This window comes from Artemia sp. Qi Xiang Cuo, chromosome 2, assembly GCF_049724085.1.
Source record: "Artemia sp. Qi Xiang Cuo chromosome 2, ASM4972408v1, whole genome shotgun sequence".
Classification (NCBI taxonomy): Eukaryota; Metazoa; Arthropoda; class Branchiopoda; order Anostraca; family Artemiidae; genus Artemia; species Artemia sp. Qi Xiang Cuo.
Window position 1 is genome coordinate 92,367,300 of NC_142795.1, and position 72,089 is coordinate 92,439,388.

The following is a 72,089-nucleotide window of genomic DNA, read 5'->3' on the forward strand; positions in this document are numbered from 1 at the left end:
TTCATCCTTGAGGCATATAGTACAGGCAAACTAGAGTTTGACCCCCAACAAATTGCAACAGAAATTATTTTTACACCATGTTCAAGAGAAAAAAAATCTGAACCAAATATCCAAAGTTGCACATTCTAGGTCGACGTAAAACTAGTTTTTTTTTTGCTTTTCGAGTCAATTTTTCATTTTTTTTAAAAAAAATGAACTGTCGGTAAATGCTCGTTTTTCTATATATGAAGTATCATCCCACTTTAAAATGAAGAGTTGAGCCCGAAAATGAAAGCAAATTTGATGTACAGTGTACCAGAAAAAAGTTTCATAATCATCAATATGTGAATTTACCCTTCTCATCGTTGTCACCTCTTTTTCACCATACTATATCAGAAGGCAACTATTCTGACATAAAATGATGAGGTGAACCCAAAAATTAAACTAAACTGATGTAATCTCTACTAGAAACCCGTTTCATATTTATCAATATGCACTTTTTTATTTTCATTTGACATGTTTCTCTTAGCACTTATTGTCCACCAATTCTTTCTCAAATATTGAGCTCTCAAATATTGTTCCAAAACATGGAGGATTTCACACCATGATGAGCTTTTTTAATTTTCATTTGACATGTTTCTCTTAGCACTTATTGTCCACCAATTCGTTCTCAAATTACTTTGCAAATGATACGGTTACCTAAGTAAATGAGAAGACGTTATGCCCACTTGATTTTGATAGTATTTGTAATTTCTTGGAGTTAGCATAAGGGGTCAGGTTTGAACCTTTGAGAGAGTTTTTGAGAGCCTTTAACACAAGCTGAAGGACTGCGCAAAATCTTCCTCCTCATCTTTGCAAATCATGCAAGTATACCTGTCTTATTTGCAACATTTTTCTTTTATAAACTTTCAATGGCATCATACCCAATGTAACATCGTCTTGTTTAAGAAGATGTAGTTTTCTTGTAAGAATAATTAAAAAAAACTTTTTCCACAAAATAAGTTTTTCAAAGCAAAGTAAAGAACTCCATTAAACCAAAAATGAGCAAAATGAAAATCAAATATCTACCAAGCGTGAAACTACCACAAATCAGCATCGACAAATAAATGAAACCCAAAACGAACAGAAATTACAGTAAATAACCGAGTCAAACCCAAAACGACCTGAAATTAACATGAGTTGGACTCAAAACCCCTAAGACTTTCCAAGGCCAGAACATAGTTTGCACTTTACTGAAAAAGTATAAATGTTTCTACTTTTATAACTTTAATAAATCAAATAATATTAACACTGTGATTACTAAATATCAGTGTATGCATATTAAACTGACGATACACATTCATTTGTATTTTTTCAGCAAAGTGCAAATTATGTTCTGGCCTTGGGAAGGCTTAAGGGTATTGAGCCCAACTCATGTTAACTTCTGCTTCATGTTAAGTATTAACTCATAAGTTTCTACACCATCGCTTCCTATAAAAACCTTATATGCCCCCAGGGCATAACTTACAACCCTTGCCCTGAGAGCTGTGGGTAGGGGGAGGGGTTGTCATCTTTAAATACTTAAAATCCAAAACTTTCAACTACGTTGAATAAAATGGCTATCTAAAAATTTTGATTGAATGTGTTTGGGGAAGAGATGGGCGTGAGCGGGGGGTTAGTTGCCCTCAAATCACTTTCGACTATTAAAAAAGGGCACTAGCCCTTTGAATTTCCAATCGAATGAGCCCCTTTTCAAGTTCGTACGACAAAGATTTCAATAAAAATCTTATATGCCTCCAGGGTATAACGTATAACCCTTGCCGTGATTACTTTGGGGGGAGTGTCCTGCTCAAAGATATAATTTCCAGAACTTTCAACTGCCTGGAACAAAATGGCTATCTCAAAATTTTGATTGGATGTGTTTGGGGAAATGGTGGGCATGGAAGGTGTATTAGTTGCCTTCCAATGACTTTCGACTATTAAAAAGGGCACAGGCCATTTAAATTTCAAATCGAATGAGCCTTTTTTGAAGTTTCTACGACATCGCTTTCCATAGAAACCTTATACGCCCCCAGGGCATAACTTACAACCCTTGCCCTGAGGGCTGTGGGGGAGTGTCCTCCTCAAAAACACATTTCTATTTGGAAATCAACTACGTTGAAGAAAATGGCTATCTCAAAATTTTGATTGGATGTGTTTGGGGAAAATGTGGGAGTGAGAGGGGAGTTAGTTGCCCTCCAATCACTTTTGACCATTAAAAAGGGTACTAGCCCTTTGAATTTCCAATCGAATGAGCCATTTTTGAAGTTTCTACACCAACGCTTACTATAAAAACCATATATGCCCCCAGGGCATAATACAACCGTTGCCCTGAAGGCTCGGGGGGAGTGTTCTCCTCAAAAATATAATTTCTATGTGGAAATCAAATACGCTGAACAAAATGGCTATCTCAAAATTTTTATTGGATGTGTTTCGGGAAATGGTGGGAGTGGTATACGCCATGCATGTATGCAATTAATTTTGAATTTAGTTCAACTTTTCCGTCAGTATTCCCTGAAATTTTCACTTTCAAACCTTTAGCCTTATTAGCAATAGGTTTCATAATAGGTGTAACAAGAGCTGTAATAGCAGCAGTAGCAGAAGTAGTTGTATTAGTACTATTAGTAATTGCAGTAGTAGTAGGCAAATATTAACCTTTGGTAAGCAGAGTATTCCATTCACCATGCCCTGAAAGTTTCAACTGAATACGCTAAGCCGTTCTTCAGATACTGCTGATGTGACTTTTTCTTAACCGGTATGCACATAGTATGTTTTGACTACATCAACTTCCACCTTAATTTTTCCTGGAAATTTAAACCTTAATAAGCTGTACCATAGTAGTAGTCGCAATAGAAACAGTAGGTGTAGTATTATATCAAGGTCTTTCAATCCTTGAAAATAAATTTTTAATATTATATTTCATACAAAAATATACCTTTAAGCAGATGCATGTATTGATTGATGATCAAAGACAAATATTGGTGTCAAATCACATATTTCAATTGAATTAATAAATTCTTGCGTGATTTCAATTCCTCCTTCCTGTTAATGCATCATAGAACCATCTATTTTATAGGATTTGGTTTCTCTTGGGACTCGTTTGAGAGAGAGAGAGAGAGAGAGAAGGATTTATTTACATTGTTGAGATTTTAACTGTTGCTTTTCTTCTAAAAACAGATTTTGTTTACGATTGGATGTGATCATCCTTGTTGTTTATCTTCTAACCACAGATTTATTTTTCCATTATATTTGTTATGGAATTTGTTGTGATGCTTTGGAATTTGTAGTGGCAAATCTAGTTGCGCTTCATTTTCGTACATCATTACCTGAGACATATTTCCTTGCATTTTCCTTTAGCTGTTCAGATTCATTTAAAATCATGTGTATATTTCGCATGACGTCATACATACAAAATCAACTTCTTTCCCAGCTTTTCTCCAGTTATCATATTTTTGCTAATTGTGTAGTTATGTAACTCAATAGCAACCATGTATGTCTCAATGCCCAGCCTTCTGAAATATTAAAATTATGCATGGTCTTAATCATCGCTTTTTTTTTTAGTTTCAAGTCATGGCGTGGCAAATCAACCATTAAGCAGAGATGCGAAGTGTTTGCTCCACCTTAAAAGGTTGGCCACTATGCTTTCAAGGAGCACCCTCCATTAAAAATATTGGAGGAGACAAAAAATTTAATTGTTCCTCAATCGTATGGGATAATTTTTCACACATTTTTATCTTGTAGATATCACAAACTGAATGGTATATTTATATTATGAGTTACCACAGCAAAGTCGAATATGGGGTCTCTTTCGGTTCCAAAGGATTTGAGTTCAAGACATTCTGTGGTAACGATCGCTCTTCTGCTTCATGATAGAAAACTCCCTCATGGTTAGGGGCAGTATATAATTGCTTCATAACAAAAACTATCAATTGGCCTATATTCTTCAAAAAGACATTTTTCTGTTCAGTAGCCTATGAACATTTATCACAATGTTCTTGCTTGAAATTTTTATTCATCTTTTCCGAAACCAAAAAAAAAACACATATGAACGTTTCGGAAAATTCTAAAATTTGCAGTGGTTTTTTCCTATAATGGAATCTTTTGCTATTTTTAAGGTGTAATACAAACTTTGTCAACTATTAAACCTACTTGGGACAAAATTTTGAAAATTTCTTTTCTAAAATCTTTGTGGTTCAAAATGTGTTTTAATTTGTTTTACAGGAACCATTACATAAACGAAGAAAAACACAAATCACGAAAATCTGCTTCATAAAACTCATGTTTGGCACCAGGGGCGTAGCTACAGTATTTTTTATGGTGGAAAGGCAAGAGGGGCTGCAATTGAAGTAGATGCTATTCAAGGGGTAGTGAAGTAAACTAAACATTACATAATAATAGTTATCAGTGCTGGTGCTTGGTTGTTACTAAAATTAAATAAAAAAACAAGTTTTTTTAACGGAAAGTAAGGAGCATCATTAAAACTTAAAACGAACAGAAATAATTCCGTACATGAAAGGGGTTGTCCCCTCCTCAACGCCTTGCTCAATACGCTAAAATTTGACTCTCTCACAACTTTATTTTCTAAAACAATAAAAAACTTTAGCGTAAAGAGTGAGGCGTTGAGGAGGGGAGAGCCCCTTTCATATACGGAATAATTTCTGCTCGTTTTAAGTTTTAATGTTGATCCTTACTTTCAGTTAAAAAGGCTTGTTTTTTTTATTTAATTTTTGAACGTTTTTGAATTAATGCAGGTTTTGATTTTCGCTCAACGTACATGAATAATTAAAACAACATTTGAATACTAATTTTACTTTTATTTAGTAAATGGCTTTCTCGAAAGTTGTTTAATTTTATTTACAAACATTTTTACTAGTAATAAATATACGTAGCTTACAAATTCACTTACATAACAAACTTCTATATTCATATATTTTAATACGTATTTTAGAGGGTTCGCCCCCTGGTCAATGCCTCGCTCTTTACGCTAAAGTTCGAATTTTGTTCCAATTCTTTAAAAATAACCCCTTAGTCACAAAGGTCGTTAATTAGAATAAATAGCTCTTATGAAAATATTAAAAAATCTTTGGCTTAAAGAGCGAGGCATCGACAATGGGGTGACCCAATCATATATGGTAATAATTTCTGTTCGTTTTAAGTTTTGATGTTGCTCCTTACTTTCAGTTGAAAAGCTTTTTTTTTAATTTTTTATCGTTTTATTTTTAATAATGATGGAAAATCCGGCGCCCCCTTCAAAGCAATGATCCTCCCACATAACCCCCGACCCCCCCTGCTACCAGAAAAAATCCCCCCTGAAAACGTCTGTATACTTCCCAATAACAATACTATATGTAAACATTGGGTAAAGTTCATAACTTTCAGCACTCCCCCCGGGGACTGTGGGGGATTAAGTCATCCTAAAAGACATATTTATTACATTTTTGACCATCCTGAACAAAATGGCTATCTCAAAATTTCGATCGGGTGACTTTGGGAAAAAATGAGCGCGGGAGGGGGCCTAGTTGCCCTCCATTTTTTTGTCCATTAAAAAAGCACTAGAACTTTTAATTTCCGTTTGAATGAGCCCTCCCAAGATATTCTAGGACTACTGGATCGATACGATCACCCCTGAGGAAAAAAAATAAATAAACACGCATCCGTGATCTTTCTTCTGGCAAAAAAAATACAAAATTCCACATTTTTGCAGATAGGAGCTTGAAACCTCTACAGTAGGGTTTTCTGTTACGCTGAATCTGATGATGTGATTTTCATTAAGGCTCTGTAACTTTTCAGGGGTGTTTCCCCCTTTTTCAGAAATCAGGCAAACTTTCTAAGGCGCGTAACTTTTGATGGGTAAGACTAAACTTGATGAAACTTATATATTTTGAATCAGCATTAGAATCTGATTCTTTTGATGTATCTATTGATATCAAGATTCCGTTTTTTAGAGTTTTGGTTACTATTGAGCCGGGTCGCTCCTTGCTTACAGTTTGTTACCACGAACTGTTTGATTGTCAGCAATGAGCTGCTGCAAACGATAGTAGTGTAGCGTAAACAAGCTTTCAGGTGGGCGAAGGTGAATGTCGTATACACTCGAATTTTTTCAGCCAGATTCACCACTAATGCTGCAGTACATGTCCCCCCGCGACTTCCCCCAATACCCACCTCCAGCACAGGATGCATCCCGCATTACATAAGAACCTAGGTGCATTGGCAGTTTTGCCAGTTCGCCGCTCTCCATGCAAGATGCTGCCAAGAGACGAAGCTGATTTGGCGTTAGCTTTATGGTAATATTCTTTTTATGTTCAGCAGTTCTGGCGTGCTGCAGTAAAGCATAGGAGCCCTTATGGTAGGCAAGCGATGTACTGCAGATAGAATAGTAGAAAGAGAACAGATCTCCCAGAAGGGCTCTACACCACGATTTCATTTGGTGTACTCTCGTATCTTTCTCTGCCAACGAAATCTCCTTGAATATTCAAGGAAATATTCTGGAAAAGTACATATGTACTTTTCCATTCTTATTCAAACTGAAACTTCAACCCCTAAACCTTAAAAAAAGAAAAGAGTTTAGTAGAAAAATATATAGGCTATTACCAGAAATGCATTCAAATAAAAAAGGGCGCTAGGAAGTAGTCTAATATTTCGAGAAATGTGTGTAAGCTGAAAATCATGCAAGAAACCTGGTTTCAACACACCTCCTTCGTATTTTGTACTTGTAGCCATTCTCTAATTTATTTCTCTTTCCTCTGTGTATAAAAAAATGACACTCCGAAAAGAGTTTTCTATGTAATTAACAAAGCCAACTGAACCCTACCGCCTCCTAACCTATTGACACCAGAGCCCAAGGGAGTCACTTCTTTTCGTTACTAGTATGTCTGCTCTGTCCTGACAGTAACGCTGTAGCAGCAAGTTTTGTCTTAGACAAGCAAAAAGAGGTTCAAAGAATCTCAGTAGAAACGAAAATACTGAAAACCGTATACTCACAGGTTAGCCTTCAGGATACGGAGCTTTAAACCAAAGCAAGAAAATGGACTTTAGGGATTTTTATCAGTTTAAGGGATCATTAGGGATCTTCACTCGATTTTAGCGACTTTAGGGACTTTGTGGCAGCCCTGCGTAAAAACATAGGGCCAAAAGGAAAACCAGGAAGTGGCGTGTCATCAAGAAACGTCTGTAGAACTATAAAACAATTAATTCAATTTGTTTCCCAATACCTTACTCCTTGGTTTCATTCAAGAGGAGTCGCAGTGTAACCCTAGCTTTTGCTCTAAGATTCTGTAGTTATTTGAAAGATGGTTGAGATACTTATATAATATTTTTATACTTTAAATTATCTTTTAAATATGGTCTAACCTTCTCAAATATACCTAGAAATACTAAAGTTTGAACGCATCTCCGTCAACCAAAAGCTATCTTCAACATAGCAGTATATGCATGGTATGTCATTAAAAAAATGGAAAATCAATCAAATAAAAAAAAAAAACTTTTGGAAATATACGGAATGAAGAAATCCAGCACAAAAAAAAATAAAAAATGAAATTCCATAAAAATATCAGCCGGGCTAGTGTCATTGACTCTTTAATTAGGACAAATAAATTCTTAAAATGGAAGAATTGTTACACGATTTCATTGCTCTATGTATTTGAACTCTCGAATAAGAGTAGATTGATGAGTGCAGAGAGGCTGTATTTCTTTTTTAACATATTGACGAATTGGATTGGGACTCGCTGAAAAGCAAGATATTTCCGACTAGCTCAATCTTATATCATGTCACTTAACATAACCCCTAACTTCAGGAACCAAAACTATTAAATCTATAATAGTTGCAAGGATACAAAAAAACAACATTTTATTTATATAATTATTTAAATTCCTATAGCATGTGAAAAAAGAGATGCAAATCTTGGTTTGTTTTTGTCTCGTTGAGTTGACTCATAAGGCGGTTCCTTGGCAGAAGAGCAGAGGGAGTACAAGTGAGGAGCTTAAATGAGCAGCAAATTTGTCAAATGAGGGATATGCAAAAAAAGGATTGATTCAAAAAATTTTTAAGGGTTTCATTTCTTTTAAAGGGAGAGAGAGAAGAGATTATGTAAGAATTTTATGGATAAGCTAATGAACTTAAGGTTAAGAACCCTTGATTTTTATTTTAACTTTACAATTACAGGAAACCAGGTCTGTTGCAATGACTTTCTATGTAAAAATCACCGCCATTACACAAAAAGACGGCAACAGTATCCAGGCATCCACAGAATTAGTTTTCGAGATTTACTCCTCAGAAAAGATTTGCTGCCTAGAAAAGGAAATGGACTTCAGTCAATTGGAGAAAAAATACATGTAAAAAAAAAATAAAAGAAATAAACAAAGAACAGCGCTAAGACTTAAAACCAACCCTTGATATCGAAGACCAAACCTATATTTGGAGCTCTTTGAAATTTGGGCATTAAATGCCCACATGGATGCTTTTTCCCGTCAAACGTGAAATATTATTACGAAAAAAGAAAAAAAACAAGCTTGAAGGGACACAAAAGGATATTTAACCAATAGTTTTTGCAAGACGTCAAACAGTACATTTAGAGTAAATAATAGCGATAAATAAAAGTTCAAATAGGGATAAAATCCTTTTAACAGGCAGTGTTTCACGAACAGTGATAGAAATTCACCAAAAAATACCGGATATTTTAATCATACATGCAGTGACCGTCATCAGTAGTAAAACTAAACTGATGACGGTCACTGCATATGTGACTGACATATCTGGTATTTTTTTTGTGAATTTCTTTCACTGTTTGTGAAACACTGTCTATTAAAAGGATTTATTCCTATTTGAACTTTAATTTATCGTCATAGAAAGGCAGTGTCATGTAAGATTACCAATCAAGTTATGAGCCTGAGAAAATTCACTTTATTTTTGAAAAAGGGGGAAACAACCCCAAAACAGTGGTTTGTCTGGAGCACTTCGATGTAAAAGTTTGTATAAATCAAGAATGTATATTTAAGGGTTTAGTAGAACTACTTTAGAAACTGGAATCTATCTGGATTGCTTTAGAACAAATTTGTAACACTGTATTTGTTTATGGCCGACATATTGAGCCCTGCTCCCCGTCGACCAGTTTCGAAATTTAATTGTCATGTGTTTTTGTCAATAAAAGATCTTGTCTTGTCTTGTCTAGTAACAATGTTTATATATAGGTTTATTCAATGACAATTGTTTATCTAGTGTGGAAAATCTTACTTTTTTCCTTACGTTGACAATAGGAATCTTAAACTTGTGTATTGCGCGTAGGCAATATTGTTGTTAATGCTTTTTGAATTTGACTCAAGGTGGCTGAATTGTTTGTGATGCTAGGCTGTGTTTTTGGGTTTTATTCTCTATTTTTAATTTGTTCACTATATATACATTTTGTAGTTTCTCTTTGGTTGCTCAATTTCGCACTGAGAGGAATTTTTCTATGGAGGGGGGAGGGAATTGGTCAGACAAATGAATTCTCAAATGTTCTGTTTGCTAGAAATTTATTTAGCTCTTCTCGGCTATGATAACTTAAAGCACAATGTAACAAGACGTGTATTTCACAGGAGAACATAATTTTTTTTTTCTGAATGAAAAATTACATCTTTTTTCTGGTGAAAGGGCTTACCCTTTCACCTAGAAAAGAAAAAGCACACTAAAAATTTTGTAGTTAACATGAAATATATAAGTTATTCAAAAACAAAGAGCAGCGCTAAAACATAAGACTGAACCTAGATAATTTCATTAGTCTTTCCTGTTTGAAACGAAAATTTTTCTAAATAAAAAGATTTGTCATGGAAAGCTGTTTTTTTTTATTCATTTAGATTAGATTTGCTTATTCATTTATATTAATATCTTTTATCTTTATGTTTGGTTATGTTTATTTGTTTCAACTTCTCTTCGTTTTGGGAATCAAATATTCTTTCATAGTAATTTCTGTTCATTTGGAGGTTGGAAATTTATAGGTCTTTATTTCTGCTTTTCCCAGGTTAAATATGACTATGATTCTGTTTGAAAAGTTTTTATTTTGGATTTTTTTTTTCAACTAATCACAAACAACTTCATATATAAAACTATGTAAATATAAGAGCTAGCATCATATGAGCAACAACTCTACAATATTTTAGTGTTAGGCATTTCTTAGGCATTCTTAGTGGTGCCTAGTATCCCACTAGCACCACTAAGAAAGGATCTTTTGACAAAGGGCTCAAAACCTCCAATAAAGAACTTTAGACTGCCATGATTCTAATATTATCATTGTGTTAATATTTTGTTCCACCAACCTTTTTGAGGGTTTTCAAACTGTCTTTTGAAATTCCCAAAAATGTGTTTTCGGCATTCCTTTTTGATTTTTAGGGGTAACTATCGAAAATACTGAGGGCTAGAGAGGCTTGATGATTCAGAATTGTCCTAAGAGGAGTAGGGCTGACGCCCCCCGTGGCTTCTGAGGACCAGGATATAATTTGCACAAACAATCGTTACTTCAAGTAATATGATTTATTTTTCATAATATGGAAAAAAAGCACCATTATAACCAAGATTATAGAAAAAAAAAGAATGTAGGTTAATAGTTTAATATATAATACTGATATTCATTCTGTGAGTCTATAATTTTGAATTTACTATTTGGAGCTTTTATTGAGTACATAATGTATTTTAGTTTAGTTTAACGGTTCACCTTTTCCTGAAAAACGAAACTAATGCCATACTTTGTTCTTAAGGCATTGTTTCTAGACTATTTCGCAATTTGAATGTACTTACACCTTTTTAAAGGTCAATAGTAAGAGTAGAAGGAACCTATCTCAGTTCAAGTATATCACAGAAGGATATCTTGACAGTTGCAGTAGTAGTATGGATATAAATAATTTCTGAGACCACACTGGCTAATCATGACAAACAAAAAATCACGAAGAAAGGAAACTGGCTGTTAATTGTCCTCGTTTCCTTTCTTCGCGATTTTTTGTTTGTCAGTATGGATATAGTACCTTTCGGTTGTTTCGGCCCTTTCCTGAAGTCTATTGCTGACTATAGATGGGAGCACAGGGCTAGCTAAGCCTGAAAATTTCGACGACGGTGGTGGTGCTCCAGGCAATGTAGCTTGACCCTCCGTCCCTAGAAAGCACAAACAATCCGTCAGCGCACCTCAAAGTGGTGAAAAGGTGTTAACATCACTAAGCTTCATGCTAAGCAAGGAGATGGCTAACGCGCTCCGGGTGACTGTAAGACTGGGGACCTTGGGGTGAATTTTATTCCCAAGATACGTCCAACAAAGATGATGAATGTGATACAGAGTAAAAGTTTGGCTACGGCATCCCCGGTTTTATGTGAAGCAACAAGACTTGCGCCCTCGTCGAAAAGAGGGCTTGCTAATAATGTGATGATGAATGCGAAGAAGAGTAAAAGTTTGGCTACGGCATCCCCGGTTTTTTGCGATGCGACGAAACTTGCGCCCTTGCCGAAAAGCGGGCTAACTACCATTGTATCAAGAAGACAAGGCCCAAACTTTGTCTGCTTGAACCTATGCCCGATAAAGTGAAACCCTGACACAAGCTTTTATAGCTGAAGAATTTCATATTTATACCCTTGACATCTTGTGTGTCTCTGAGACGAGGCTGCATGGACGTGACATCTCTAACCTAGAAGCACAATTTGAGAAGAGGTCATATTTTACAACTCAGGATCACCTGATGGCTTTGGTTTAGCAGGAGTAGGTCTCATATTGTCTCCAAAAGCGGCCACTGGGATCCTCGAATATGAGGCAGTATCTAACATGATTGTATGGGCGAGATTTAAAGGCCAAAATAACAACATGACCGTCTTAGCATATACGCCCCAACCAGAGATGTGACTGAACACATAAAAGATCAGTTTTACAGCGAGATTCAGACAGTCATTGACAGGACCCCCTGAAAAGATATACCCGTGATTGGAGGCAATTTCAATGCAAGGGTTGGTGGCAGGTTGAATGACTTCGAACAGGTGATTGGCAATCATGGCCTCGATGAAAGGTGCTCTAATGGAAACATACTGCTCCTGTTCGCAATTGTTATGTAATGTTATGAGTAGTAATTAAGAATTATTGAACTATAAGTTTTGACGTCTCAGAGCTTTGTTTCCACAGCACGATCAGATCTGATTTAAGAGATACGAATTCTTATAGGCTAACAGGGGTTAGAAACATTTTTCTAAGCTGCGGCGAAAGGAATTTCTCCGATATCACCGCTTATAGCACCGGAGATTGTTTCAACTAGGCTAGCGCCGTTCTCAATTAGTGGGAGAGGGTCGAATACGTAGACATATAAATGTGGCCTCTTTTTTGTTGAGCTATCTGGAGATCAGATTCCTTTGGGAGCATTTACCTTGAAAACTTATGAACTAATTACCTATTATTGGACTAGACGCAGACATATAAAGGAAATAAACACAGATAAGAAAGACAATAGATTTATTGAACTTACATGCTTAGTTGTACAGGAACGGGTCACTTCAATGACAATAACGGTGACCGAGATGACAATGATTTCGTCTGAAACTCTCTAGGTCTGATGTGCTAATCTTCTCAAGTCAGACTTGACGATTCAAATTAAAAAGCACATCTACCCCACTTCCAAACGCAGTTCTTTCGTCCTGCGCTGTAAGGACTGCTCTGCCATTGGCTCACGTGGCACCAAGGACGCGAATCTCTCGTCCAATGAGTCTCTTTTAAGATGTTTTTAGATGATTCAGGCGTTCACACGATTTTTTTGCCATTTAAACTTCCTTAGAAATATTGTACGTAGCATTTTTCTTGCTACTAATTATCTTAGCGAAATTCGAACGACTAGCGTCGTTGTTTGACTGAAGCTAGAACGCAGTTTCTCTTTTTGCTGATTAAAAATTTAGAATCTTGGAAGCGGTATTTGAACTCAATTAGGGGACGTTTTATTTCTGCCCGAATCATCTTTAAAAGGAAATAATATTGTATTTTAAATATACCGCCTTTTGCTCCTAGTACACATTACCCTTCTCATCCATTAATGACGTCCCGTCATTAGTAAATGGCCATTCGGAGTGCTTAAAATTTTTCAATTATTTTTCTTATTTTTTTCTACATCCCAATCTAAAATTCATCTACCGGACTAAGATTATTTTTGGTTCTAGGTTAGCTACTATACTAAAGATTTTTTTTCTATATCTAACACTGATTACTTTTACATTTCCAATAAGGTTGGGACTATTCTACTTTTACATTAGTTTTTTTTTATTTTTGCTGTCTCTATGACGTACAACATACTATCTACACAACGTTAAGTAAATAACTTGATAATAGTACACCTAATTCTACTTTTGGTACATACATGAATGATTTATAACATACAATATTGGGTTCATCATATTCACTGATAACATTAAAACACTTTCACTATTGGGACTTTTGAATTGTCAAAGTTATTAGGAATTAACACATGTATCTTCACGTCTATTCATCACCTTTCGTGTCCTTATTTTACTACACCCTTCTGTTGTAAATAATTGTCCTTCACTCTTTTTGTCTTGGCAAAAATTTTGAAGCATTTACGTTATAGTTTCTTCGTGGAACAGTTCGAGTCTAGTTGTCTTTACACGACAAGTTTTCCCTAATAGTCAACTGGTAAATGACCGTTAAATATCGTCTATTTAGTCAACTGGGAAATGATTCTTCCCACTACAGGTGTTGGTGTTTTTCTTCTCAGCGTCTCATTTTTAGGATTTTTGAGGCACATAGTGGATGTATTCTCGCGTAAAATTGTTCATTTGTGTCTTTTGAAACGGGTTGTCGTCATACTATAGTGACTCTCTTAATATATTGTCTTTAAATTCAACTTCAAACATCTTCAAATATCATTTGACTTCAAATATCGTTTATCTTGTACTGCTCGATGGGGTTCTCAGAATTAAACCTCAAATTGTCTCTAACTTCAGTTTCAAATATCTTCAAATGTCTTTAAGCATCATTTATCTTCAAATATCGTTAAATATCGTTTATCTTGTTCTGATCGATGTGGTTCTCAGAATTAAACTTCAAATTGTCTTTATCTTCAGCTTCAAATATCTTCAAATGTCTTTAAATATCTATTTAACTTCAAATGTCGTTAAATATCGTTTAGCTTCAAATATCATCACTATACTGTCAAATTGTTCTGGGGTCAATAGTGAGTAGCAAAGGCGATATCTACGTATTTGTATCTTGTACTGGCCGATGGGTTTCTCAGCGATTATGCGATTATATAGCTCGTTAAAGCACTTGATACTGAGTTTCGAATATAGTGTCACCTGATACGTAATGTGTTTCATTGTCAAAGAAACGACGATCGAAGGTAACTGTTGTTTTCGTAGACGAAGCTGGGATGAAAGTTGCCTGGAGTTATGGTGAGTACTCTTCGTTGGTTGAGATATGATGAAAATAGATGCTACATGGTCGTATCTGTACTGGGCAGCTCATTGTAATGCTCAATAACCAATTTGCCATTTACTTCCTGTAATAAAAATAGCGAGGCAGAATAACAAGTTCTTTGAAGTAAATAGCCATATAATAATTCACGCATTAATTGGGTTATAATTGTTCCCATTGGGAAGTTCAATAAATACAACTTTCTCATTAATATTGATTGTACAACTTTAAATATGATCTCTCATTATAGTTTCTAATTTATAGTACTACATACACTTTATTTTAACTTCTTTTAACACTTCGTTAATTTTACAATAGATTTAAAATAATCATTTAAACAGAGTTTATGCTACATGATTAATTTTTGAGGTCTAATTTTACAACTTATTTCATGCCTGCATTGTTCATGCAAGTCCGTGCTGTTTAAGAAACGCATGTTGCAGCGTCATAGCCACACAGTTTTACGTGAATGATACTACAATGAGGGAACAAGAGATAACAAGGACGAATGGAGACCTCTCTTCCCACTCGTCTTCTAATGTCTTCCCTATTTCTAGGCTTAGACGTTCTCATGGGGTTCCGGGGTTAACGGCTGAAATGCAGAGGTGTTCTTCTTTGTTTCCCCGTGTTCTTTTCTTGGATTTTCCGTAATTACGAGTCAACATTGGTGCCTTTTATTCGCCTTTCAAATAAGGTAATTTGATGCAGGATTCAAAGCTTGCTGAAATGCTGCTGTTGGACAGCTGAAATGCTGATGTTAGGACTTTCCACTATCTTGTTCGGGTATAAGATCAATAATTTCTCTTGGAAAATAAATCATGATGGCCCTGATCTGGTGTTTTTTTTATTTTATTAAGCTGCCCAATATGAGGGTATGGCCTACTGAATTTCATAGTTTAAAAATCAAACTTATTTTCAAAATGGCTGAGGCACCGAACTAGTCATGTATAATTCAGTTAATAAAACAAATTAGCTTTGTCAAAATATACTGAAAACTGGCTGAAATTTTTACGGGTATAATAGGGGTTAGATATACAGGTAAGAAGAAACTTTTTTCGTATTCACTATATCAGAATTGGATGATTTAATGTACATGTTGCTCAGATAAATTTCACATAAACTAAAAAGGGTGAAACAGGAAAAAAATTTGGCAAAAAAACAGTTGGTCACTGAATGAAGCACAGTCTTTTCAATTTAAATATAAACCTTAGTCTAACTTAAATAAATTATCCGGTTGTAAATAGTTTATTGTGATAATTAAATTTTAATCAATAGCTTATGGAGAAATTATATTTACATAAATCATTAAAGTAAAAAATTGAGAACGAATTGATTATTAGAATAATTAAATAAGAATTTGACTGATATTTTAAGCAAGAAAAACGAACAAAACGGTAAGTAAAAAAAGGAAGATTAAACACTAAAAACCTAAAAATCAGAGCAAAACATAATTCAGATCAAGCTCCATCTATGAATAGTGTCAGATTATGGAATTTCTATGTCAAGTTATGCTTGTGTGATTTTCTTTTGATTAAGTTTCATCATAGTTAAAATTTTTTTTTTCCAATCTTCACGTGGAAGGCAATCTCAGTAGGGATTCTACGTCTTAGAAAACTCTTATGCTCGTTGTAGAGAGGAGATGGAAAACAGAAAGCATGATAACATTCATAAATATGTCCAGGATCCAAGGGAATAGAATTCTTGATCTTTATGATCCAGTGCACATCCACGAACATGATCAGCTCATAATTAGACGCTTCCGTATTGGTATTTTTTTTTTTTGGACCTGGTTCGATTTTTCATAGAAAATCCGAGGAGACCGCCAAAACCCAACAATTGAAAGCTACATGGGTTTTGAGTTTCTCCCCAGGCTTCCCACAAGAAGAGGTACATCTACTTAGATTTGATTACGCAGCTTGATACTGAGTAGGGGATAATTTCCATTGTTCTTTTGTAGAGTATATGTTTAGTTCCATAGACGAGTATGAAGTCGAAGTACAGTTGGAAAGTTTTCAAAATCACATTGCCGTATAAAACTGACGACATTGACTTCGGAAACTCAATTACCCTTTTCATAAGATAAGTTTCATTGTCGGTCTCAATAACTGGATAAATTATAGGTTGTCCAACTGTTTAATTCTTATTTATAGGGGACCAGTTGATTTTTGTAGGATAGCTTCACAGTAGGAAGAGTTTTCAACTGAGGACCTAAAAACATTGTTTGTCACCATTGATCGACCACAAGCTTCCCATCTTGGGGCTTTCTCTCTAATCACCAACGTTTTGACATCACTTGTATTATATATTTTTTTTATTAATATTGACTTTGTTAACTTTATTGCATACTCGTACGTCTATTATGGTGTTAAATTTATTATATTGGAAATTTGTCTTTACAATAATTAGGGATATTTCCATTTCTCAGGTTTTTTAAACGTTCCACCTGACTGTATCGTTATTTTCTACTCTGTTTCTTGGGGTTTTTTCTTTTTCGGTTTGTCGAGCGAAATAAGGTCAAACTTTTTGTATTGTTTTTTCAAAAATTCTTGTCCTTTTAATTTCGTTTGTTTCCCGTGTGCGGCTGCTGAGGTCGGCGTTGATTTCCCTATTTCTTTAGCTACTATATGGTCTGATTCGCCGTCAGACTCTTCGGAACTGGTTTCGACGAATCCGGATTAGAACTTTTAGAGGTGGCACTTTTTGACGTATCACCTGCCCTTCCTTCGTAAATTTCTACTCCCCTGGAAGTAGAAGGTTTATTCCCTAAGTCCTCGTTTTGAGTCCTCAACTCGGGGGATTTGAAAGATTCTTGAGAGCTTTGGGAGGAATCAATAGTTTTTTCGGGGTTCCTCCATTGTTTGAAGGCCATGTCTTTACGGGGATGGGGCATTCTTTGCACAAGGGTTTCCCTCCATGAAGTCCACTGTTTAGGTTTGGCCTTGGACACAGTTATATCATGATATTGACCTTGCTGGTCATCCTTTGGAGTTTTATTCCCGGGCAATGTACTTTGACTCGTTTTTATGGGAAAATTTATGAAATCCATAGCTTCTCGCAGGTTTGTTTTAATTAAATCTTTGAGAGGAGTTTTCTTCACAGTTATATCGGGGGTTTCTACAGCTCTGTTAAATTCTTCCTGTAAAGACAGAGTCCTTTCTATTGGTGTTGCAGGGGAAACCACTTCGTCTGGAATTCTTTTTGGGGGACATGGGGTTGAGACTCTATCGGGGAAGAATTGGGTTTTTGGGGATATTGTATAATCTAAATCTCCTGCGCTCGCCGATGAATAACTTTTTGGACTTTTTGGCGTTCTTATTCTTACTGGTATTAGGGATTTTTTCTTAGGAACAACTAGATTTTCCATTGCTAAAAATTCTTCAAAGTTTTGTTCATCACTTTCATTCTCAAAATAGTCTTGCTTAAAATTGAAAGGTTTTAGCTCTGCCAATCTTGACCTAGGGGGCTCATTTTCCTAATCTGACGAATCAGTAGAGGAGGGATGTGATGCCCATCTCTCTGGAAATTCGGCTCTTTTTATATGGCTAACATGCACCTTGTAAGTTCTTTCACTATCAGGGTTTTCCATTTTATAGGTATATTCATTATAGTACTTTTTGACTAGTCTGTACGGCCCAGAATATTTTCTGGAAAGTTTTTTTTCCTTCCGTTTTTGCCTCGTTCCTTAGGTAAACGAAGTCTCCTACTTTGAAATCTATATTACCCTTAACTTTGGGTTGGTTTCTTAGCTCTTGGTTTATTTTACATTTTTTCAACTCTTGCCAAACTATGTAATAAGTTTTCCTCATTCTATTTATGAATTCTTGTTTATAATTTTCTGATCTATTATCATACTGCTAAGATTCAATAATCTCATCTTATGGGATTTTAAAATCAAGACCGAAAAGTAAATAAAATGGATTGTCTCTGGTTGTTTCGGAATAAGCAGTGTTGATTACGTTGGTTAAATAAGGTAAGAATTTATCCCAGTCGCTCCTATTGTCTATCGTATAAATACTTAGAACGTTCGAAAATATTTTATGCCGGTTTTCTATTTTGCCATTAGCTTGTGGGTGGTACAGAGATGTCACCATTTTCTATATTTTAAGGAAACTCATTAAATCTTTTGTTACTTTCGAAACGGAATTGCTCCCGTTGTCGCTCAAAATTTTATTAGGAATTCCAAATTGTAAAAATAATTTTGCTAATGCCCTTCTTGTGGCATAAGCACCTTGATTTTTTAATGCTTTTGCAAAAGTAAATCCGGAAAAATGATCTATAACCGAAAGAATACAAGTATTACCTCTGCTAGAAACAGGTAAGCCTCCACTTGTACCGTATAGGTCAAATGAGATAATATCGAAGGGGTACTTTGCTACCGGGACCCTTCCCATTGGAGGATTTGGATAAGCTGGGGGATTTTTCTCAAGTTACATGCTTTGCATGTATTTACAAATTCTTTAAGTTTTGTCAGTGCAGATTGCGCGTAAAAATATTGTTTTAACTTATGGAACGTTTTCATAACTCCTATATGTCCACCCGTATCCGAATGAAAATATTCAAATGCAGGCCCTATCAAGTTTTGTGGTAGCACAGGTATTATCGAGGTTTGGTTTCTATTTGTCTCAGCAGTCACGATTCTACACAGTATTTCTTCATCAAGGTCGTAGCAAAAATTATCTATCTCTTTTCTAAGAGTTTTGAATTTATCCGGTAACGCCTAATCATTCACAAAATAATCAATTAGTGCTACAGACATTTCGTCCTTTTTTTGCTTTCTTTTTATATTTTTCAAAGACAAGGGACAATAGTTAGTCTTATTTTCTTTTACTGCGTCTTTGACTTTCTTTTTCTTACATCCATGATTGCTCTTTGCAATTATGGCGTCAACTTCATTTTTCTTCAGCTTCCGAGGAAATATTTTCTCGATATCTACTTAAAAAGTCGCAAGCTGCGTTTTGTTTTCCCTTTAAATGTTCAAATTCATAATCTAGGTCTTGGATTTTCATAATCCATCTAGCTAGAATACCCGTGGGGTTTTTAAATTTGCGCAGGTACTGCAAGCTTTTATGGTTTGATCGTAATATAAATTTTCTACAAATTACATAATGTCTAAACTTGTCCAAGTGGTAGAAAATAGATAACAATTCTAAGTTTGTGGTAGAATAACTACTTTCGCGTTTTGATAAAGTTTTACTTCAAAAGCAAATAACTTTTTCTATTTGTCTGGGTGTTCCCTGGGGTGGGTTAGGGTCTACTACCGGATTATTTGCGAACGTACTGTGCCAATGCCCTTTGAACTAGCATGAGTGGTAACGATGAATTTTCCCTGTTTAAAACCAGGGAGTGATAAAATTGGTTCAGAAGTGAGCGCCTTTTTGAGTCGTTCTAGGGAAATTTGAGCTCCCTGGGACCAGGTAACAATATGGGATTTTTCTTTGGTTAGTTCCGTGAGGGGTTTTGCAATTTGGGCGTAATTGCGTACGAATTTTCTAAAGTAACCATTAAGTCCTAAAATTACCCGAAATTCTTTCGTAGTTCTGGGGGCTTTAATGTTTTCAACACATTTCATGTTACCAGGGTCTGGGGATATTTCTCCCTGGGTTACTACTACACCTAAGAATTTAATTTTACATTGAAATAAATTTACTTTCTCAGGCCTGAATTTTAAATTGCCTTGTCTGAACTTCTCGAACACCTTAGCTAATGTTGCTAAGTGTTGCTCAGTGTTTTCTCCCATGCATATATCATCATCAACAAAATGAATTATATTATTTGATCCTCTTAACAGGTGCAATAGGGGTCTACATAACGCGCTTGAATTTGTTTTAAGCCCAAATGGTACTCTCAAGTATTCATAAGAACCATATTCGGATGCTGAAATGCAGTTTTATGGACATCCTTTTCGGTTATTTTCACTTGGTGGTAGCCTTGGGTAAGGTCCAAAAAGGTAAAAATTTTGTTTTTGCTTGAAATTGAGTCAAGAATTTCGTCTATTCTTGGTAGAGGAAATTTATCGCTAACGACTTGTTTGTTGAGAGCCCTTTAATCTTCGATGATTCTAAGATCTCCATTCTTTTTTGGTACTAAGATCACTGGTGCGCTATACAGACTTATACTTTGGCGTATAATTTAGTTTTTTTATAATTCATTGATTATATTGCTTAACCACTCTGTGTGCTTATATGGCACACGATACGGCTGTTTTGCTAGGGGATTACCAGTCGTCAAAATTGAATGTTCGTAAAATGGTATTAACCCTATGTCATCTTCAGATGCAGAGAATACATCCTTAAAATTCCATAATAATTCGCATAATTTTTTCTTAAGTTCCAAGTCCGTAATATGATCAATATTAAATTTGTTTTAAAATTGCGATTTAGTCAAGGGGTATTCGTTATTTGAAGTTTTGATACCGTTAACTAGGTTTCTTTTAGAATTGTCCCATGTATTTAAATCATTCTCCGTTGATACCTGGATTTGGACTAAACATGTCCCCTTTTTAACTGTAATTTTATCGTTTTCAAGGTTATTGGCTACCCAAATAAAACCTTCTCCTTTGTCATAAGATATAATCTGTTCCTCGCAAGACAAATTTTCGGGTATTTCAGACGGTGTCGCATACCATATTTCTGATTTGCTAATTACTGGCTCGATCAACTGTGATATTTGAAATTTTTGCATCGTTTTGGGAGGGACTTCTGTTTTCCTTATCTCGAATCCGTAATATCTCTCTTCATTTTCATTGTTTATTAGATTCATACTGGCGCTATGCTACGCAATTGCGGCATCTTGTGGCGTCACGTTGGGTTTTATTATTTTTTTTCACAATTCCACTATTTTCTTAATTTCGTTTGATCTGTACTGTCGCGTATCTCCTATTTTTATTTTCGCAGCTTCAATACTGTTATTATTTAAATTTACTTCATTTCTGCAATATCTCTCAGGGTAATTGAACGAACTTCCAATTATGCTCTGTCTTTGTGAGACATGGGGCTCAAAATACTTCGACATTATACCACTAGAAATTTTGTTTACTGTTATGTTGTTTTCGTAGCCTCTGTTACGATTTCTTAAGGTGAAAATTTCTTCTCCTACCTTAGCTGGGTATACAAGTTTCTCGTTGGCTACGTCTAATAATATTATATTAGACCTTAGCATATTTGCCCCTATCATGACTTCATATGGGAGATTATCACATATGATAAAGTTTTTCATGAACGTTCTATTGTCTCTTTTTAAGTTTAGCCAAATTGACCCTTTTGCATTTAACTTATGACCTGTCACGCTTGTTAAATTGGGATTATTAGGGTTCCTCTGTCGTTTAATGTGAAGAGGCAACAAATTAAATACGCAAGAGTTTATGATACCTACATTAGTTGCACCTGAGTCAATCTAAAGCCTTAAAATAAACATTTTCTACACAAAAATCATTAAATATAGGTAAATTGTTAATAATGTAACTACAAGAAGGCACTAATATTGTCTTGGACCTATTAAACATTCCTGGCACCCTCTGGGTCCAATTCATGTTTCTGAGGGGCCTGAAACGTTGCCCTGAGAATTTATTTTATTTTTCGGTGCCTGTAATATATATTCAGACGTATTAGGCTCCGCAGGCATATTTAAATGATTTACGTCTGCCTGTCTTCGCCATGTATTATTATGGTAACATGGATGTCTCGTGTCAGTGCCGTTTTCTGGCGCTGACTGCCAATATCGTTGGCTTACAAAATTTTCATTTCTCATCGGCAAATTTTCATGATTTCTATATTGCATACTCGCATTATATTGGCCTTGGCGAGTATTTGGGTTTTCAAACCGGTAATTAATTTGCCTGTTGGGGGAGGGTTATAAGAATTTGGCTGTTACGCGTTATAAGGTACTGATTGGTGCAATTCTCCCTTGCTATAGACTATTGCTCGACCAGTGCTAAAATTTGTTCTTCCGAACAAATGGTTGTTGTAATTTTGCGCATTACCGATAGAATTTATCTGTATGGAATTGGGAACATAGTGGCAATGTCTTGCTAAGTGAACAACACTTTTGTAATTATACCACGTTCTTATTGTCGGGTTAATGGGCTGAAAACGTACTGTTTTCTGCCCAGTAGGTTCAGGATTTTTATTTCTTTGTGCCACTGGGGAGTTATCCCTTGAAAAGAAATTGGGGGTTGCCTTATTGCCCTTGAAGATTAGACTCGCGTTTGAGTCGTATAGGCTATTCATTTTTGCATTACTATGATTAACAACCATTTTATCAACTTCGGTTAGTCGCTCTACCTCTTGAACTGTAAGATTCAATGTGTGAATATTTTTAGATATTAATACTCTACATAGTTTTGGGAGTAGCCCTTGCAAAAAGGTATTTAGTATGACTTTTTCATATAGTTGTCCGGAACCACCTCCGTATTTTGCTTCTACAGAAATGCATATATTATCCAGGTATTCCCTTATATTCTATGAAAAATCAAAGTTCACTACTCCGTGTTTTAATTTATTTATTGAGCTGGTTTCTATAAATTTCTCTTTGAATGCTTTTAACAAGTCATCAATCATATTTATTGGCAAGTTGGCGTTATTGCCTATGGAATGTTCGACCTGTCTTAGAAAAGTTAAGGCCTGGCCTCTTAATCGTAGTAAAAGCATGTCTTTTAACGTTCCAACATCTGTTTTTGTTGTTGTACAAACTGGGTCAATTGGGTATTAAATTCGTCAAGATCTGACTGACCATTGTACTCTGGTATAGATTTTGCAATCTCTATATTTTTTGCGACTAACTTTTGCACTATTAATAACTCACTGAGTTCTTCCATTTTTTTTGCGTTTATATCAACCTAAAATTTTACTTAACCTATTTTGGGGGACTCTATTATCTCCTATGAGATATAAAGGGTTTCCTGTTGTAGCCTATTGGTAATTGGCCTAATCATTTTTCTAATATGTCTGCATCTTTCCCAAAAATTAAATTAAAATTACAAAGTTTCATAGCCTAACTAGTTCACAAGTTTTTCTCCAATTTCCGACTCGCGCCATTTGTTATGTAAGTTTTAAGAGTAATTAAGATTTATTGAACTATAAGTTTTGACGTCTCAGAGCTTTGTTTCCAGAAACATTTTTTTAAGCTGTCGGCGATAGGAATTTCTCCGTTATCACCGCTTTTAGCACCGGAGATTTTTTCAACTAGGCTAGCGCAGTTCTCAATTAATGGGAGAGGGTCGAATATGTAGACATACAAATGTGGCCTCTTCTTTGTTGAGCAATCTGGAGATCAGATTCCTTTGGGGGCTTTTACCTTGAAAACTTACGAACTAATTACCTATTATTGGACTAGGCGCAGACATATAAAGGAAATAAACACAGATAAGAAAGACAATAGATTTATTGAACTTACATGCTTAGTTGTACAGCAACGGGTCACTTCAATGACAATAACGGTGACCGAGATGACAATGATTTCGTCTGAAACTCTCTAGGTCTCTGATGTGCTAATCGTTCTCAGAGTCAAACTTGACGATTAAAATTAAAAAGCACATTTACCCCACTTCCAAACGCAGTTCTTTTGTCCTGCGCTGTAAGGACTGCTTGCCATTGGCTCAAGTGGCACCAAGGATGCAAATCTCTCGTCCAATAGTCTCTTTTAAGATGTTTTTAGATGATTCAAGCATTCACACGATTTTTTTGCCATTTAAACTTTCTTAGAAATGTTGTACATAGCATTTTCTTGCTACTAATTATGTTAGCGAAATTCGAACGACTAGCGTCGTTGTTTGACTGAAGATAGAACGCAGTTTATCTTTTTGCTGATTAAAATTTTAGACTCTTGGAAGCGGTATTTGAACTCAATTAGGGGACGTTTAATTTCTGCCCGAATCATCTTTAGAAGAAAAGAATCTTGTATTTTAAATGTATCGCCTTTTACTCCTGGTATACAATGCAGAACAATCTTGCTGTTGCTAATACTTGGTTTAGACACAAGCCCTGCCACACATATACCTGGGAATCCCGTGATGGAAGAACGAAAGCTCAAACTGATTACCTGCTTATATCGCGAAGGTGGAAGACCATAATTTTAGACTTGAGGGTGCACAGAGGTTCTGACACAGGATCAAAAACTGGATCCGACCACCTCTTGCTAAAGACCAGGCTAAGGTACAGATTCAGTAAAAAGAAGGCGCCCATGCCAAATCAGAAAATAGATTTGTCTAAGTTGAAAATATATAAATTACGAGAATCCTTTGTCCTTGAGCTTTCCAACCGCTTTACCACCCTATAAGACAACACCAAAGGCGACCTACAAGAGATGCCATCAGGATTCCAACTCATCAGGATGCCCCGTTTCTAAGATAGAGAAAAATGGAGCAAGTTCAAAGGCCACGTGAAGGAAACCGCAACAAACATCCTCGGAGTTGTAAAATGAGAAACCAAAACAATGGATCTCTGAGAAAACACTTAAACTCTCTGCAACAAAGAAGGAGATATCCAGCAAAAAGTCCGCTTCATATAAATCGGTGCGTCAGGAATGGCATAAGTGTGCTAGAGCCGACAGAAAGGCCTACTGGTCAAATTTGGCCGATGAGATGGAAAAAGCCGCCTCACAAAATGACACAAGGAAACTTTACTAAATTCTTGGAGATTATACCGGGAAGAAAAAGCAATCTATCACCCCTCTGCTTAAAGCAAAAGACGGGAAACTACTCACAAGTAGGAAAAAATGTATCGAAAGATGGCGGGCACACTTCCAAGAATTGCTAAGACCAGAAATTATTAGCAGCGAAAACCAATACCCCATAGCCTCACCCAAACCATCAGAAAACCCTTCTTATGAATATGTGTCTACGGACCCACCTGCTAGAGAGGAAGTAGGCCAGGCAACTAAACTCCTAAGAAACCACAAACGTCCTGGAATAGATGGTATCCCTGCTGAGTTGCTGAAAGTTCTACCTGATTCGGCTGCAGATGAAATCCATGAACTTGTTACGGACGTATGGGATAATGAATACATTCCCAATGAGTGGAAGACATCGATAATTGTCCCAGTCTTCTTTTAAAAGGAGGCCGAGTGGAATGTAAAAACTACCGAGGCATATCCCTCATTCCGATTGCTGCAAAGATATTCGCAATTATACTTCTAAATTGGCTTCGAGAAACTAGAAATTCCCGAACGCGACCCCAACTAAGCAGGATTTAGACCAGGCATGGGCTGCTGTGATCAGATCTTTAGCTTAAGACAGGTCCTAGAACATCGCTTCAAACACCAGCAGGAGACAATCCAAATCTTTATCGATTTCATCACGGCTTTTCACTTGGTCCATCGGCCCACCATTAGGTCGCAATGAAGGAGGACGGAGTCCCTGAGAAGATCATTAGACTACTGCGGGCATACTACGATAGAACCAAGGCCCAAGTTAGAGTTGATAGTTAACTTTCAGATCTAGTTCTGATTGAGGCGGGTGTACGTCAAGGATGCGTCCTGTAACTGATCTTATTCAACTTCGTCATTGATTGGATTCTCGTGGCCCTCAACAAGTATAAAGGTGTGGAAGTAAGCCAGTCCCTAACTGTCTCTGAGTTTGATTACGCTGATAATGTGGATATACTTGCTGAGTCTGTTACAGTTACCCAGGCCATGATTAACGAAGTAGCTAGCAGAGCACTTTTGACAGGCCTCTAAATAAGTCTAGCAAAGACGAAAGCGATGCCGACAGATGGGATGGATGACAACCCTGTGACCCTAAATGGTAGTCAAATTGAAGACTTCAGTCTTTTAAATACCTTGGCTCAAAGATAAATGTAACTGGGGAATCATCAGAGGAGATCCGGAACCACATATCCTCAGCAAGGAACATCTTTCTGCAGCTAAGGAACTCGCTTTGGAAGCGTAGCGAAATCTCTCCACGCACAAAGCTTCGAGCCTATGAAGCCATGGTACTCTATGTTCTTCTCTATGGGTGTGAAACTCGGTCACTGAAAGCAGCTGAAGCGGTAAACTTGGACGTATTGCATCATAAATGCCTGCGATATATACTAGGCATTCGCCTCTCAGACAGAGTCTCGAACGAAGAGATCAGGAGAAGAGGTGGGGATCATCCACTTGTCTCTGATGTTGTAAAAATGAGGCATCTGAGGTGGTTTGGCCACACCATGCGGAGATCAGAAGAGCATATTACCAAAAAATGAATTAAATGCCTTCCACTACCAGTATGGAAGAAGAAAGTAGGAGGACAGAAGAAAACATGGCTTGCGACAGTCTAGGTTGATCTAGAGTCTATTGGGGGTTTCCGAAAATTTGGGTGACGCCGGGATCGTCACTGGCTTGAAATTTTGGAGCCTGCCACCCTCGAGTAAAATTTCTGGAAAGAAACTTGTCGTCGTCTGCTGGGTGCCATGATGAGCCTGGATGCCGCTTGAACATGCAACAAGTACAAGTAAGTAAGGTTGTTTCAACATTACCCTCAAAATACCCTGAAAATTTCAATTTAGTAGGGTAAATCAGGAAAATTTTGACAGTGGAGTGAGTCTGACACTGACTTCCAATTCTTCTACGGTCCATTGTATCTGTGTGAGGCTTTCATATTTTCTTTCATATTAGTAGCAGTAGGCAGCAGTGCCATCAACTTCCGACAGAGTTATCATGCCTTCCAGTCAGAAGGTTTTGGAAGTTTTTTGGACGGCAATTTCTTAGGAACACGGGTAACTGACTACTTTAGCTTGTGCAGTTTATAAATTAAGTAATATAGAGAATTTTTCACGTATGGTAGTTCTGTGCCTGCTCTCGTTTATCTTTCTCCCTTTTCGTTGTTTTCCCATCTTAACCTTTACTTGTGACGGGCTTTCGAAAAAATTCATCCATTCATAATTCCTTTGTCTCTTCTACATGCCTAGAAATTATATTCAGAAAACACAACGCAGGGTGGAAGGAACATATGTTGCAACTCAGCTGCAAAACGCGCTAGCAGAGATATCATCAAAGAGAATATCTATGCTTCCAAAATTTTTCAGATACCGCTCACTAAATTGCATGACCGTCTTATGAAGAAGAAAGGAGTCAAAAGGCCAGTCTGTAGTGGAGGGAGGAGCCAAGAAATTCCCGCTGAAATAGAAAAGGAAATGGCTCAGGGTCTCTGAATACTTCAAAAGTGAGGCATGGTTCTCAGCAAGCAGGAATTTCTTGACCAAGTTCAAGACTGTCTCATCAAAAACAAAGTTCAAAAAAATTTAAGGACAACTGACCTGGTCATGACTGGTGGCTGTGGTTCAAGTGCCGAAGGTTTTGGAAGTTTTTTAGACGGTGATTTTTTACAAACACGGGTTACCTGACTTTACTTTAACTTCTGCAGACTATAAAGTAAGTGATATAGAGAATTCTTCACGTATTGTAGTTCTGTGCCTGCTCTCATTTATCTTTCTCCCTTTTCATCGTTTTTCATCTTAACCTTTAATTGTGAGGGGCTCTCGAATAAATTCATACGTTCATTCATAATTCCCCTTCGAGTAAATTCATCCATTCATTCATAATTCCTTTGTCTTTTCTACATACCTAGAAATTATGTTCGGAAAACACAACGCAGGGTTGGAGGAACATATGTTGCAACTCATCTACAAAACGCGCTAGCAGAGATATATTCAAAGAGAATGTCTAAGCTACAGGCTTCCAAAGTTTTTCAGATACCGCATACTAAATTGCATGACCGTCTTATGAAGAAGACAGAAGTCAAAAAGCCAGTGTGTAGTGGAGGGAGGAGTCAAGAAATTCCCGCCGAAATAGAAAAGGATATGGCTCAGGGTCTCCAAATACTTGAAAAGTGAGGCATTGGTCTCAGCAAGCAGGTATTTTTTGACCAAGTTCAAGACTATCTCACCAAGAACAAATTTCAAATGAATTTAAGGACAACTGACCTGGTCATGACTGGTGGGCGGGAATTAAGGGCCGAAACAAAATTTTACTAAAGAAACCAGAAAGACGAGAAAACAACAGACTTTTGCAGCAATCTGCCCCCTTCATAATGTATGGTTCTTATGAGTTGTTGCATGAAACTGCCACGGTGATGGATATTCTTGACAAGCCCAAGTGCTGGATCAATTTGGACTAAAGATCTTTCTGTAGGGATCCTGGCAACACAAAAGTTGCTGGAGCCAAAGGCTCACCAGCCAATCGTAGACAGGTGGTAATGGACGTGAAAGTATTATTATCTTGGCTTGAATCAGTGCAAACAGAGAAAAACTCACACCTATAATATTTTTCTCTGCAAAGAATACCCGGACCTTCTGGATACCTCTAGATGGAGCTTATCCTGGTGCATCTTACTCATCTACCAAGAAAAGGTGGGTGACGTCTGATCTCTATATGAACTGATTTGAATTCCGATTTCTTCCTCATCTAAAGGGAAAGGCAATCCTCATCATAGATGGCCACGGCTCACATCTTTCTCTCACTCATGTCAAACTTGCAGACGAAAATAACGTGACAATTCTCAAGCTATCTCAACATGCATCTCACATGCTTCAACCTCTCGATAAAGTGGGTTTCAAGGGAATGAAAGTGTCTTATCTCATAATGTCGTAAAATGGTAGAGGGATCGCCCTGGCAACATTCTGCTGAAGAACGACTGTGTATGTATCTTATCGAAGGTATGGGGTACCAATCTCACTCCTAGTCTAATCGAAAAATCGTTCAAAGCAACTGGAATCTCCGATCTGAGTGTTCCAATGAGAGTAAACCCATCCGTAATTGACCATAGCAAGTTTGAACCTGCCAAGTTGAGACGCTATAAACAAATGAAAAACGAACAAGAGGAAAAGGCAGGCACATCCAAAGTCATAACCACTGTCAACACTAGACAAGAAAAAATTACCGTTTCTGTTACTGTTAGTCCAAGGAAGTTGTTTGGCAAACAATCAAAAACTTTTGAAGTGATTCTTCTTAACTCAGTCAAGCGGCCCGACCTGCCATCGGTTTCAAGAATAGAAAAACGGAAGAAAATTGCAAGAGGCAGAAGTGATAACACCAAAAGAACATCTAGAGGTGCTTGCGAGGGAAGAAAATCTAAAAGCAAAAGACAAAGGGAAGAAGAAAAGTTGAGATGGAAAGGGTGTGAAATCAAACAAAGAATTTCTTCCTAAAAAGAAAGACAATAGACACTCAAGTAATAGCGAATCAAACATCAGCCTTGAACTTGGCTTGATGAGGATGATCGGAGTATCCAAGGTACTATTCAAGAAAGTGACAGTGATGGCAAGGAGACACCCAGAAAGCAAAAGATTGTTCCCAAGCTAAATGAGTGCTGTGCCAGAAAGGGCTCAAAACTTTCATGACGAGGGAAAAGTTAAGCCCAAGTTTCTTCACTGCTTGAGCCTTGCCACCTACTCATTCAATTGGCCAAAGAAAGACGATATTGATACTGTGGATGACAAATGCATTTTTGCGGGATCAGTCAAGTTAGGGAACCGGATCATTTGAAATACCCCAAATCCGTCAGGTTATTGTGTCGTACAAGGCAGTCACTGGCAAGCGTCAGAAGATCTTTGTTTTATGGCCAAACATAACAGCTATGTAGCATATAAGCTACAACAGCTATGAGTCACTTTTTGTATCTGATGTCAAACCATGATTTGTGTGATAAGTTTTTATTTTTTAAATACAAGCAATCATTCACATTCAGTGATTCGTGCACCTCGGCTAAGATACTTGTAACGTTTACCCGTTGGGTAAGTCCAACGCTGTCGGAGTTACCCCACAGTGGCACACTTTTTTCGGATTCCTTTCCCATATAGAAAAACCGCTGTTCTAAGTTTCCATCTTTTCTAGTTTTAAAATTATGCCTTAAACCTTGAATCTGATTGGTCAGTCAAGAAATTTATGTTTGAAATTTGAAGAATGTTCAAGTCGAGAAATTACGAATAGCAAACGTAATTGGCGCTGTAGTCGTGCGTAATTTTGATTTTATCGACAAGTGTGACTATAATTTGGCACGGGCATTAGTCTTAAGTCAAGTGTCGTCAAATTCCATATGTTGCAATTAATCTTGTTTAGTGTTCAGTGCCACTTATTTGATTATAGCTGCTATGTTAATTGAAAAAAAGAAGAAAAAGACTGAAACCAATAATTCAACCAACAATGCACTTTTTAAACTTTAAATTTATGTAAATTTTGATTAAGGTTCACAAAACTTGCTAATCTTACCTACATCAAGCTACAGTCGCCAGTGACACTAGCGGTGATATCATTCTCTAATTTATATTCTGCATGGTCGCCACTACACACAACACTCAGCAATCCTAATGAACCATATCCGATAACTTCATATGCTACTAGAGACCCAGCATTACCTGTAGTCTTGGTGAGTAGATTATCTCCTTTCCTAAGGTCGTCCTCTGTTTCATAAACCTAAAACCAAATCATATTAAAAATATTAGAAAATATTTTTTTTTATTTTAGCATTAGTGTTTTCTTCCTTTTTTTCGCTTTTTGCTGAAGCTTTTTTTTTGTTGATCTAAAACCGAAAAAGAGGCTTGTTTGAGGATGTTTTGAACATAGGCATCCCACTTCAATTCAGAAGTAATTGTCTCTAAGTAGTTTAATGCATGTAAAAGAGATTTTGGGAGGAATGGGGCTTGTAAAGGAAGGAGTAATTCTTATAAAACTAACTGTAATAACTGACGATTTATTAGCTTTAACTTTCATATTCGACAAAGAAGCTTCCTGTGTGACATTGTCAAGTAATGTCAAAACTGAGAGTTTAATATTTTGTCGACAAACCTCAGGCACGGACAGATTGTCAACATACTTATATCGATTCGCGTGGTCAGTCATGAGGCTATTAATCGTTATAAAGAAAAAATATAATCCATTAGGAATTTCTGGGGGACACAAAAAAAATCTGTGAATTTTTATATTTTCTCCCAGACAGAAATAGGCCTATTTAATGCAATTGCACAGCATTGGATAGAATAAGTCTTTATAGGTTTAATATGACATAAGAATCAAACAGTTCGTGGTAACGAACTGTGAGTAAGGAGCGACCCGGCTACATAGTAACCGAAACTCTAAAAAACGGAATTTCGATACCAATAGATACATCAAAAGAATAATATTTTTATGTTGACTTCAACTATATAAGTTTCATTAAGTTTAATCTTACCCATCGAAATTTACGTGCCTAAAAAAATTTGACTCGTTTTCAAACAAAGGAGAAAACATCCCCTAAGAGAGATAGGACTTTAATGAAAATCACACCATCAGATTCAGCGCATCAGAGAACCCTACCATAGAACTTTCAAGCTCCTATCTGCGAAAATGTGGAATTTTGTATTTTTTGCCAGAAGAAAGATCACGGATGTGTGTTTATTTGTTGTTTTTTCCCCAGGGGTGATAGTATCGATTCAGTGGTGCTAGAATATTGCGGAGGGGGGCGGTGGGGGGGGGGTTCTAGTTCGAATGGAAATTAAAAGTTCTAGTGCCCTTTTTAAGTGAAAAAATGGAGGGCAACTAGGCCCCCTCCCACGCTCATATTTTCCTCAAAGTCACCAGATCCAAATTTTGAAATAGCCATTTTATTCATCAAGGTCAAAAATACAAAAACTATGGTCTTTGAGGATGACTTAATCCCCCACAGTCCCCGGGGAAAGGTCTGCAAGTTATCAATTTTGCCCTATGTTTACATATAGGCCTAGTATTGACTATTGGAAAATATACAGAAGTTTTCAGGGGGGATTTTTTCTGGTATTTGGGGGGGAGGGGGGAGGGGTTACTTGGGAGGATCTTTCCATCTAGGAAGTTTTCATGGGGGAAGGAACAGTGCTATGAAGGGGGCACCGGATTTCCCAGCATTATTTTAAAAAACGATCAGAAATTAAAAAAAAATTTCAACTGAAAGTAAGGAACATCATCAGAACTTAAAACGAACAGAAATTATTACGTATATTATTGGGTTCGCCCCTAGTCATTACCTTACTCTTTACGCTAAAGTTTTTTTTTGTACATTCATCAGAGTTATTTTTTCTAATTAACGCCCTTTGTGATTAAGGTGTCATTCTTAAAGAATTGGAACACAATTTGAACTTTAGTGTAGAGGTATTGACTAGGGTGCAAACTCCCTAATATACATAATAAAATAGAAGTTCGTTACGTAAGTTAATTCGTAAGTTACGTCAGAACAAAATTTCGAGAAAGCTATTTTGTCAAAAACAAAATAAAATTACTATACAAATTTCGTTTTAATTATTCATGCACGGTGAGCCAAAATCAAAGCTGCATTGATTCAAAAACTTTCAGATATTAAATAAAAAAAAATAGTTTTATTTTTTAGCTGAAAGTAAGGAGCGATAGAAGTAATAGCATAGGCAGCGCCACTCTATAAAAGCTAGAAATATAATTAAAACTTTTAAAGAAAATAATTCGATTCAAAATTAAAAGTTCTAATGCCCCTTTCAAAAGTAAAATGAAATTTGAGGCCAAGTAGCCCTTCTTCCAGGCGCATTCATTTTCTACCGCTACAGTTACTGTAGTGGTAGAAAATGTCTCCAGGGATATTGGGTATATCAATACGACAATACCCCACAATTATCTGATTGACCCTTTTTACTTTAATACCAAATGTTGCTTTAAAACTATACCAAAAGGCACTGCGCGTATGGTTGCCACTTCAGTAATATCTCAAGGACGACTGGGAGTATTAAGTTGAAACTTTCGGAGCTCCTACTATCACTACTTCTGTTCCTACATTTTAAATAAATCAAAAGAGTTTAAGTGTATCCAGGTTGTCAAAAAGTATAGATAGAATGTTTTGGGAATGATATTAAGTTTTATTTTTCAGGTCAACTTGAGGAGGTATAAAATTAAATTAAACAATACTATTTGTGTCCAAATACAAATTATTGAAAAAGTTTCTCAAACATACAAATAGCAAGCGAAACTATGGATTCTTAAAGGAAAAAAACTAAAATATAATTGATAATTGATTTTTTCTAATCAAATTGATAATTGATATTTGGTAATTGATAATTGTTTTTCTAATTAGATATTGATATTTGATTTTCTAATCAGATTGATAATCAATTTGATATCAATTATCAAATTGATAATTTGATAATTTATAAACTAAAATAAAATATTATTGATATAATTGATTTTTTCTTCATGAAAACGACTATGTGAATCAAAACGAACCGAAATTGATTTAAGAAACTGTTCCGAAAAACAATTTTTTCAAAGAAAAGTAACGAGCTCCATTAAGCCAAAAATGAGCAGAAATAAGTCCAAATAACCTTCCAAGCATAAAATGTTTTTCTAATTAGATATTGATATTTGATTTTCTAATCAGATTGATAATCAATTTGACTTGTCTACAGAGATAACCACTGGTCTACAGAGTTGTCAACTGCAGACGTATCAAAAGACTGCAAATCAAGGCCCAAAAGAGGGATTTTTGCTCAAAAAGAGTGCGAGTCAAACATTTTGACTGCCGGCTGCCGCCGCGCGCTTAGCCCCTCTCACTGTTCTGATCACTATTTTATTTAGCAAAATCCCTTGATATGGCTTAAATTTATACTGAAATAGCAGGAATTGCATTTTCAAAAACTAAAGCCAATGTACCATCCTACCACAAATAACCATCAATAACTAAATGAAGCCCAAAAAGAACAGAAATTACCTTAAATGACTGAGTCAAACTCAAGACGAGCAAAAACGAACATGAGTAGGGCTGACACCCCCGATGCCTTTTTAAGACCAGAACATAAATTGCCCTTTACTGAAAAAAAATGACCGGGGATTGTCAGTTTAATATACATATACTGATAGTTCTCTTACTTTTTTATTTGTTAAAGCAAAAAAGTGAAAACATTTAAAATGTGTTTTGTTCTCAGTAGAGTGCAAATTATGTTCTGGTCTTGAGAAGTCATCGGGGGTGTCAGCACTACTCTTGTTCGTTTTTGCTCGTTTTGAGTTTGACTCAGTTATTTAAAGTAATTTCTGTTCTTTTTGGGCTTCATTTAGTTATTGATGGTTATTTTTGGTAGTTTTACCTTTGGAAGATTAATTGAATGTATATCTGCTCATTTTTGGCTTAATGAAGCAAGCTCTTTACTTTGAAAAACTTGTCTTATGGATAAGTTTTGTATTAATTACAAGAAAGGGAAGCATATAATTAACTTCTAAACATTTTTTTGGAGATTCAGAAAAATACACAGACACTAAAGAATGATAATTTAGTTGATTATGACTTTTATTAATGACGCATCATTATACCACAAACAAAATCAACAACTTTTCTGAGCAAAAGGCCCACACTATGACCACACCCCGTAAATCGATTATACAACTATAGAACTATTGAATTAAAATGTTGTATAGTTAGAACCGCTTACTTGCGTAAAAAAAATCTACAGCCCAACCAGCCACGCCCTTAGAGTCATTGCTCGCACGATCCTACCAAGATTTCGGACTTAGAAATGCGGAAGATAGTGAAGAACGTATATAATGAAACCCAAAAGGGATGTTCGGCAGTAAGCAAGAAGCCAACTTTAAGCAAGCAGCTTATTCCAAGTACTGAATTCTAAGCAGAGGGAGATGATTGGAAAGGTAAGACGATCTTTAAGTACAACTATTAAGTCATAAAAAAATTATAACAGAAGAAATTTTTGCCGTAAAAGCAAGTCAACCTATAGAGGCTTGAGTCCATCCTCTCTCGAAATGATAAGGTCTTTTTATTTACGGGTACTTTTTATTCAAATTATAAAAAAATTTTATTCGGCCTCAGGTTTTCTTTTTATTAATACCCCCTGCCTCCCTCCTCCCAAAATTCTGACTCAAAAGATTATATATAAGAAAGAAAAAGGTCAAAGTCCCATATAAAATAACAACATCTTATCCGTAGATCTAGAATCTTAAAATACAGACTCGTACTCAGTAACAACAGGTGAATAGGGGCAGGGGGAGGGCTGGAGATTTTTAGAAAAGTACCGCAATTTCTTTATGATTAATTTCAAAGAATGGTCAGTAAAGTCGAAATTCCCAGAAGGGTAGACTCGAATGTTCGCGTCTGGTATGCGTTACCTTAGATAGTTGTATACACAAAACTATTGAGTGAATAAAGGTTAGATAAATTAGCAAAGATCCAGTCATATCCTCTTTTGTTTGAACAAACGTAAAATTGTTATGACAGGTCGTTATGACGCATTGTTATGTGTTGTTATGACCGGTTGCTTGAACTCGCAACCACGGACAGAGAGTGTTACTGCAATTACAGCTATCTGTTTTGCCCTGTTCCTGTTCTTTAGAAAAAAAAATGTCTCAAACCATAAAATGATCCAATAAGCAAATCAAAACAATAGACTTTCACTAAATGTGCATAAGATTTTAACGAAAAATGAGACACCCTTTGGGAACTAAAAGAATCGCTTGGATACCAAATTGACAAAGGTAATTCGGACATAAAAAGAAAACTACTAAGATATTCGTCAAAGGCATTCAGAATCCGTAACAAAAATTACAAAGGTAGCTTGGATACAAAATTTCAGGCATAAGCAGTGATCGAAAAAAGATTATTTACCGGGTTTGATTTTAATACTCGATTAATCTGTCTTAGTCGTTTGCTCAAGATTATATACGAAAAAGCTATTGTAAAGACTTGTAGCACAGGTGTATAGAGAATTATTTCCGGGGGGGAGGGTTGGCAAAATAGTGGATCAAAAGCAAATTGTATGCTTCTGAGCGGTATTGCAGCTTCTGAGCTCGTTCAGAACAAATCTGAGTCAAGTTTTAAAATATAGAAATCCAAAATCCAAATAAAATAAGCAAATATTTTAAAATATTTCAAAAAAGACAAAAATCAAGGTATTAATGAAAAACTAAAGCTAAATGAATTCTCACCAACTTTTATGTTAACATATTTTTTAAAACTGATTTACATTTTCGGTTGCTTTAGTTTTTTTCTGTGATTCCATTAAGCAAAACGACATTTTCACTAAAGACAGAATTTTAGGGGGTGGATGCCCCACCCCCATTATTTTCCGTGACTTTGTTTCGTTTTAAGCTCAACTTTATAATGCGTAACCTCTCTAACACATTGCTTCGTTTAGCCCCATCAGATTACTTCGAATGTTGCATTGTTACAATTGTTATGAAAGCCTTTTTAGCTACCGATATTATAGAGCATTTCAAAAGAAGTGCATTTCAGAAGAACGACATTTTCACTAAAGAGAGAATTTTAGGGGGCGGATGCCCCACCCCCATTATTTTCTGTGACTTTGTTTCGTTTTAAGCTCAACTTTATAATGCGTAACCTCTCTAACACATTGCTTCGTTTAACCCCATCAGATTACTTCGAATGTTGCATTGTTACAATTGTTATGAAAGCCTTTTTTAGCTACCGATATCATAGTGCATTTCAAAAGAAGTGAAATTAACACTAAAACTGCATAAAAATTAGAATGTCCAATATAGACTGATTGGTTTGGAATAATATTGTTGTAAAATCTTTTTCGGGGAACTTGGCTAATTTGCTCACCTGGTCAGATGCAGAATTAATCTTCGAGGCCCTACCAACAAACTCGGTTTCTCTTGTTGGTGTTCCCCCACTGTAATCAGTGTAACTTTCGATATTCTGGAGGAGGGAAAAGTGCTCCTAAAAGCACCCTCTGACAACTTTCTGGTCAGCTCGTTAGCTTAACAGACAAACTAATTTAAAACTGAGTTACGTGTTGAGCTAAGTCCTGACTTGATAACTACTCAACTCAGAGGTATTAGACACCATATTTTGCAAACAAAATAACAACTCTAGAATTATTTGGTAATGTTCTAGCCTATATTTCCCATAATGATTGAGAAAAAAAGAGAAACTCAAACATACATTGAATTAAAAAATCAAATTTAATTATAATGTGACAATAAATTAAATGAATACTGCAACATATAACTTCAGCGTCGTCAAATTTGTTGTCAAGCCTAAGACGTCAAATTTATGAGCTGTTCAACAATTACTAGGGCAAGGGGAAGGGAAGGAATTGAAAATTGACCGTTTTCGAAATAAAATTGTTAAATTGGGCTTACAGTTTTAGAATGCCCAAAGTGTTTCTTTGTTTTTTTTTAGTACTACGAACAGCGAACGGTTGTAGACTATAATTTGAACTTCCTACAGTAATTTGCTAACCACCGAAAAGGAGTAACAAAGGGTATAAACGTATAGGGTATGGACAAACGGTATAGAAAAAGCGCAACATATAAGGATAGAAAATCTTCTGCACTGGTCAAATAAAACATCCTTGCCGTTTCGATCTACATTCGTCTAAAACATCAGATGCATACAATTTAATATTACTAGGTGACAAAATCCCTCCTTGCCTCATCCCATGACAAAGATGTACAAAGGTCGGCCCTAATATGTAACTGATTGTTGAAAAGGAATATTTTGACAAAATTACGGTCCTGCATATTAATGCGATTGGTTAATATGCCTAATTCTTTCACTTAGTTGCATTTTTCAGCACAGTCTCAGGCTGCATCCGGTTTCTCTTTACTTATATCGCTTTGTCTCGTGTAGTAATGATATTTTTCTCGTTTCTTCTTTTACGATTGTTGTATTTATTATTAGGCTAAGATAGTTGGCCTAGAACAGAGCAATGCTCTCTGTCCTCTTACAACTGCTCTATAAGACCCTTTAGGAGACAAATAAATGCCTATCAGGTGCTTCGATTCATGGGAACTCAGGGTTTTGAGAAGGGTTTTTAGCGCGGGCTCCGGGGTTCCCTTTTATTTTTGACAGAATTAGGTAACTAGAATATGCACATTGTCATTGCAAAATAATTAGTTCGATCATCGTCAGTAAATTACTTGTAAAATAGTGATTCGTTAAAAAAGGAATCTTGCATCAAATTACCGAAAGTAGTAGGGTGATGACTGCAAAAATTTGGTTAGTGGCCCATCCATATAATGGGCTATTATATTTTTATCGTATCAGACTTCTAATTTTTATAGTAACTCTTCCCAGCTTTCCTCCCTTTCTTCCTGAAAATTACACCCAGGAAGCCGAGTGTTATCTATAGTCCATTCTTGTTCTTTGCTCTTTTTTTGTCTCTGCGGCCGGCAATCATTTTCCTTTTTTTTTATTCAAGTTGGCTCTCTGTTTATTCAGAGTTCAGCAGGTGTTTATTACCTGAGGAGTCATTGCCTTTCTGAGATCACGTATAGTGCACTAAGCATGGCGAAACTGTGCCAAACGTTGTGGACACTGTGCTGAGCCCTTCAAAAGTGCGCCAGACGTAGCGTATCTGTGAAAAACATCTATCGATTCGAGATGTACACCATGGGGCTAAAAGTGCGCTACCCCTTGGTATTACATCAAAGAAGATAGGCTCTATAGTATAGCTACGGTTTAGCTTGTTTTAAATAAGTTGAGAGACAGTCGACATCCCGTTAACATTTTGCTATTTAGCGCTTAATTTGTGCTTTCCACTTGTGTGTCAGCTTTGAATAGCATGTCGAAAGCAATTTTTTTTGCAGTATTTTCAAATATAGTACTTTAATATTGTTATTACTAAATTAATCACTTCTCAGATATTAAACAGTTAATTATTTGATTTTAATTCTCCTTAACATTCTGTAACACAAAAAAACATCGAATTTCTTAGCATATGTCACCAAGTCCTTTTGTATTTTGAATTTACTGCCTGAGTTTAGGATTTCTGTGAAGACAAGGAAAACAATGGACCTTTTATTTGTCGTAAGAAGACAAAAAATACTCACAAAACATTTTACCAATCGAATACCCACCATTTAGACAGAGAATTAAATAAAATGAGAAGTTCCTTACCGTTTTGACAGAGATGCTAATTCAGACGCGGCTGATAATTATGCATCAGAAAAAAACGTCCGAAGTAAATCCGCTGGGGCATTCGTTATGCCAAAGAAGTTGACAAAGTTGCTTTGAAATCGCCCAAGAAAACTTTACAATTATCCTTCGGACAAATAAGACAAGTAAAAATTTAAGAGAGGGACGATCTCCCCTCCAAAACAATTTGAAGATATGTAATGCTCTTCATTTAATATGTTACAACTGATAACAAATATTTTCAAAAAATTGTAATAAAAACGACGGTATGGTAAGAAGGATCTCAATATCTTTCATAGTTAAGAAACTTTAATTCGACCGACTTTTTGATTGGCGAGCATGCATACCACTTTCCTGTGAATGCAACTTAATAGAAAAGTTCTTCTATTTACCAGATCCTCGGGTCAAAATGACAAATACCCTATGTCTACAAATTAGTAGGTTTTTAGTATTTCTTACGTACTTAAAAATGTTTACTGAAGCTTTAAATAAAGCTAGAAGTAAAAATTAGCTCATATATTTCTTTAACTATTTCAGGTTATTTCACTGGCAACTGTGCTGACCTTAGTCAAATCAACCCCAGTATTACTCAGTACTCCACATCTTTCTTACAATAGTTTACACCATCCTCATTATTATTCACATCCATACGCAGTGAGAAGCCCGGTGGTCATTCCACACGTAACAGCAAGTCAATATCATGCCCAAGATGAACTAGGACAAACAAGCTATGGTTATGCTCACCCGGGTCAATCCAAAGCTGAATTTAGAGATGCCTTTGGTAATGTAGTTGGAAGTTATTCTTACATCGATGCAAATAACAAGGAAGTAATCGTCAATTATATATCTGATGCTAATGGGTTTCACGTGGTTTCAAATAATTTACCTGTTGCAGAAATGGCAAAAGAGCAAGAACAGATTCAAGAAACCCCAGAAGTTATAGAAGCCAAGCGTCAGCATTTTGCTGCCATTGCAGAAGCAAAAGCACGTGTTGCTGAAGCAAATTCAAGGGGTAAACGCTCGATCCCAGCTATCTTGCCATACCATCCGTTCGCCTACAATACCCTTCCTCTTACTTTTTCATACCCATTAGCTATTCCATCAATAACTTCTACGAAGTATCATTCGCAAGATGAACTTGGGCAAGCAAGCTACGGATACGCTTATGCTGGACATTCACATGCTGCCACACGTGACGTTCACGGTAATGTAATTGGTAGCTATGCTTATATCAACCCAGAAGGCAAAGAAGTTCGAGTCAGCTACACAGCCGGTCATGGCGGGTTTCAAGTAATTTCTAACGCCTTACCCGAAGGAAACAATCATGATGATCTTCCTGCAGTTGTTGAAGACACAGCAGAAGTTATTGCAGCAAGAAAGGCTCATCTCAAAGCTTTTAAAGAAGCTAAAGATAGGATAAGGCATAAAGAATGATTCTAAAATCATTGCGTATTTATTAACTAACTTATTTTTATGAGACACACAACTTTTTTCCAAAATAAATAGTTTTAACAAAAAACTAGGACCTGTATCTCCAAACTTTTATTTTATTCTAGGGATAGAATAATCAGGAAGGAGTTTAAGACAGACGAAAAAGAATTCCATAAACTGATTCTGAACATATGATCATATAAACAGTTTCTATTGCTAAAGTGTACTTCACAAAAAAAAAAAAAAAATTCTATTGCACAACTATAGTGCATAAGTTTATAAAATATATTCTTAATTCCAGATCTAGATGGATCAAATAAGCTATCTAAAAAAAGTAAGGACCTTGTGGTTAGCCTTGAATAATATCAAACAACTCGTGGTAACGAACTACCAGCAAGGAGTGACTCATCCCAATTGTAACCGAAATTGTGACCGAAAACAGATTTTTTTTGTGACAACATTTGCATCAAAAGAATTTGCTTTTTATGCTGCTTAAATAAAAAGAACTTTTGGTATTTGTTAAGAATCCAGAAACACGCGAGAAGTAAAGTTTCGTAATGCTAATGAAATAAAACAAAATCGGATGAAAATATAATAGTTTAGAAACAAGTTTGGGCTATATATTTGCACATTAGGGGGGGGGGAAGTAAACCATAGCATATATTAAATACGTAACCTAACCTAATCTAGGTACCTTTTTTGCCCCCAAAACCCCAAAAAACTAAAGTTTAAACATAGTTCCCGGAGTGAGCAATATCTCACATGCAGCGGAAACCTGTTTATTCATTAGGATTTCATTAGATTCTAGATGTGGTTCATCGCGCATTCTCTGGATTCTTAACAAGTACCGAACTTTTACCACAAAACAAGTTTTCCAAAGAAAAGTAAAGAGCTCCCTTAAGCCAAAAATGAGCAGAAATAAAATCAAATAATATTCCATGCGTAAAACTGCTACAAATTACTATCAACACATAAATGAAACTCAAAACGAACAGAAATTACATTAAACAGCCGATTCAAACTAAAAACTAGCAAAAATTACCATGAATAGGACTGATAGCCCCCATGCCTTCTCAAGACCAGAACATAATTGGTGCTTTACTGCAGAAAAAAACACAACAAATGACCGTGGATTGTCAGTTTAATTCACATACACTGGCATTTATTCCTTAATGTTTTAATAGCTTTTAATTTATAAAAATAAAAAAAGTGAAAATATTTAAAACGTATATTGTTTTCAAACAGTTCGTGGTAATGAACTGTAAGTAAGGAGCGACCCGGCTCAATGGTAACCGAAACTCTAAACCTATAAAAAGTTACGCGCCTGAGAAAATTTGGCTGATTTTCGAAAAAAGGGGGAAAGACCCCTTGAAAGTTATAGAACCTCAATGAAAATCACACCATCATATTCAGCGTATCAGAGAACCCTACTGTAGAGTTTTCAAGCTCCTATCTACAAAAATGTGGAATTTTCTTTTTTTTGCCAGAAGAAAGATCACGGATGCGTGTTTATTTGTTTGTTTTTTTTTCCCAGGGGTGATCGTATCGACCCAGTGGTCCTAGAATATAGTGGGGGGGCTAAATGGTACGGAAATTAAAAGTTCTAGTGCCCTTTTTAAGTGGCCAAAAAAATGGAGGGCAATTAAGCCCCCTCCCACGCTCATTTTTTTCCCAAAGTCAGCCGATCAAAATTTTGAGATAAACATTTTGTTCAGCATGATCGAAAATATTATAACTATGTCTTTTAGGATGACTTAATCCCCCGAAGTTCCCGGGAGGAGGGCTGAAAGTTATGAACTTTACCCAATGTTAACATATAGTATTGGTTATTGGGAAGTATACAGTACAGACGTTTTCAGGGGAGATTTTTCTTGGTAGTGGATTTTCCTAGTATTGGTTATTGGGACCCGGCTCAATTGTAACCGAAACTCTAGAAAACGGTATTTTGATACAAATAGATACATCAAAAGAATCGCATTTTAATGTTGATTTCCAATATATAAGTTTCATCAAGTTTAATCCTACCCATCAAAAGTTACGCGCCTGAGAAAATTTGGCTGATTTTCGAAAAAAGGGAGAAAGATCCCCTAAAAGATATAGAACCTTAATGAAAATCACACCATCATATTCCACGTATCAGAAAACCCTACTGTTTCAAGCTCCTATCTACAAAAATGTGGAATTTTGCATTTTTTTGCCAGAGGAAAGATCACGGGTGCGTGTTTATTTGTTTTTTTCCCCAGGGGTGATCGTATCGACACAGTGATCCTAGAATATTGTGGGAGGGCTCATTAGAATGAAAATTAAAAGTTCTAGTGCCCTTTTTAAGTGACCAAAAAAATGGAGGGCAACTAGGCCCCCTCCCACGGTCATTTTTTCCCAAAGTCACCTGATCAAAATTTTGAGATAGCCATTTTGTTCAGCATGAACAAAAATATTATAAGTATGTCTTTTAGGAAGACTTAATCCCCCGAAGTTCCCGGGAGGAGGGATGAAAGTTATGAACTTCACCCAATGTTAACATATAGTATTGGGTATTGGGAAGTATACAGTACAGACGTTTTCAAGGGAGATTTTTCTTGGTAGTGGGGGGGGGGGGTGGGGGGTTATGTGGGAGGATCTTTCCATGAAGAAACTTTCATGGGGGAAGGGAAATTGTTATGAAGGGGACGCAGGACTTCCCAGCATTATTTAAAAAAAAGGATCAGAAATTAAATATAAAAAAAACAAGTTTTCAACTGCAACAGCAGCAACATCAAAACTTTAAACGAACAGAAAATATTACATATATGATTGGGTTCACCCCCTAGTCAATATTTCACTCTTTAATCCAGAGATTTTGTAGTACTTTTATAAGAGCTATTTATTCTAATTAACAGCATTTGTGATTAAGTGGTCATTTTTAAAGAATTGGAACAAAATTCGAACTTTCGCTTAAAGAGCAAGGTATTGACTAGGGGACGAACCCCCTAATATACGTATTCAAAATCTATGAAAATAGAAGTTCGTTACGTAAGTTAATTCGTAAGTTACGTATATTTATTACTAATAAAAACGTTCGTAAATAAAATGAAACAAATTTCGAGAAAGCCATTTAACCAAATAAAAGTAAATTAATATGAAAATTTCGTTTTAATTATTCATGTACGGTGAGCCAAAATCAAAACCTGCATTCATTCAAAATGTTAAGAAATTAAATGAAAAAAACTAGTTTTTTTAACTGCAAGTAAGGAGCGACATTAAAACTTAAAAACGAACAGAAAATATTCCGTATTTGAAAGGAGCTGTCCACTCCTCAACGCCTTGCTCTTTACGCTAAAGTTTGACTTTCTCACAGCTCTATTTTTTTTAAACAATAAAAAACTTTAGCGTGAAGAGCGAGGCTTTGAGGAGGGGACAGCTCCTTTCATGTACGGAATAATTTCTGTTCGTTTTAAGTTTTAATGTCGCTCCTTACTTTCAGTTAAAAAAACTTTTTTTTTTTAATTCAGTAAAGCTCAACTGGTATATGTGGAAAATATAGGGTTAAAATTGTTTTCAGTATTAGTGCGTCGACGGCCTTCAAAAATAGATATATATACTTTAGTACTGAATCCTTCAACTATTAGTCTGTTTTCAACTTCAAGAGTTTATTTAACAAGGCGTAACCATGTCTTTCCAGGTTTACTGTAAGATACAAAATTAGGTAATTTTTCAATTGTTTTACGTAGGAGTCGAAACTAGTTGTGAATCAAAGCGTATTTCAATCATAAAATAGTCACTAAGAGCCAGAATTAAGGAATAGGTCAAGCTTTAAGCCCCCAGAGTTTGATCTCATGTTTCAGCGGTGGTTCGTCTGATTCTACGATTCCACTTATACTAGATAGTAAATGTATCATAGCTTCAAAATACACGAAAAACGACCGAGATTCACAATCCTTATGTACAATTATCAATTTTTGAATCGAACAGCTGAACCACAAATTTTGTAGTTTTGTTCAATTTGACAGCGTTGCCGAATTGTCCTTTGGACTGATGTAAACCACGCTATGGTAAAAAAAAAAGTGATTAATGTTAACGTTTAAGGCTCTTGACTATTTTGAACAATTAATTGTAAGAATTCTGAAAAATTAGTTTTTCAAAGAATAGTAAAGAGCCATATTAAACTTAATGCCAGCAGAAAGAAATTCCTACAATAATTGAAACTCAAAACGACTAGAAATTACTATTAAAGAATAAATGAAGCCCGAAAATAAATAAACAAATCTTAAAATAAAGTAAAACTCAAATTGAATATTCAAATCAAACTTAAAAACAAAAATTACTGTAAAGGAGCTGGGCTACTGCCCCCTTCCCCAACTGTAGAAGTCTAAGACATATTGCGTCATTTTCGTTTTCTTTAAAACTATATGTGTCTTGAATAGTCCTTGAAAAAAAAAATTAATAAAATTAAACAGAATATTTGATATATAATGATAATATTTGCTCAAAGCTGAGCAGTTGAAGATTCCAATAATTTCGTTTCCCATAAAGCACAAATGACGCAGTAGGCTTTTGACTTTCAAACAGCTCGTGGTAACGAACTGTAAGTAAGGAGCGACCCGGCTCAATGGTAACCGAAACTATAGAAAACGGTATTTTGATACAAATAGATACACCAAAAGAATCAGATTGTAATGCTGATTTCAAATTTATAAGTTTCATGAAGTTTAGTCCTACCCATCAACAGTTACGCGCCTGAGAAAATCTGGCTGATTTTCGAAAAAAGGGGGAAAGACCCCCTAAAAGCTAAAGAACTTTAATGAAAATCACACCATCATATTCCGCGTATCAGAGAATTCTACTGTAGAGGTTTCAAGCTCCTATCTACAAAAATGTGGAATTTTGGATTTTTTGCCAGAAGAAAGATCACGGGTGCGTGTTTATTTGTTTTTGTTTTTTTTTTTTTCCCAGGGGTGATCGTATCGACCCAGTGGTCCTAGAATATCGTGGGACGGCTCATTGGAATGGAAATCATAAGTTCTAGTGCCCTTTTTAAGTGACCAAAAAAAATGGAGGGCAACTAGGCCTCCCACGCTCATTTTTTTTCCAAAGTCACCCGATCAAAATTTTGAGATAGCCATTTTGTTCAGCATGTTCGAAAATATTATAAGTATGTCTTTTAGGATGACTTAATCCCCCAAAGTTCCCGGGGGGAGGACTGAAAGTTATGAACTTTACCAAACGTTAACACATGGCATTAGTTATTGGGAAGTATAAAGGCGTTTTCAGGGGAGATTTTTCCTGGTAGTGGGGGGTGGGTTGGTCAGGGTTATGTGGGAGAATCTTTCTATGAAGGAAGTTTTCATGGGGGAAGAGAAATTGCTATAAAGGGGACGCCGGACTTCCCAGCACTATTTAAAAAAAGATCAGAAATTAAATATAAAAAAACAAGTTTTTCGACTGCAACAGCAGCAACATCAAAACTTTAAACGAACAGAAAATATTACATATATGATTGGGTTCACCCCCTAGTCAATACCTCGCTCTTTAAGCCAAAGATTTTTTAGTTCTTTCATAAGAGCTATTAATTCTAATGAACGGTCTTTGTGATTAAGTGGTCATTTTTAAAGAATTGGAACAAAATTTGAACTTTCGCTGAAAGAGCAAGGTATTAACTAGGGGGCGAACCCCCTAATATAAGTATTTAAAATATATGAATATAGAAGTTCGTTACGTAAGTTAATTCGTAAGTTACGTATATTTATTACTAATAAAAACGTTCGTAAATAAAATTAAATAAGTTTCGAGAAAGCCATTTAACCAAATAAAAGTAAATTAATATTTAAATTTTTTTTTAATTATTCATGTACGGTGAGCCAAGATCAAAACCTGCATTTTTTCAAAAACTTTCAAAAATTAAATAAAAAAACAAGTTTGTTTAACTGAAAATAAGGAGCGACATTAAAACTTAAAACGAACAGAAATTATTCCGTATATGAAAGGAGCGGTCCCCTCATCAATGCCTTGCTCTTCACACAAAAGTTTGACTTTCTCACAACTCTATTTTTTTTTAAACAATAAAATACTTTAGCGTAAAGAGGAAGGCGTTGAGGAGGGGACAGCCTCTTTCATATAAGGAATAATTTCTGTTCGTTTTAAGTTTTAATGTCGCTCCTTACTTTCAGTTAAAAAACTTGTTTTTTTTTATTTAATTATAGTTAGGGACGGTGGCAGTAGCCAAACCCTTCTTTGTAGTGATTTGGATTGTTTTAAGTGTTATTTGAATATGGAATTTAAGTATTACTCGTTTTAAGATTTATTTATTCATTTAAGGGCAGATTCTATGGAATGGTCCTGAAGTTGTTATTCACAGTTCGCCAACTTGATTGAATTAAAATCAAGTTGGTGAGCTGTGAATAAAAATTTGAGAGCCATTCCATGGCTAACTGCATAAAAAAAAAAAACAGCTAGTCTCTTAGAGAGGCAAATCTGGCATAAGCCTTTTTCAGAATTGTATAAAAATGATTTCATTTTACTTTTGATGGATAGTCTATCTATCCATAGATGGTAGATAGGAATAGAATAAGGGTAATTCAAATAGTCTATGAGCTCTCTTAGCAGTTTATAGGCAATTGGAGACCCCAAATAAAAGGTTTTCAAAGATAGTGACTGATTAAGTCCACTGGAATTGGAAGACAATTGGGCAACTGAGATTGTTCTTGTTATATGAGCTTTGCCTATTGGGAAAGCACACCGGAATTGCAATGGGGATTATCAAGATTTTGGGTTGACCTTCTTTTTTTTTTAATATGCCTCCCAACATGCCTTTAAAGTTTCAACTTAACACGCTTTGCCGTTTCTTAAATATTGCTGTTGTGTTCTTTCGAAAATCCTTAGGCATATAGTGTGCTTTGCTTTTGTGTAACATCCCCCTCGATATGTCCTAAAAGTTTTACCTTAATACTCTTAGCCTTATTGGAGACACAGGATAAAGCATGCCCTCTTTTCCAATAAAAATCCTTATATTTTAACAATGGGCAAATTGCATAGCTTATAGCCCTTGCTCAGTGACTGGGGGAGATGTGTCAGTCCTGGAGGCATAGTTGTTTGACCTCTAGACTGTATTGAACAAAGTGGCTATCTCAAAATTTTGATCTAATACATTTGAGGAGAAAGACAGCAGTGGGGGTGGGGTGCCCTTTTGTCACTTTTGACTCTTACCAAGGGTACCAAGGTTTTTGACTTCCAATCAAAGTTTATATGATAACTTCTTTCGTAAGAACCTTACAGGTTAATAATGGACAGCTTTCATAGCTTAAATTCCTTGCCCCAGGCTGTGGAGGGGGGGGGGGGTGTCAACCCTGGAAACATAGTTATTTAACCCTTTGGACCATTTTGAACAAACTATCTGAGCTAAGATTTTAATCGGATGCGTTTGGGGAAAAGAGGGCGTTAGGGGGGGGGTCTAGTTACCCTCCAATAACTTTCGACTCCTGAAAAGAGCACTAGATTTTCCGATTTCCAATTTTGGAGATCCAAAATCAAGCAATGTCCTCTTTTCTCAATAAGATAAACTTGTATATTAACAATGGTAAACTCTCATGAGCAACAACCCTTGTCTAGAGATCTTTGTGGGATTTGTCAGCCCCTGTGGTACAATTATTTAAATTTTGAACTATTTTGAACAAAATGAAAATTGTAAAATTTTATCGAATGCATTTGGGGAAAACAGGGCTTGAGGGGGAGGGGGAGGTTGGTTACTCTCCAATCACTTTTGATCAATTTTGGCACTAGAAGTTTCGATTTCCAACCGAATGAGCCCCTAAGGATAATTTCAGCAATTTTCTTCAAGTTTCTTAAAGTGATCTAAAAATAGTAATAAAATCAGACGTATTTTAAGCGTATGCATCTAAAATGTCGATAGTGCACAAGTAACTCAATATATACTTTTTAGGTATAGGATACCGGTTGAGGCATGAAGGTGCCTTATTTCCCAAGACTGATACCTAAGTTTCTCAAAGCAACCTAGAAATAGTAATGATATCAGGTTTATATAAAGTATATGCGTCTGAAATGCCCATGGTCCACAATTACTTGAGATAAACTTAGATATAGGATTCCGTTTGAGGCATGAAGGTACCCTTTTTCTTAAGACTGAAACCCAAGTTTCTTAAAACAATCTAACAATAATAATAAAATCAGATACATTTGAAGCGCATGCTTCCGAAACGGCCATGGTCCGCAAGCTACTCGAGATATTATATTTAGGTATAGACTGCTGGTTAAGGCATGAAGGTACCTTGTTTCTCGAGACTCAAACCTAAGTTTCATAAAGCAACCTAACAATAGTAATGAAAACAGATTTATTTTAGGCGTATGCGTTAGAAATATACTCCTGAAGATTATGAATATGATTTTTTTTTTAAGAGGAAGTATAAAGTGATTTTTGGATAACCATAATTAAACCACTGTACAAGAAAGGTGATAAGAATGAGTGTGATAATTATAGAGGCATTAGCCTGGTTTCTGAAGGTGGCAAATTACTTAGTAGGGTGATATTTCTTAGACTTAAGAATGCCATAACCAAAGTTTTACGAGAAGAACAGTCTGGCTTTAGAAAGGTTAGAGGATATGTCGGTCTTGGTAATTGTCACTCTTGGGTTATTAAGAAGTTCATGAGTTATCAAATATCTTTAATCCTCAGTTTTTAGATTATAAGCAAGCGTTCGATTTAGCTGAAAGAAGAACTTTAGCGAAGGTTTTATCCTTGTTTGGTATGATACATAAATAAATTAAAGTGATTAGTGCTATATGCGAGAATAACACTGCTGCGGTTAAGGTAGGAAGTGAGGCTAGAGGCTGATTTTGTACTAAATCAGAAGGAGGGTTGTTTTCTATCCCTATTTATATAGATCACTTTAATGGGTATTGTCTTAAGGCAGACAGGAAAGGCAATTGGAGAACATAAGAATCAAATGGGGAAGGAACATTATCTTGGACTTAGGTTATGCTGATGATTGAAGCCTCCTACATGAAAGCTTAAGCAGATGAGAGCTTTGCCTATTGGGAAAACACACCGGAATTGCAATGGGGATGATCAAGATTTTTGGGTTGACCTTCTTTTTTTTAATATGCCTCCCAACATGCCTTTAAAGTTTCAACTCAACACCCTTTGCCGTTTCTTAAATATTGCTGTTGTGTCCTTTCGAAAATCCTTAGGCATATAGTGTGCTTTGCTTTTGTGTAACATCCCCCTCGATATGTCCTAAAAATCTTACCTTAATATTGTTAGCCTTTTTGGAGACTCAGGATCAAGCATGCCCTCTTTTCCAATAAAAATCCTTATATCATAGGCAGCGTGCTAGTGCTGCCTAAGTAAAGAACGATGTGGGCACAATGTGTTGTTTTTTGGTTCTTTATACCCGGGCACTTCGTATCGAAAGAGTTGTCGTAGAAACTTCAAAACAGGCTTATTCGATTGGAAATTCAAAGGGCTAGTACCCTTTTTAATAGTCGAAAGTGATTGGAGGGCAACTAGCCCCCCCAGGCCAATCATTCCCCCAAATACATCCAATCAAAATTTTCAGATAGCCATTTTGTTCAGCATAGTTGATTTCCAGTTAGAAAATATGTTTTTGAGGACGACAATCCCCCACAACCCTCAGGGCAAGGGTTTTAAGTTATGCCCTGGGGGCATATAAGGTTTTTATAGAAGGCGTTGTCGTAGAAACTTCAAAACAGGCTTATTCGATTGGAAATCCAAAGGGCTAGTGCCCTTTTTAATAGTCGAAAATGATTGGAGGGCAACTAGCCCCCCCCCCCCCCCAGGCCAATCATTCCCCCAAATACATCCAGTCAAAATTTTGAGATAGCCATTTTGCTCAGCGTAGTTGATTTCCAAATAGAAATTTTTTTTTTTGAGGAAGCCACTCCCCCAAAGCCCTCAGGGCAAGGGTTTTAAGTTATGACCTGGGGGCATATAAGGTTTTTATAGAAGGTTTTGTAGTAGGAACTTCAAAACAGGCTCATTCGATTGGAAATTCAAAGGGCTAGTACCCTTTTTAATAGTTGAAAGTGATTTGAGGGCATGTAGCCCCCCCCCCACGCCCATCATTCCCCCAAATACATCCAATCAAAATTTTGAGACAGCCATTTTGTTCAGCGGAGTTGATTTCCAAATAGAAAATATGTTTTTGAGGAGGACACTCCCCCACAACCCTCAGGGCAAGGGTTTTAAGTTAGGCCCTGGGGTCATATAAGGTTTTCTATAGAAGGCGTTGTCGTAAAAACTTCAAAACAGGCTCATTCGATTGGAAATTCAAAGGGTTAGTACCCTTTTTAATAGGCGAAAGTGATTGGAGGGCAACTAGCCCCCCCCCACGCCCTTCATTCCCCAAACACATCCAATCAAAATTTTGAGATGGCCATTTTGTTAAGCGTAGTTGATTTCCAGATAGAAAATATGTTTTTGAGGAGGAAACTCCCCCACAACACTCAGGGTAAGGGTTTTAAGTTATGCCCTGGGGGCATATAAGGCTTTTATAGAAGGCGTTGTCGTAGAAACTTCAGAACAGGTTCATTCGATTAGAAATTCAAAGAGCTAGTGCCCTTCTTCATAGTCGAAAGTGATTGGAGGGCAACTAGCCCCCCCCACGCCCATCATTCCCCCAAACACAAACATAAGGTTTTTATAAGAAGGCGTTGTCGTAGAAACTTCAAAACAGGCTCATTTGATTTGAAATCAAAAGGGCTTGCTCCCTTCCTAATAGTCGAAGGCGATTTGAGGGCAACAATCCCCTCCCGCACGTTCATCATTCTCCCCAACACATCCAAATAAAATTTTAAGATAGCCATTTTGTTCAACATAGTTTATTTCCAGATAGAAAATATGTTTTTGAAGAGGACACTCCCCAACAACCCTTAGGGTAAAAGTATTAAGTTATGTCCTGGGGTATATAAAGTTTTTATAGAAGACGTTGTCATAGAAACTTCAAAAGGTGTTCACTTGATTGCAAATTTAAAGGGCTAGTGCCCTTTTTAATAGTCGAAAGAGATTGGAGGGCAACAAGCCCCCCCCCCCCCCTACATCCATCATTCACCCAAACACATCCAATCGAAACTTTGAGATAGCCATTTTCTTTAGCGTAGGCTAGTTGATTTCCTGATAGAAAATATGTTTTTGAGGAGGACACTCCCCAACAACCCTCAGGGCAAGGGTATTAAGTTATGTCCTGGGGTATATAAAGTTTTTATAGAAGGCGTTGTCATAGAAACTTCAAAATTTGCTCATTTGATTGGAAATTTAAAGGGCTAGTGTCCTTTTTAATAGTCAAAAGAGATTGGAGGGCAACAAGCCCCCCCCCCCCCCTACGTCCATCATTCACCCAAACACATCCAATCAAAACTTTGAGATAGCCATTTTGTTTAGCGTAGGCTAGTTTATTTCCTGATAGAAAATATGTTTTTGAGAAGGACACTCCCCCACAACCCTCAGGGTAAGGGTCTTAAGTTATGCCCTGGTGACATATAAGATTTTTATAGAAGGTGTTGTCGTAGAAACTTCAAAAAGGACTCATTCAATTGGAAATTCAAAGGACTAGTGCCCTTTTTAATTGTCAAAAGTGATTGGAGGGCAACTAGCCTCTCCCCACGCCCATCATTCCCCCAAACACATCCAATCAAAATTTTGAGATAGCCATTTTGTTCAGCTTAGTTGATTTCCAGATAGAAAATATCTTTTTGAGGAGGACACTCCCCCACAACCCTCAGGGCAAGGGTTTTAAGTTATGCCCAAGGAATATAATGTTTTTATAGAAGGCGTTGTTGTAGAAACTTCAAAAACAGCTCATTCGATTGGAAATTCAAAGGGCTAGTGCCCTTTTTAATTGTCGAAAGTGATTGGAGGGCAACTAGCCGACCCCAACGCTCATCATTTCCCCAAACACAATGAAAGGGGCTGTCCCCTCCTCAACGCCTCGCTCTTTACGCTAAAGTTTGACTTTCTCACAACTCTATTTTTTGTAAACAATGAAAAACTTTAGCGTAAAGAGCGAGGCTTTGAGGAGGGGACAGCCCCTTTCATATACGTAAAAATAATTTCTGTTCGTTTTAAGTTTTAACGTCGTTCCTTACTTTCAGTTAAAAAAACTTGTTTTTTTATATTTAATACAATTAAGATTAACTAAAATAACAGCTACCATTCCCGAACTTTTTTTCTTACCAGGCTACAGCCATGGCTGCAATTATGATATCTGCTATAATTGTGACTTAACCTATGAGCCTACTTAACTTTCTCCACTGTCCTTACATTAAAATAGCGACGAAGACCACACTGCCTTTCCATAACAAGCAACAAAATCACGAAGAACAATAGGGAAATCTTTTCCCAAGACAGTGGAGATAATTTGAATAAATATTTCGGCCTTATGTCCAAGGGCCGTCCTCAGCAAGACACAAATATATAAAAGAAAAAAAAAACTCACAACAACATGCGACCAATAAAACCAAAAATTAAAAAATTTTCAAAGCAGTCCTAGCATCCTTACTTCAGCGAAGTTCAACCAGGACTGATAAAAAAATTTTTAAAAGATTTTAAAATTGTTTTTAAAAGATAAAAGATTTTTTTATCAGTCCTGGTTGAACTTCGCTGAAGTAATGATGCTAGGGCTGCTTTGAAAACATTTTAATTTTTGGTTTTATTGGTCGCATGTTGTTGTGAGTCTTTTTTCCTTTATATATTTTTGTCTTGCTGAGGAAGGCCCTTGGACATAGGGCCGATATTCATTCAAATTATCTCCACTGTTTTGCAAAAAGATGTCCCTATTGTTCTTCGTGCTTTTGTTGTTTGTCCTTACATTCCTCCTTTTTTTTATATGATCTATCATTCAGATAATTCTTTTACATTCCCCTTCTGCTCTCTATTAAGCATAGAGCCTTTTCACTAATATTTCTAGCTGAGTTCCCAATTTTGTTCCCTAATACACCATCAGAAACCTCACAAATTGTTTTCCTAAAATTATTCCATTCATCATCTACATTGTCAATTTTTAAACTCTCCACTTTAGCATTCAACTGTTCCTAGAAAGTTTCTCTCGAATTCTAATCCTGGAGTCTACCAACATCCTAACTTCCCGGGAGGTAGTTACTCTTCCGAAATTTCAGCTTTAAATTAACCCTAGCAACTACTAGATAGTGATTTTTACGTTTAACATCGATAATAGCACTCCTATACACTCTAGTATCTCGTATTGGTCCTGGCAGTCTTCGGTTTACAATGAAACAATAAATAAGGTTAGCTGTCATACCATCATGCGAATACCACTTTAAGTCATGGGCCATTTTAAGACCGACCAAACACTGTATTGGTTATATATACATTGTTATTTCTACAAAATTGCAGAAGTCTGTAGCCATTACTATTTTCCTTTCTTACACCAAATTTACCTAGATTAGAATACCATTTATCCCTATTTCTACTGACCTGGGTGTTATAATCTCCCAATAAAAACACAATATTTTTACCTGGAACAGGTCTATTTGCTCCTGCAACTATAAATAAAATTCATCTGAGTCACTAGTATGTCCATCAGTCCGTTCTATCGGGGTATTTACCACTATAACTGATACCCTGAACTTTTTAGCCATAAAATGAGCGATTAGTAATCTATTATTAATGCCTTCACAGCCTAAACAAGACTTTGCAGGTTCCTTATTCATCAGGAACCCTATTCCCTGTATAGGCATCATATCGTTCCTGCCTGAGTAAATAAATTCTATATCATCTAATCTTATGCTTCCTACCCCTGGGATATGAGTTTCTGAAACTCCTAATAAGTCCAATGTGAATCATCTGAATTCGATAGTCAAAATGTCGATACGATAGACATGTTTTAACGTCGTAACGTTCCAAGTTCCAATTTTATATTTTATAAATCAATGAAATTGTTTTGGCCTCATGAAAAGAAGTGGTCCCAGATACCAGTGCCGGAAGGGGACCAACGCATCTTCTGAAGTCTACACCGAAACACTTGAGCCGGCTTAAAACCGGATAGCAAGAATTCCCCGGGACCTCCAGCTGAATGGAGGCTTTGTGGAATTCAGGCCCCATCTTGGTCACAACATGGTTTTCAGCACTTGGCGGTGCTCTTCTATCAACAAGAGTCGAATTCATGCACAGACAATCTCAAGCTTATTACCTCCGACTCATTATATATTCATGCCTACAAATATTAAGCTACTACAAGGAGGCATCCCTTAGTAAATAAATTAGCTAGGAAGAGGTTTTTCAGCCCAAAGAAGCCCGCCAAAACAGACCAAGCCCAGAAGAAATATCCATTTATCAGAATCCCATGCAAATGCTGTATCGTTTACTAGGCTATAATTTCCTCCAGGGGCACCACTCCTCAAGTGGGAATAGGGTTCACCGCAAGGTCCCCAGTCTTGCAGGTACCCCAAAAGGGTCAAGGCAGTCTGAGAGAAGCAAATTTTAAGCCATATTTAGATATGTTTATTCGTCACCCCCACCTAGACATAACCTTTAAATCACTAAAGTAGCAAAAAGTATTGAAAAATAGTGAGTCAAAGCAGTGACTAGTCAGTAGTATTAGTAGTGAGTTAAAAGTAGTGATAAGTGAGGGAGGAACTTGAAAGAACCTTCACAAAACATTATGTGGTATGTAATTTGATTCCTGATAATTGGTTCTCTCTGGGTCAGACAATGTAAATGTTACTAACAGCAGTGAATAACAAATCGATAGTTTGCATAAATCACATTTATAAATCACAAAATAATTAATCTATTAGTTCAGAGAGGTACCTCCAATGCACAAATTTTGGATGTATATACTCTTATCAAAACAATGAAAAGCCAATATAGTGTGATTTTACTAATGTTTTTATCAAGTCAAAAAACAGCTTTAGGTAGGGGACCCACAAACAAATTTGTCTCCATGACTTTTTATGGCACTGATGCTACTTCAGTAAAACTTTAAGGAAGGAAATAACAAAAAAAATTAAAACAAAAATAAATTTTGTTATTGTTTTGTTTGTTTAAACCATACAGTAATATTGATCTTTTTCAGCTGCATGCACCCTTTGGGGCTCCACTTTACATATGCGGACTTTACTTATTCCATCTACACTAACAAAAATTGATTCCCTTTCAAAGAAAGTCACTTACAATGTGGGAACATAAATCAAGCCTTCAATAAAAATCCGAAACAACAACTGGGCCCTGGAAGTATTTTTCTAATTTGTTATTTCGACCCTCTTTTCAATTTCAACTAAGAGGTAATATCCCATCGTTTTCACTGATTATTTCACGCCTAAAAAATCAGAAGGTGAAGCACAGTGTTTGAAACTCAAATGGATGTATATCCTTTATTTCTAGATTAGCCAGACAAAAAGGGTGCAGCTGATGACTGATGATTCAAAATATCGTCCTTTTCGTTGGGGTCTCAATATCCTTTCTTTTTTCAATTATTTCATCCTTCTGCTATGGATACTCACAGTAGTCAGGGAGCAACATTAGAGAAATGTTGATATCAAAGGGTTTGGGTGATCAGCAGGCAGCAGAAGGTTTAAGAATGTAGTCTGATGTAATCAATCATGCTGAATACGAAAATCAACGTTAATCGAAAAATTGGTGCTATATCCCCATTTCATCAAATTCCCTAAAAATCGATCTCAACTGACAAAAATTTCCTTAAAATCAATAATATATTCTAAACTGCTCCAAAGCTGGTCAAATATGAGTCAAATTAAAGTAAATTATTAAAATTCAATATTATTTTTCTAAAATTGCCTTGTCTCTTGCTGGTCAATTGTAATATTTAAAAATAGACTAAAAAATATCATAATTTTTAGTGTTTTGGGAAAAATTTTGATCCATCTTGAAAATTTTCCTTCATTAGATGTATTTTTTGTTAATTGACTAGGTGGAAAACTACAAAATGAGTGATCCAGAAACTACATGACCCTTTTAATTTTTTGAATTATTAGTGAAGACGCGGAGTGACCCAATTTTAAGCTCGGATAACTATAGGCAATTATCCGGCACGAGTACGCCTGTCATGGTGGATCTCTGTGACTTAGCTGAATAGAAAAACTTGGTCAAAGCAATAGAATCTATGCAAGATCATGCTTCTGATATTTGAATGGAGCCTGATACAAGAAATATAATTAATGATGTTCAGTTTACATGAAAAACTTCTGAAAAAAACAGGAATTCTAGAAATAGAATTTCCAAAAAATTCCAAAAATGGAATAAAAACCCTTCCCTGTCGTCTTCAAATTTTGTTTAGCCATGAAAGTATGATAAGATTTATCTAAAGCAAAACATTCTGGGGACAGCAAAATGCGTAGATCTTATTACTTTACTAATTGATCTAAAGGTTCCCATTTCAGACTTTTTTGTGATCTGGCTTCTTTGCAGAGCGTTGCCAACACAGTTTATGAATGTGTCAAGTGACTCAGCAGAATCTTAACCATATTTTGGTTTAAAATATTTTTCTCTGATGCATATTACAACAAAGCTGGCATTCTTATTACCAAGATTAGGTACCAGCCAATGGTTCTCTACTTTCCCTCTACCCAGCAATAGTGGAAGATCCCATTAAGACTTTCAAGATAACTGTAGAATGGGTGGTTCCAATATTTCAATGAACCTTATGGGTGCGATTGGTTATATAATGACCTTCTCTGGCCTAGAAGAGCTGATTTATGAGGCTGGAAATCCACTTGAAGGATCCACAAAGAAAGTGATGAGTGGAAAACCGTATTGTAAAGCCTTTGCTACTCACATTTTAGTTCTTGAGGCTATGTCTATATCAAGGCTATATCAAGACCGGAAGAAAATAGGGATATTCAGCAGAAGTTGAAGTACTGAAACTGGCTTTGAGCAGCGTTTGAATTTTACCATAAAAAGGCAGATACTAAAGTTGTGTTGCTCATGTACTGTAAGAAGAGGGGTATCGGAATTGTAAACGAATGACACAGACATTGTTGTTTTATTATTATAAGCTGTTCCTTAGATACCACTAATACTATGAAAAATGGAAAGTTTATATCTGATTCCCTGAATATTCACTACCTCTGCATCAACTTTGCAGGATTTTACCAAACGATGTAGTTTTTATTTCATCTGCCTTCTTCATGCACTTTCAGGCATTGAATATAGCTGGTTTTGTGTTCTCTAAGGGAAAAAGAGCATTGGCTAAGGCTGTCGATAAATGGTTGTTTGAGGAACGGATTGCTTTATTTGTGGAAGAAATAGAGAGGTCTAGGCTGATCCTTCTGTGCAAGAAAACATTCTTTATATTTGCAGAAAGGTCATTGTCGCCATCTGTTGTGAAAATCCCCACTTTCTTACCTCTCCTTGCAACTTTTGAATATATTTATACCCTCGAAAGCGGGAGCTCAAATATTCGTGGCCATCTGACTCTACATTTGAGTGCTATGCTGTGCTCGTTTACCTCAAGTCGGACATTTGTTTTTAGAAGCGAACTGACCAAAGCCACAGTTTCTAGATCACCCAGATGTTTGGCTGGACTTTCCGGGATGGTAAGGTTAGATCAGTTGTGTCTACCCTTAAGGCATTCCCAGCTAGTTTGGCCCCTGAGTAGCGGTCATTCAAGTGGTGTACAGAAAATTTCTCAAGCGCGGGAGGTAGTCCGTGCGATTTACTTTATGGCTGTGCTGTGAAATGTTTGAATGCATCTTTTATGTTGTATAATTAATTTTTCTAGTTCCGTAGTTTTCAAAGTTCCTTTTATCGATCATTTAGACTCAGGTGTAAAAATTTGACATGCCGAGCTGGTATCTTTTAAAGTCTGTCTGTTAATAAGTGCGTTGCACAAAATAGCTAGCAGTTGCTAATAGAAGTAGCCATAGTATAACTTTCCGTTATTCATAAGCGCTTGAATATCTGAGCGATTTTTTTTTACAAACGGAAACAATGAAATTACGAGTTTCGAGGTCATCAGCATTGCGGGGTACTCGTAATAAGCGGTATCGATTACTATAGGCTGCGTGATCATTGTTGAAAGTTTTTGCAAAACATATTTTTTTAGAGCAAAAAGCATGGTTTTTCCAAATTTTAAAAACTAGCACCCCCCGATTACCTACTGGTTATATTTTTGGCGAGTAGCTCCCTTACTATAGATTAAGGTTCTTATGCGTTTTTATCTCCCAATCTCTGTATAAACTTAAGTAAAAACTTGCAGAATTGAATTAGAACTAGAAAATTGAACTGAACTAGAGGTAAGAATAATTCAAAAAGCAACAGGACTGTTCGAGACCCCATGTGCCCTAGGCACGGACGAAAGGTATAAGATTCAAGTTTTAAGATAGCCATGTTAGGCAGAATATTTTAAATGTCCAAAATATCAAAAAGTTAGTGGTAATGAACTGCAAGTAAGGAGCGACCCGACTCAATGGTAACCGAAACTGTAGAAAACGAAATTTTGATACCAATAGATACATCAAAAGAATCAAATTTTAATGCTGATTTCAAATATATAGGTTTCATCAAGTTTAGTAATACCAATCAAAAGTTACGCGCCTGAGAAAATTTAGCTTATTTTCGTAAAAAGGGGGAAAGACCCCCTAAAAGTTATAGAACCTTAATGAAAATCACATCATCATATTCAGCGTATCAGAGAACCCTACTGCAGAGGTCTCAATCTCCTATCTACAAAAATGTGGAATTTTGCATTTTTTGCCATAAGAAAGATCACGGATGCGTGTTAATTTGTTTTTTTGTTTGTTTTTTTTTTTTTTTCAGGGGTGATCGTATCGACCCGCTGGTCGTAGAATATCGTGGGAGGACTCAATAGAACGGAAATTAAAAGTTCTAGTGCCCTTTTTAAGTGACCAAATAAAATGGAGGGCAACTACGCCCCCTCCCACGCTCATTTTTTTCCCAAAGTCACCCGATCAAAATTATGAGAAAGCCATTTTGTTCAGCATGGTCGAAAATATGATAAATATGTCTTTTAGGATGACTGAATCTCCCGAAGTCCCCGGGGGGAGGGCTGAAAGTTATTAACTTTACCTAATGTTAACATATAGTATTGGTTATTGAAAAGTATACAGAAGTTTTATTGAGGTTTTTTTTCTGGTAGTGGGGGGAGGGTGGGTCGGGGGTTATGTGGGAGGATCTTACCATGAAGGAAGTTTTCATGGGAGAAGAGACATTGCTATGAAGGGGGTGTCGGATTTCCCAGCATTATTTAAATAAAGATCAGAAATTATATATATAAAAAAAAAAGTTTTCCAACTGAAAATAAGGAGCAACATCAAAATTTAAAACGAACAGAAAGCATTACGTGTATGATTGGGTTCACCCCTAGTCAGTACTTCACTCTTTAATCCAAAGATTTTTTAGTACTTTCCCAAGAGCTATTTATTCTAATTAACAGCCTTTGTGATTATGAGGTCATTTTTAAGAATTGGAACAAAATTCAAACTTTAGCTTAAAAAGCAAGGTATTGACTAGGAGGCGAGCCCCCTAATATATGTATTAAAAATATACGAATGTAGAAGTTCGTTACGTAAGTTAATTCGTAAGTTGCGTATATTTATTAATAATAAAAACGTTCGTAAATAAAAGTGAACAAGTTTCGAGAAAGCCATTTAACCAAATAAAAGTAAAATTAATATGCAAATTTTGTTTTAATTATTCAAGTACGGGGAGCCAAAATCAAAACCTGCATTAATTCAAAAACTTTCAAAAATTAAATAAAAAAAAACAAGTTTTTTTAACTGAAAGTAAGGAACGACGTTAAAACTAAAAAAGACATAAATTACTCCATATATGAAGCGGGCTTTCCCCTCCTCAACGCCTCGCACTTTAAGTTAAAGTTTGACTTTCTCACAGCTCTTATTTTTTTAAACCATAAAAAACTTTAGCGTAAAGAGCGAGGCGTTGAGGAGGGGACAGCCCCTTTCATATACGGAATAATTTCTGTTTGTTTTAAGTTTTAACGTCGTTCCTTACTTTCAGTTAAAAGAATTTGTTTTTTTTTATTTAATTTATCTAAAGGGGTGCATCGTATGTATAATTTTGTGTGCAATTTTACCAAATCATGAAAATTATCGATATTAGACAGAAACTTTATTGACAGAAACTGCAAAGAGAAACGTCTTTTAGAGATATTAAATAAAAAAAAGCAAGTTTTTTTAACTGAAAGTAAGGAGCGATATTAAAACTTAAAACGAACAGAAATTATTCGTATAGGAAAGGGGCTGTCCCCTCCTCAACGCCTGGCTCTTTTTGCTAAAGTTTCTTATCATTTCAAAAAACAGAGTTGTGAGTAGTGTTTTGTCGTGGTTTACCATGTCACAGTTACATTCTCTTAATTATTCAAAGTTCATTTTGAATTTCTTTCGTTTCAGTAGTGTTTTGTCGTGGTTTACCATGTCACAGTTACATTCTCTTAATTTTTCAAAGTTAATTTTGAATTTCTTTCGTTGAAATGCAAGAGTTGGAATATTTCAGTAGTGTCTTGTTGTGCTTTACCTTGTCACAGTTACATTCTCTTGATTTTTCAAAGTTCATTTTGGATATTTTTCGTTGAAATGCAAGAGTTGGAATATTTCAGTAGTGCCTCGTTGTGCTTTACCGAGTCACAGTTACATTCTCTTGATTTTTCAAAGTTCATTTTGAATTTCTTTCGTCAAATGCAAGAGTTGGAATATTTCAGTAGTGTTTTCTCGAGGTTTTCCTTGTACCCGTTACATTCGATTTATTTTTCAAAGTACATTTTTGATTTCTTTTTCCTTGATATGGTAAATTTAGGACATTTAAGCCGTGTATTATTGCGCTTTAACATGTCCGAGCAATACTCTAATTGTTTATCGTTCCTTGTTTTGTATTTTTGCGTTTGAACTGAATAAGTTGGAATATTTCAGTAGTGTCTTGTTGTTCTTTACCTTATCACAGTTACATTCTCTTGATTTTTCAAAGTTCATTTTGGATTTCTTTCGTTGAAATGCAAGAGTTGGAATATTTTAGTAGTGTTTCGTCTTGGTTTACCATGTCACAGATACATTCTCTTAATTTTTCAAAGTTCATTTTGAATTTCTTTCGTTGAAATGCAAGAGTTGGATTATTTCAGTTGTGTCTTGTTGCGCTTTACCATGTCACTGTTACATTCTCTTGATTTTTCAAAGTTCATTTTGGATTTCTTTCGTTGAAATGCAAGAGTTGGAATATTTCAGTAGTGTTTTGTTATAGTTTACCTTCTCACAGTTACATTCTCTTGATTTTTCAAAGTTCATTTTGGATTTCTTTCCTTGAAATGCAAGATTTGGAATATTTCAGTAGTGTTTTGTCGTGGTTTACCTTGTCACAGTTACATTCTCTTGATTTTTCAAAGTTCATTTTGGATTTTTACATTGTCTTGATTTTTCGAAGTTCATTTTGAATTTCTTTCATGAAATGAAAGAGTTGGAATATTACAGTAGTGTCTTGTTGTGATTTACCTTGTCACTGTTACATTCTCTTGATTTTTCGAAGTTTATTTTGTATTTCTTTCGTTCAAATACAAGAGTTGGAATATTTAAGTAGTGTCTTGTTGTGCTTTACCTTGTCACAGTTACATTCACTTGATTGTTCAAAGTTCATTTTGAATTTTTACATTGTCTTAATTTTTTATAGTTACTTTTAAATTTCTTTCGTGAAATGCAAGAGTTGGAATATTACAGTAGTTTCTTGTTGTGCTTTACCTTGTCACTGTTACATTCTCTTGATTTTTCAAACTTCATTTTGGATTTCTTTCGTTGAAATGCAAGAGTTGGAATATTTCCGTAGTGTTTTGTTGTGCTTTACCTTGTCAAAATTACATGCTCTTGATTTTTCAAAGTTGATTTTGAATTTCTTTCCTTGAAATGCAAGAGTTGGAATATTTCAGTAGTGTTTTGTCGTGGTTTACCATGTCACAGTTACGTTTTCTTGATTTTTCAAAGTTCATTTTGGATTTCTATCCTTGAAATGCAAGAGTTGGAATATTTCAGTAGTGTTTTGTAGTGGTTTACCTTGTCATAGTTACATTCTCATGATTTTTCAAAGTTCATTTTTGTATTTCTATCGTTGAAATGCAAGAGTTGGAATATTTCAGTAGTGTTTTGTCGTGGTTTACCTTGTCAGAGTTACATTCTCATGATTTTTAAAAGTTCATTTTGGATTTCTATCGTTGAAATGCAAGAGTTAAAATATTTCAGTAGTGTTTTGTTATGGTTTACCTTGCCACAGTTACATTCTCTTGATTTTTCAAAGTTATTTTTTTAATTTCTTTCATTGAAATGCAAGAGTTGGAATATTTCAGTAGTGTTTTGTCATGGTTTACCTTGCCACAGTTACATTTTCTTGATTTTTCAAAGTTCATTTTGAATTTCTTTCATTGAAATGCAAGAGTTGGAACATTTCAGTAGTCTTTTGTCGTTGTTTACCATCTCACAGTTACATTCTCTTGATTTTTCAAAGTTCATTTTGGATTTCTTTCGTTGAAATGCAAGAGTTGGAATATTTCAGTAGTATTTAGTCATGGTTTACCATGTCACAGTTACATTTATTTGATTTTTCAAAGTTCATTTTGAATTTTTTTCGTTGAAATGCAAGAGTTGGATTATTTCAGTAGTGTTTTGTCTTGGTTTATCTTGTAACAGTTACATTCTCTTAATTTTTCAAGGTTCAATTTGGATTTCTTTCGTTGAAAAACAAGAGATGGAATATTTTAGTAGAGTTTTGTTGTCATTACATCGCCACAGTTACATTCTTTTGATTTTTCAAAGTTCATTTTGTATTTCTTTCATTGAAATACAAGAGATGGGATATTTCAGTAGTGTTTTCGTCATGGTTTACCTTGTCACAGTTACATTTTCTTGATTTTTCAAAGTTCATTTTGAATTTCTTTCGTGAAATGCAAGAGTTGGAATATTTTAGTAGAGTTTTGTCATGGTTTACCTTGTCACAGTTACATTCTCCTGATTTTGCAAAGTTCATTATGGATTCCTTTCATTGAAAGGCAAGAGTTGGAATATTTTAGTAGTATTTTGTCGTGGTTCACCATCTCACAGTTACATTCTCTTGATTTTTCAAAGTTCATTTTGAATTTCTTTCATTGAAATGCAAGAGTTGGAATATTTCAGTAGTGTTTTGTCATGTTTTACCATGTCACAGTTACATTCTCTTGATTTTTCAAAGTTCATTTTGAATTTCTTTCTTTGAAACGCAAGAGTTGGAATATTTCAGTAGTGTTTTGTCATGGTTTACCATGTCACAGTTACATTCTCTTAATTTTTCAAAGTTCATTTTGAATTTCTTTCATTGAAATGCAAGAGTTGGATTATTTCAGTAGTGTTTTTTCGGGGTTTACCTTATCACAGTTACATTGTCCTAATTTTTCAAACTTCATCTTGAATTTCTTTCGTTGAAATGCAAGAGTTGGAATATTTTAGTAGTATTTTTTCGTGGTTTACCTTCTCACAGTTAAATTCTCTCGATTTTTCAAAATTTATTTCGGATTTCTTTCGTTGAAATGCAAGGACTGGAATATTTTCAGTAGTGTTTAGTCGGGGTTTAGATTTTGACACTTACATGCTTTTAAATTTTCACTGTTAATTTTGGATTTCTTTCGTTGAAATGCAAGAGTTGGAATATTTAAGTGGTGTTTTGTTGTGCTTTACCTTGTCACAGTTAAATTCTCTTAATTTTTCAAATTTCATTTTGAATTTCTTTCGTTGAAATGCAAGAGTTGGAATAATTCAGTAGTGTTTCGTCGTGGTTTACCTTGTCATAGTTACATTCTCTTGATTTTTCTAGGTTAATTTTGGATTTCTTTCCTTGAAATGCAAGAATTGGAATATTTCAGTAGTGTTTTGTTGTGGTTTACCTTGTCACAGTTACATACTCTTGATATTTAAAAGTTAATTTTTGGATTTCTATTGTTGAAATGCAAGAGTTGGACTATTTCAGTAGTGTTTTGTTGTGGTTTACCTTGTCACAGTTACATTCTTTTATTTTTTCAAAGTTCTTTTTGGATTTCTTTCGGTGAAATGCAAGACTTGAAATATTTCAGTAGTGTTTTTTCATGGTGTCCCTTGACACAGTTAAATTCTCTTTATTTTTCAAAGTTCATTTTGAATATATTTCATTAAAATGCAAGAGTTGGAATATTTCAGTAGTGTTTTGTCGTGGTTCACCATCTCACAGTTACATTCTCTTGATTTTTCAAAGTTCATTTTGGATTTCTTTCGTTGAAATGCAAGAGTTGGAATATTTCAGTAGTGTTTTTTCCTAGTTTACCATGTCACAGGTGCATTCTCATGATTTTTCAAAGTTCATTTTAATTTCTTTCTATGAAATGTAAGAGTTGGAATATTTGAGTAGTGTTTTGTACTGGTTCACTTTATCATAATTACATTCTATTGACGTTTAAAAATTCATTTTGGATTTCTTTCATTGAAAAGCATGAGTTGGAATTTTTCAGTAGTGTTTTGTTGTGGTTTACCTTGTCACAGTTACATTGTCTTGATTTTTCAAAGTTCATTTTGGATTTCATTCCTTGAAATGCAAGAGTTTGAATATTTCAATAGTGTTTTGTAGTGGTTTACCTTGTAATAGTTACATTCTCGTGATTTTTAAAAGTTCATTTTTGGATTTCTATCGTTGAAATACAAGAGTTGGAATATTTCAGTAGTGTTTTGTCGTGGTTTACCTTGTCAGAGTTAAATTCTCATAATTTTTAAAAGTTCATTTTGGATTTATATAGTTGAAATGCAAGAGTTGGAATATTTCAGTAGTGTTTTGTTATGGTTTACCTTGCCACAGTTACATTCCCTTGATTTTTCAAAATTGATTTTTTAATTTCTTTCATTGAAATGCAAGAGTTGGAATATTTCAGTAGTGTTTTGTCATGGTTTACCTTGCTACAGTTACATTCTCTTGATTTTTCAAAGTTCATTTTGAATTTCTTTCATTGAAATGCAAGAGTTGGAATATTTCAGTAGTGTTTAGTCATGGTTTACCGTGTCACAGTTACATTTTTTTGATTTTTCAAAGTTCATTTTGAATTTTTTTCTTTGAAATGCAAGAGTTGAATTATTTCAGTAGTGTTTTGTCGTGGTTTACCTTGTCACAGTTACATTCTCTTAATTTTTCAAAGTTCATTTTGGATTTATTTCATTGAAATGCAAGAGTGGACTATTTCAGTAGTGTTTTGTCGTGGTTTACCTTGTCAGAGTTACATTCTCTTAATTTTTCAAAGTTCATTTTGGATTTCTTTCGTTGAAATACAAGAGATGGAATATTTTAGTAGTGTTTTGTTGTGCTTTACCTTGTCACAGTTACATTCTCTTGATCTTTCAAAGTTCATTTTGAATTTCTTTCATTGAAATGCAAGAGATGGAATATTTCAGTAGTGTTTTTGTCATGGTTTACCTTGTCACAGTTACATTCTCTTGATTTTTCAAAGTTCATTTTGAATTTCTTTCGTGAAATGCAAGAGTTGGAATATTTTAGTAGTGTTTTGTCATGGTTTACCTTGTCATAGTTACATTCTCTTGATTTTTCAAAGTTTATTTTGGATTTCTTTCATTGAAATGCATGAGTTGGAATATTTCAGTAGTGGTTTGTCGTGGTTAACCATCTCACAGTTATATTCTCTTGATTTTTCAAAGTTAATTTTGAATTTCTTTCATTGAAATGCAAGAGTTGGAATATTTCAGTAGTGGTTTGTCATGGTTTACCATGTCACAGTTACATTCTCTTGATTTTTCAAAGTTCATTTTGAATTTCTTTCGTTGAAATGCAAGAGTTGGAATATTTCAGTAGTGTTTTGTCATGGTTTACCATGTCACAGTTACATTCTCTTAATTTTTCAAAGTTCATTTTGAATTTCTTTCATTGAAATGCAAGAGTTGGATTATTTCAGTAGTGTTTTGTAGTGGTTTACCTTGTCACAGTTATATTCTCCTAATTTTTCAAAGTCAATTTTGAATTTCTTTCATTGAAATGCAAGAGTTGGGATATTTAAGTAGTGTTTTTTCGTGGTTAACCTTGTCACAGTTACATTCTCTTAATTTTTCAAAATTCATTTTGAATTTCTTTCGTTGAAATGCAAGGATTGGAATATTTCAGTAGTGTTTTGTCGGGGTTTAGATTCTGACACTTACATTCTTTTAAATTTTCACTGTTCATTTTGGATTTCTTTCGTTGAAATGCAAGAGTTGGAATATTTAAGTAGTGTTTTGTTGTGCTTTACCTTGTCACAGTTAAATTCTCTTAATTTTTCAAATTTCATTTTGAATTTCATTCCTTGAAATGCAAGAGTTGGAATATTTCAGTAGTGTTTTGTCGTGGTTTACCTTGTCACAGTTATATTCTCTTGATTTTTCAAAATTCATTTTGGATTTGTTTCCTTCAAATGCAAAAGTTGGAATATTTCAGTAGTGTTTTGTTGTGGTTTACCTTGTCACAGTTACATCCTCTTGATTTTTCAAAGTTCAGTTTTGGATTTCTGTCGTTGAAATGCATGACTTGGAATATTTCAGTAGTGTTTTGTCATGGTTTACCTTGCCACAGTTACATTCTCTTGATTTTTCAAAGTTCATTTTGAATTTCTTTCATTGAAATGCAAGAGTTGGAATAATTCAATAGTGTTTTTTCGTGGCTCACCTTCTCACAGTTACATTCTCTTAATTTTTCAAAGTTGATTTTGGATTTCTTTCATTGAAATACAAGAGTTTGAATATTTCAGTAGTGTTTTGTCATGGTTTACCTTGACAAAGGTACATTCCAATGATTGTTCTAAGTTCATTTTAATTTCTTTCTATGAAATGCAAGAGTTGGAATATTTCAGTAGTGTTTTGTCCTGGTTCGCATTGTCATGATTACGTTTTATTGATGTTTAAAAATTAATTATGAATTTTTTTTCCTTGAAATGCAAGAGTTGGAATTTTTCAGTAGTGTTTTGTCGTAGTTTACCTTGTCACAGTTACATTCTCATGATTTTTCAATGTTCAAATTCCACATTATTGCACAGAAATATCAAAACCATAGGTTAGGTTGGGCTAGCCTACGTACGCGCGCGTACGTAGGCTACCCTAACCTATGGTTTTGATATTTCCTTGCAATAATGTGGAATTTGAACATTGAAAAATCATGAGAATGTAACTGTGACAAGGTGAACAACGACAAAACACTACTGAAATATTCCAACTCTTGCATTTCAAGGAAAGAAATCCATAATGAATTTTGAAAAATCAAGAGAATGTAATTATGACAAGGTAAACCACGACAAAACACTACTGAAATATTCCAACTCTTGCATTTCACGAAAGAAATTCAAAACGAACTTTGATAAATCAAAAGAATGTAACCGTGACAAGGTAAACCATAACAAAACAATACTGAAATATTCCATCTCTTGCATTTCAATGAAAGAAATCCAAAAATGAACTTTGAAAAATCAAGAGAATGTAACTGTTACAAGGTAAACCACGACAAAACACTACTGAAATATTCAAACACCCGCATTTCAAGGAAAGAAATCCACAACGAACTTTGAAAAATCAAGATAATGTAACTGTTACAAGGTAAACCACTACAAAACACTACTGAAATATTCCAACTCTTGTATTTCAAGGAAAGAAATTCAAAATGAACTTTGAAAAATCAAGAGAATGTAACTGTGAGATGGTAAACCACGACAAAACACTACTGAAATATTCCAACTCTTGCGGAACAGGGTGAAAAACAGGGGAAAGCGGAAAATCCCCGGAAAAACTCTAAAATCTAAGACCGGTAGTTTTTGATGCTGAGAATGGCATTCCTTATGCTCTTGGGTTCGAGAAGATCGAATATGAGATTATTTAATGCTATGTAAGAAGTCGTTCCCCCGTTTCCCCACTTACAGGAAGGAAAGAGGGGGAAATATAGATCCTGTACAGCAGTTTAAAAGACTTGTTTTCTGGGGTTTCCCAGCGCGAGAAGAATGAATATGTTACTTAGATTGCTCTGTCATTAGCCTTTCCCCCCGTTTTCTAGTTACAAGGGAAAAAGAGGGGGAAATCAAGATATCATCTAAAGGGAAAAGATAGTCAGGCGGCTCTACACAATTTGGAGAGAAGACAAAGGTCTATCAACTAGGTTTTAAGACCCTCTAACACCGTTTTGACGAGAGTTTAATATTCTAATCCCTGGTGCTTCTCTTTTCCTGTTTGCTGGAGATTCACTACCTACTGGTAGGTTCAGTCAGTCAAGCAATAATGCAGGCTTGCCGTCCTGGGTCTTTGCTCGCTCCTTTAAAAGTGTATCTTGGAGCCCAGCTACCACTCTCGTTCACGTTTTCTCATCGAACAGATGAATAGGCTAGGTTTTCCTACTTCTTACTCTTACTCTTACTCTTACTTCTTACTTCTTACTTCTTACTCTTAAGTCCTTTGATTCGAGCTTTCTGCCTCAGTAACTCATGGTACAGAATTTTCCAGGGATGACTTCTAAAACTTTCACCCAGTTCATTGGCAACAATGTCGACTACGACATTTGCACTATCGACAGAAAAGGTACTTTCCATGGGATGGGCATGCTAGATGCTGCCACACCAAGGCTACCCAAATTTCCAATCATAATCCCAAGAGCAGTTGTAAACCTTGAAGTAGTCCAGCTGTCTCCAGCAGGTTGGACAAGTGTCTTTCTTCTTCTACAACAAAAGCCAATAGGAGAAGTCTTGTGTACAAACCCATCCCGTCCATCACCTTCGACGACAAGATCGATGGCATTGACCTACTATGGTATGCAAGCTATATACATGACGTGAAATGGGTCGGATGGAGTGGATTTATGCAAACAATTCACCATGGGTCACACAAAGGCGCTTCTTCGATTCTTTTTCTGCCTATGATTCACTATAATCCTTCCGATCTTTCTTGTGTATACACAACCTTACGTTTTATCTCCGATAAAGCGCGCCAGCACGGAAGTTGCTACTTTCGACCAACCTTTGTACATGAAAGCGGTGAACATAACCAATGATGAGCCCGCTGATAGTCCTCTCAAGGCAGCAGTTCCAATGATCGGTGGTCTCCATTGCCGTATGAAATTTCTTGGAGCTATCGGGTACTGGATAACGGAAACAAGAATAAAAGAAGTGCTCGAATGCCTATATACCGGTAACACCATTAAGCATATCCTTAGTGGTATGGCTGTTTCAAGAGCCATGAGAGCGCACAAGCTTATGGATTCAGCATTGCAGATAATTCTCATTTGCAAATCGTATGGTTTCGACTGCACAGATGACACACGTGCGAGTCATCATGACCCTGCAGTAGCTTCGGCAATATGTATGGCTATACTGAATGAGGAAGTAACCCTTGAAGACGCATCCAACGCAGACGTACTTCGTCGAATCCAAACGTGAATGATGGAGTTTCAAGATAAGCTGCAGAACGACAGGACTGCAAAATATCGCTACAGTATTCAGAAATGTTCAGAATGCTTAAGAAGGCCATCAGGGCAGAACAGACCGGAAACTGGGTGCAGTATCTTCAAGCACTCTCTGAGATGCTCCCTTGCTTTTCAGCTGCTGGCCACAACTTGTATACGAAAGAGGTGAGAATATTTCGTCAGCAAATAGAAGAGCTGAAAGAAAGTAGCCAGAAGCTGTATAAAGACATCGCAGATGGGATGTTTGTCATCCGAAGAAGCGATAGATTTTGGACTGGGCTCTCTTCCGACTTATTAATTGAGCAGCTCCTGATGAGGTCACTGAAAAAAAGCGTGGGACTCACGAGGGGAAACGGAATGAGTGAGACGCAAAGGTTGATCTGGACAGTGTCAATGCCAGTGCGAGCTGAAATTAATGAGCTTATGCAGCCACTCACCGGCGTTGAGTACAAGTCATCTGGCCAGCAAGTTTCCGCAGGACCAGCTCGGATAAAAAGAGATAGAAAGGACGCAAAGGACTGCGCAAAAAAGTAGATTTTTTTGCGTAGTCCTGTCCGTACGACAACTGCATTCAATTGCGCAATATATCCAATGGTATGACAGCAGCAAGGAATGTCAACGCGGATGCAGCAAAGGCGATAGGAAAAGAAATTCTGAAGTCAATTGACGACACTGATTTCGATCGCTACATCTTCAAGCGCAAAAGCAAAGCGATTACGATGGCCCATTAAGGCAATATTTCCGAGCTGACGGTGAAGATATAAAAATTCACTTCTGTTCCAATGTCTACAGCCGGAGGGAATATGGAAGAAACTCTCAGATTCGTACTCTCAAGCTACCCTGCTGCCCTTCTCAAATCGTCAAGCGTGCCACGACAGCCAGATAAAGCGGAGCTAACGAAAGCTATTTGGAAATTAGCAAAGGCAGAAACTGCGAACGTCCTACTAAAAGAGCCGGAAAAATACGTGTTCGATAGCGGATGACTGGCCCAGCATATTTCATGGAAAACAGGGAAGACTTTTGAACAGATTTGCAACAGTTACGTTTCATTCGTGACACAGAAGTATTCAAATGTTTCCGTCGTCTTTGACGGTTATACTTCAGGTCCGTCTACCAAATATGTCACCTAGGTTAGACGAACGAAAGGTATCCAGTGTCTGACCAAAGATTTTATACTGAGTATAAAGCTGAAAAGGAAGAAGAAGGACTTCTTACGGAATCCCAACAATAAGCAGAACATTATTCGAGCTATTGGAAAGAAGCTTGTCCAAGCCGGTCTCACTGTCCTTCATGCAGAGAGAAATGTGGGCGTTCTGATTGCATTTACAGGTGTTAATGCGGCAAAAGGGAAGAGTAACCACAGTAGTCGGAAACGACACTGATTTATTGATCCTTTTCCTCCATGACCTGCCTCCGGAAGCCAGGGATCTCTACTTCGAAACCAGTACCAAGTCAAGAGCGCTGTCAACTAAATACTGTCACATCAAGCTTATCAAAAGATCGCTGGGACAGGTTTGTCACTCTATTCTTGTTTGCCGCGCCTTTCTTGATTGCGACACAACATCCCATTTGTTTGGGATAGGAAAGCAGGCTGTCCTGCCATCCCTGAAAAGCCATGAAGAATTTAGGAATAACTGTGAAGTATTTCTTAATCCGTGCTCTACGAAGGAAGAAGTCCACCAAGCCGGTGAAAATATTTTGCTGTGTTTCTACAAGACTAAGAAAAGGGTTTTTCTTGAAAAACTGAAGAGCTCAAAGATATTAACTTTTGTGGACCCAGATACACTTCCACCAACTCCATCGGCTGTGAAACTTCATTCTTACAGTCTTCTATCAGGTAATGGAATGGCGTAATACGGCGTCGAAACTCGACCCGAAAGACTGGAGTTGGCGATTAAGTGACGGAAGCCTCACTCCAATCATGACAGACATCGGACCTACTCCGCCTCATATGCTAAATGTGATTCGTTGCAGCTTCAAGCGTTCCAACTGTGACAGTTCAAGCTGTAGTTGCCAAAAA

The 72,089-nt window shown here is 36.0% G+C and overlaps 1 protein-coding gene across 1 annotated transcript; it reads left to right on the top strand.

Annotated features, from left to right (window-relative positions):
* The first annotated feature begins 34,855 nt into the window (after window positions 1-34,855).
* On the top strand, window positions 34,856-40,764 carry LOC148955808 (uncharacterized). Its single transcript, XM_089104350.1, has 2 exons — window positions 34,856-34,988; window positions 39,772-40,764. The coding sequence occupies exons 1-2, from the start codon at window positions 34,977-34,979 to the stop codon at window positions 40,666-40,668; spliced, it is 909 nt and encodes a 302-aa protein (XP_088960476.1). The 5' UTR covers window positions 34,856-34,976; the 3' UTR covers window positions 40,669-40,764.
* Window positions 40,765-72,089: the final 31,325 nt, after the last annotated feature.